General features: G+C 42.2%; 3 protein-coding genes and 1 pseudogene across 5 annotated transcripts in view; 3 read left to right on the forward strand and 1 right to left on the reverse strand.

Annotated features, from left to right (window-relative positions):
* Positions 1–12,682: 12,682 nt before the first annotated feature.
* LOC124011359 (homeobox protein CDX-1-like) lies at positions 12,683–16,274 on the forward strand. Of its 2 annotated transcripts, none has more exons than XM_046324656.1 (3): positions 12,683–13,296; positions 15,211–15,356; positions 15,468–16,274. In XM_046324656.1, exons 1-3 carry the CDS (start codon positions 12,849–12,851, stop codon positions 15,696–15,698), a joined length of 825 nt encoding a protein of 274 aa, XP_046180612.1. In that variant the 5' UTR covers positions 12,683–12,848; the 3' UTR covers positions 15,699–16,274. The 2 variants fall into 2 exon arrangements, with proteins under 2 accessions (XP_046180612.1, XP_046180613.1); XM_046324657.1 differs by having other exon boundaries at positions 12,683–13,287.
* Positions 16,275–17,773: 1,499 nt separating this feature from the next.
* LOC124010932 (cysteine-rich hydrophobic domain-containing protein 1-like) lies at positions 17,774–23,141 on the forward strand. Of its 2 annotated transcripts, none has more exons than XR_006834518.1 (6): positions 17,774–17,992; positions 18,989–19,043; positions 20,072–20,227; positions 20,594–20,650; positions 21,008–21,146; positions 21,331–23,141. XR_006834518.1 is itself a non-coding variant. In XM_046323756.1 (6 exons), exons 1-6 carry the CDS (start codon positions 17,850–17,852, stop codon positions 21,379–21,381), a joined length of 522 nt encoding a protein of 173 aa, XP_046179712.1. In that variant the 5' UTR covers positions 17,779–17,849; the 3' UTR covers positions 21,382–23,141. The 2 variants fall into 2 exon arrangements, 1 of the variants encoding a protein (XP_046179712.1); XM_046323756.1 differs by having other exon boundaries at positions 17,779–17,992; positions 21,087–21,146.
* A 3,003-nt stretch (positions 23,142–26,144) lies between these two features.
* LOC124010920 lies at positions 26,145–50,406 on the reverse strand (annotated as a pseudogene).
* A 14,718-nt stretch (positions 50,407–65,124) lies between these two features.
* Positions 65,125–72,089, forward strand: part of LOC124010779 (solute carrier family 25 member 43-like) — a 9,770-nt gene continuing 2,805 nt past the window's right edge. Inside the window, exons 1-3 of the mRNA XM_046323440.1 lie at positions 65,125–65,891; positions 70,635–70,876; positions 71,248–71,420. Of these exons, the coding sequence (XP_046179396.1) occupies positions 65,620–65,891; positions 70,635–70,876; positions 71,248–71,420 (687 nt within the window). The 5' untranslated portion in view covers positions 65,125–65,619. The remainder of the gene's footprint in view (positions 65,892–70,634; positions 70,877–71,247; positions 71,421–72,089) is intronic.

Genomic DNA, 72,089 nt, shown 5'->3' on the forward strand with positions numbered 1-72,089 from the left:
GAGTGACGGTGAAAGAAATCAGGATCTCGTCAAGGTAAACAAAAACAAAGATGTTCAGCATGTCACTCAGTACATCATTAACTAATGCCTGAAAGACAGCTGGAGCATTAGCGAGACCGAACGGCGGAACCCGGTATTCAAAATGCCCTAACGGAGTGTTAAACGCCGTTTTCCACTCGTCCCCCTCCCTGATGCGCACGAGATGGTAAGCGTTACGAAGATCCAACTTAGTAAAGAACCTGGCTCCCTGCAGAATCTCGAAAACTGAAGACATAAGGGGAAGCGGATGACGATTCTTAACCGTTATGTCATTCAGCCCTCGATAATCCACGCAGGGACGCAGGGTCCCGTCCTCTTCCTTAACAAAAAAGAACCCAGCTTCGGCGGGAGAGGAGGAGGGAACCACGGTACCGGTGTCGAGAGCTACAGACAAATAATCTTCGAGAGCCTTACGTTCGGTAGCCGACAGAGAGTCTAGTCTACCCCGTGGAGGAGTAGTACCCGGAAGGAGATCAATACAACAATCAATCAACGACCGGTGAGGAGGAAGGGAGGTGGCTCTGGACCGACTGAAGACCGTGCGCAGATCATGATATTCCTCCGGCACTCCTGTCAAATCAGGCTCCTCCTGTGAAGAGGGGGCAGAAGAAACAGGAGGAATAGCAGACATTAAACATTTCACATGACAAGAAACGTTCCAGGAAAGGATAGAATTACTAGACCAATCAATAGAAGGATTATGACAATCTAGCCAGGGATGACCCAAAACAACAGGTTTAAAAGGTGAACGAAAAATCAAAAAAGAAATGGTCTCACTATGGTTACCAGATACTGTGAGGGTTAAAGGTAGTGTTTCACATAATATACTGGGGAGAGGACTACCATCCAAGGCGAACATGGCCGTGGGTTCCCCTAACTGTCTGAGAGGAATGTCATGTTCCCGAGCCCAGGCTTCGTCCATAAAACAGCCCTCCGCCCCAGAGTCTATTAATGCACTGCAGGAAGCTGCCGAACCGGTCCAGCGTAGATGGACCGACAAGGTAGTACAGGAACTTGACGGAGAGGACAGAGTAGTAGCGCTTACCAGTAGCCCTCCGCTTACTGATGAGCTCTGGCCTTTAACTGGACATGAAATGACAAAATGACCAGCGGAACCGCAATAGAGACAGAGGCGGTTGGTGATTCTCCGTTCCCTCTCCTTAGTCGAGATGCGAATACCCCCCAGCTGCATGGGCTCAACACCTGAGCCAGTGGGGAAAGATGGTAGTGTCGGGGAGAGGGGGGACACAGTTAACGCGAGCTCTCTTCCGTGAGCTCGGTGACGAAGATCTACCCGTCGTTCTATGCGAATAGCGAGTTCAATCAAAGAATCCACGCTGGATGGAACCTCCCGGGAGAGAATCTCATCCTTAACCTTAGCGTGGAGTCCCTCCAGAAAACAAGCGAGCAACGCCGGCTCGTTCCAGTTACTGGAGGCAGCAAGAGTGCGAAACTCTATAGAGTAATCCGTTATGGATCGATTACCTTGACATAGGGAAGACAGGGACCAGGAAGCTTCTTTCCCAAACAGAACGATCAAAAACCTGTATCATCTCCTCCTTAAAGTTCTGATACTGGTTAGTACACTCAGCCCTTGCCTCCCAGATAGCCGTGCCCCACTCCCGAGCCCGTCCAGTAAGGAGAGATATGACGTAGGCGATACGAGCAATACCCCTGGAGTACGTGTGGGGCTGGAGAGAGAACACTATATCACACTGGGTAAGGAACGAGCGACATTCAGTGGGATCCCCAGAGTAGCACGGTGGGTTATTAATTCTGGGCTCCGGAGACCCGGAAGCCCAGGAGGTAACCGGTGGATCGAGGCGGAGATTGTGAATCTCCTCCGAGAAGCCAGAGACTTGGGCGGCCAGGGTCTCAACGGCATGTCGAGCAGCAGACAATTTCTGTTCGTGTCTGCCTAGCATCGCTCCCTGGAACTCGACAGCAGAGTAGAGAGAATCCATAGTCGCTGGGTCCATTCTTTGGTCGGATCCTTCTGTTATGCAGGTGAGTGAGGACCCAAAAGCGACTTAACAGAAACTGAGTTTATTCAAGTCCAAACAGAAAAATAACAAATCCTGAATCCTTAACAGGAAATGTCCAAACGGGGATAACAGAAATCCTCTAGTTTGTAGAGGGGAATAACAGGATTAGCGGCCACAGACTGCAGGTCCCTTCGGGTAGGCGCAGGCCGTAGCTGACAGAGACACCTGCTCACACGCAGCATCTGATGAAGGCAAAAACACGACAGGACGGAACAAGTACACAGCGAACAGCAAACAAGGATCCGACAAGGACAGAAGCAGAAACAGAGAGAGAAATAGAGACTTAATCAGAGGGCAAAATAGGGGACAGGTGTGAAAGAGTAAACGAGGTCGTTAGGAGAATGAGGAACAGCTGGGAGCAGGAACGGAACGATAGAGAGAGAGAGGGATAGAGAGAGAGGGAAAGAAACCTAATAAGACCAGCAGGGGGAAACGAATAGAAGAGAAAGCACAGGGACAAGACATGACAATATATGACAAAACATGACAAACATTAGCTGGTTCCTCTACCAACACTGACAGTGGTTTCGGGCTTAAAGGGAACATAAATGTCTTCACTTTTTTATACTTAAACTCCTAAAATCCATTTCGACTGCAAAGAAAATGCATTGCATCTGTGAGTGTTTCAAGGCAAAGCTGAATGAGGTCTAGAAATAAAAGCCCTCCAATTTATAATTTCATTTGGACCACAGAATCCCCCAAAAGCTGCTCTACTGTAACTGCATTGTCTTAAACAGACCGCCCCTGTTGCCTGACATTGAAGAGAATGGCCTGCAAATCAACACAAGGGAAAACAAGAGATGGGTTTACACATTCATTCATTTATTCATGAATGACGTATGTTCATTTAAGCCACACAAAACTACTGAAAATGTTGGCACTGTGTAGCATTAGACCCAGAGGCGTTGAGTCTAAACCGAACTCTGCACGTTCACCATCACAGATCTGAGGTTGATGCTGGTTGGTTGGTTGCCACCGCCATGCTCGACATTGGTTGATGCTGACAGGCAACAGGAAGTAGTGGTGTGATGTCCAACATGGGGACCAGTTGACAGGGAGCATCCTAGACACAGAGCAGGCGTTGGTGGGTTGGCAGCCGGGATGTGTTGTCTTCCGAATGGAAGCCTCAGCACCACCAGACCCAGCCAGAGGGGTCTGGGCAACCAGGATTAGCGCAACACAGCCTGCCACAAACTTGGCTTTGTGTTCATAAATAGCTGCGGCGTTCCTCGGAATTGATTATGACAAAGTGGTCTCTGCATTTTCCCCATGCCCCCCTGATGGTTCCAGCTCTGCGTTCTCTCTGTGTTCTCTGATGCCGTGGCAACACGGGTGAGCTGGTTTCACTGAGTTTTTCATTTGATTGGCAGGGATAAATGTGCAGACATTCTCTCTCTGCCTAATGGTTGGCATACTTAGTCAATTACATTTTCGGTGAGAGCGAAGATGTTTTTGACAGATCTTGGACGAAAACCAAATCCATCATGTAGGTTTACAAGTCCAGTTTAGTCTGCAGTCTGTAATATTTGTGAAAACTGGAAGCAGATCTTCAGATTAAGTCAGTTTGTCTGATAAGCATGTAGTGTTTTCAGTTTACCCGCAGATACACAAATAGAGAACGACAGGAGGGAAACACGCCATGAATAGAGTAAACATTGTGCAATATCTCTTTGAGTTGATTAGTGTTTCCCACAATGGCATGCCTTTCTGATACAAATAAAGACTTCCACACAGGCATTCCATTGTTCCACTCGTCTGTTTTTCAAAATCTCTCTTTAAAATCCTAATTGAGCTATGTCCATCTCATCTACCTAATGCAGAACACATGAATGGAAATGAACCATACATAGAATAAGATCTTTGCTGTCGTTTATTTGGAAGAGTATTCAGTCTTGAAATGAGCTGGCTCCAAGGTGCATTTGTCGAACACGTGCATATCATGCTCTGTTTTTCTGCATTCCTTTTAGCTTGTTGTCATTAGTCATTTCCAGCACATTCTATCAAACGTGACAATGACCTACAATGGCCTAGTATTTAGACAAAGCTACGGTGCATTCGGAAAGTAATCATACCCCTTGACTTTTTTCACATTTTGTTACTTTACAGCCTTATTCTAAAATTGATCAAATAATTTTCCCCCCTCATCAATCTACACACAATACTCCAAATGACAAAGCAAAAACAGTTTTTTTGTTTTGTTATTTTGCAAATGTATAAAACATTTAAAAAATCACTGAAATGTCACATTTACATACACTACCTTTCAAAGGTTTTGTGTCACTTAGAAATATCCTTGTTTTCTATGAAAACATACATGAAATGAGTTGCCAATTTGTTGAGGTAATCTGAAGAGATTTCACCCCATGCTTCCTGAAGAATCTCCCACAAATTGGATTGGCTTAATGGGCACTTCTTACGTACCATACAGTCAAGCTGCTCCCACAACAGCTCAATAGGGTTGAGATCCGGTGACTGTGCTGGCCACTCCATTATAGACAGAATACCAGCTGGCTGCTACTTCCCTAAATAGTTATTGCATAGTTTGGAGCTGTGCTTTGGGTCATTGTCCTGATGTAGGAGGAAATTGGCACCAATTAAATGCCGTCCACAGGGTATGGCATGGCGTTACAAAAATGGAGTGATAGCCTTCCTTCTTCAAGATCCCTTTTACCCTGTACAAATCTCCCACATTACCACCACAAAAACACCCCCAGAACATCACATTGCCTCCACAATGCTTGACATTTTTTCTACGTCTCACAAATGTTCTTTGTGATCCGAACACCTGAAACTTAGATTTGTCTGTCCATAACACTTTTTTCCAATCTTCCTCTGTCCAGTGTCTGTGTTCTTTTGCCCATCTTATTCTTTTCTTTTTATTGGCCAGTCTGAGATGTGGCTTTTTCTTTGCAACTCTGCCTAGAAGGCCAGCATCCCGGAGTCGCCTCTTCACTGTTGACGTTGAGACTGGTTTTTTGCGGGTACTATTTAATGAAGCTGCCAGTTGAGAACTTGTGAGGCGTCTGTTTCTCAAACTAGACACTCTAATGTACTTGTCCTCTTGCTCAGTTGTGCACCGGGGCCTCCTACTCCTCTTTCTATTCTGGTTAGAGCCAGTTTGCGCTGTTCTGTGAAGGGAGTAGTACACATCGTTGCACAAGATCTTCAGTTTCTTGACAAATTCTCACATGGAATAGCCTTCAAGTCCCCACAGCTGTGCTTATTAGGGGATATATATATTTTACCACCAGGTATTAACAAAGAAGAGTTTGGTCTTGCCTCAGTGGGTTTTCTTACCGCGGCTAGACTCATACTATGTAACTGGAAGAGCGCAGCTAGTCTGAAATCAACAGATTGGCTCAAACTCATGGTGGAGACTGCATCTTATGAATCAATGAAAGCAAAATTACAGGAGAGGAAAGGGAAATGTAGTAAGATATGGGAACACTTTTTGAATTATATAAGGGACGTACGTGCGGGTGAGAAGCTAGGGAATAAGTTTGTATTTTTTATTGTTATTTGTTTTTATTTGCAGTTTAATATTCCAACCACTGATATATGGTTGAAAGGTGCTGTATTGTTTGCTGTCTTGTTGAGTGTTAGGTTTTTGTTGTTATTCGTGTTATGTAATGTCATGTTGATCAATTTATAAAAAACTCCATTCATATTTCCCTTGATCCTGACTAGTCTCCCAGTCCCTGCCGATGAAACATATCCCCATAGCATGATGCTGCCACCACCATGCTTTACTGTAGGGATGGTATTTGCCCGGTGATGAGCGGTGCCTGGTTTCCTCCAGACGTGATGCTTGGCATTCAGGCCAAAGAGTTCAACCTTGGTTTCATCAGACCAGAGAATCTTGTTTCTCATGGTCTGAGAGTCCTTTAGGTGTCTTTTGGCAAACTTCAAGTGGGCTGTCAAGTGCCTTTTTTCCTGAGGAGTGGCCTCCGTCTGGCCAGTCTACCTTAAAGGCCTGATTGGTGGAGTGCTGCAGAGACGGTTGTCCTTCTGGAAGGTTCTCCCATCTCCACAAAGGAATTCTTGAGCTCTGTCAGTGACCATCTGTTTCTTGGTCACCTCTTTGACCAAGGCCCTTTTCACCCGAATGCTCAGTTCGGCTGGGGGGCCAGCTCTAGGAAGAGTCTTGGTGGTTCCAAATAACTCCTAATTAAGAGTGATGGAGGCCACTATGTTCTTAGGGACCTTCAATGCTGCAGGAATGTTTTAGTACCCTTCCCCAGATCTGTGCCTCGACACAATCCGGTCTCGGACCTCTACGGACAATTCCTTCGACCTCATGGCTTGGTTTTTGCTGTGACATTCCCTGTCAACTGTAGGACCTTATATTAACAGGTGTGTGCCTTTCCAAATCATGTCCAATCAATTGAATTTACCACAGGTGAACTCCAGTCAAGTTGTAGAAACATCTCAATGATGATCAATGGAAACAGGATGCACCTGAACACAATTCTGAGTCTCATAGCAAAGGGTCTGAATACTTATGTAAATAAGTTATTTAAATGCGCAAATGAAAAAAATCAAAACCGTTTTCGCTTTGTCATTATGGGGTATCCAGGCTGTATCACATTCGGCTGTGATTAGGAGTCCCATATGGCAGCGCACAATTGGCCCAGCGGTGTCCGGGTTTGGCCGGGGTAGGCCATCATTGTAAATAAGAATTTGTTCTTAACTGGCTTGCCTAGTTAAATAAAGGTTCAATTTGAAATGTAAAATTGTGCGTAGATTGATGAGTAACATTTTAGTTTAAATAATTCATTTTAGAATAAGGCTGTAAAGTAACAAAATGTGGAAAAAGTGAAGGGGTCTGAATTCTTTCCGAAATGCACTTTATGTGATGGAATGAAATACTTGTATTACTCCTTGATGACTACAGCCTGTGAGTAAGTTGTTTCGCTCACTTAAACAGTGTAGAGTAAGTTTCATCAATCTATAGGTGACTAGGACAGGACCTAGAGCTGCTGATACACATACAGTACATTGTGCTCTGAGAGGGATGTCTTCAACTTGAAGTTTCCTGTACATGTTTCCTCTATGAAAATCCTTCACTTCTCTTGTAATATCCTGTCCTGTAGATGCACAAAATGTTCACTGTAAATCTCGTGATAAAACACAGGGAGGGAAAAGGCTGTTTCAACAAGCTAGCAAAACACCCCTTTCCTGTTATCCCCTGAAGAAAATGATTGAAATACTTGAACCTAAGTTGGGCTTCAACAAGCATCCTGTTTGAACTTGAGAGTGCATGTGAAGACGTTACATCCCATCAACAAACTGAGAACCAGTGTCTGTTGCTCTATCGGCCTTACATGGGTCAGTCAGAGCAGCGACTCTAGAAATGCTAGCACAGGGTCATGTTCGAGCACTTCTCCTGCAGCGATGTCCTGGGGTCCATCTCAACAACATCTCTGGACTTATGCAACCAACTAAAACCTTGTGCTTCTCCAACCTCATCTCGAGACGCATTTCTGTTCAACATCGGGATGGTAGCAAAAACAAGATACACAACATTAAAAACACCTGCAACATAATTTAGTTATATTAAACAAAGTTTCTCCAACAAAACCTCGCTGATATATAACATGTTCACCAAGTACACAAAACATTAGGAACACCTGCTCTTTCCATGACATAAACTGACCAGGTGAATCCAGGTGAAAGCTTTGATCCCTTTTATTTGATTTTATTTCACCTTTATTTAACGAGGTAGGCTAGTTGAGAACAAGTTCTCATTTGCAACTGCGACCTGGCCAAGATAAAGCATAGCAGTGTGAACAGACAACACAGAGTTACACATGGAGTAAACAATTAACAAGTCAATAACACAGTAGGAAAAAAAGAGAGTCTATATACATTGTGTGCAAAAGGCATGAGGAGGTTGGCGAATAATTACAATTTTGCAGATTAACACTGGACTGATAAATGATCAGATGACCCTTATGACCCTTATTGATGTAACTTGTAAAATCCACTTCAATAAGTGTAAACGAAGAGGAAGCCGGTTAAAGAATGATTTTTAAGCCTTGAAACAATTGAGACATGAATTGTATGTGTGTACCATTCAGAGGGTGAATAGGCAAGGCAAATGATTTAAGTGCCTTTGAACAGGTAGCAGGTGTAGGAACACCGGTTTGAGTGTGTCAAGAACTGCAACTCTGCTAGGGTTTTCAATGCTCAAACGTTTCCTGTGTGTATCATGAATGGTCCACCAACATAAAGACATCCAGACAACTTGACACAACTGTGGTAAGGATTGGACTCATCATCGGCCAGCATCCCTGTGGAACGCTTTTGACACCTTGTCCATGCCCCAACAAATTGAGGGTGTTCTGAGGGAAAAAGTGGGTGCAATTCAATATTAGCAAGGTGCTCTTCATGTTTTGAACACTCTGTGTATATACAGTGCCTTCGGAAAGTATTCAGACCCCTTGACTCACATTTTGTTACATTACAGTACAAGTCAATAGTTTGGACACACCTACTCATTCATGGGTTTTTCTTTATTGTTACTATTTTCTACATTGTAGAATAATAGTGAAGACATCAAAACTCTGAAATAACACATATGGGATCATGTAGTAACCAAAAAAGTGTGAAACAAATATATTCTTTAAAGTAGCCACCCTTTGCTTTGATGACAGCTTTGCACACTCTAGGGATTTACCTGGAATGCTTTTCCAACAGTCTTGAAGAGGTTTTCACATATGCTGAGCACTTGTTGGCTGCTTTTCCTTCACTCTGCGGTCACGGTGGGAACCACACATGCGGAGATCATCCGTTCACCTACTCTGCATCTCACAAAGACACGGAGGTTGGAACCAAAAATATAAAAAAATGGATTCATCAGACCAAAGCACAGATTTCCACCCGTCTAATGTCCATTGCTCGTGTTTCTTCGCCCAAGCAAGTCTCTTCTTCTTATTGGTGTCCTTCAGTAGTGGTTTCTTTGCAACAAATCGACCATGAAGGCCTGATTCACGCAGTCTCTTCTGAACAGTTGATATTGAGATGTGATTGTTACTTGAACACTGTGAAGCATTTATTTGGGCTGCAATTTCTGAGTCTGGTAACTCTGATTAACTTATCCTCTGCAACAGAGGGTCTTCCTTTCCTGTGGCGGACTTTTAATTTCTCTTCACTTATTTGAGCTGTTCTTACCATAATATGGACTTGGTCTTTTACCAAATAGGGCTATCTTCTGTATATTACTCATACCTTGTCAAAACACAACTGACTGGCTAAAACACATTAAAAAGGAAAGAAATTCCACTATTTAACTTTTTACAAGGCACACCTTGTGTGAGTTAATTGAAATGCATTCCAGGTGACTACCACATGAAACTTGTTGAGAGAATGCCAATAATAAGAAAACCCCTGGAATGAGTAGGTGTGTCCAACATTTAGACAGGTACTGTATATATAAATATATATATATATAGAGAGAGAGAGAGAGAGAGAGAGAGAGAGAGAGAGAGAGAGAGAGAGAGAGAGAGAGAGAGAGAGAGAGAGAGAGAGAGAGAGAGAGAGAGAGAGAGAGAGAGAGAGAGAGAGAGAGAGAGAGAGAGAGAGAGAATATGGATTCATTGGACTTATGGAAGTGTTGGCATTTTGAGACTACATTATCATATATGTTAAATTTCCATAGTGATTTGGGGTTTACAGAGACAGAGGAATTTATGTGCAAAGAGGGGTTCACTCTGTCACCAGCAGAGGGCAATCAATGACAAGCAGTTGTCACAGGGAGCTGCACAAACTACACTGTTCTGTAATTAATACCTTTGTATGAAGATTCTATTTACACGTATTTATAACTAAATCCACACATAAAAACATACATAAAAGTGCCCCACAAATATAGACCTAACTCCAACACATCCTGTGGTTACGCATTGTACAAACCTATGGAATGCACTTATCAAGGTACATACAGAGGGATATCAGCTGATGAGTTGGATTCAGTAGGGGATTTTTTAAAATGCTTTATTTAATGTAATAAATATTATTTTTGCTGTTCTGTTCTGGGAGGACTTGTACATACTATAGGCCTACGGTAAAGCAATTATTTGACTTGTAATATAACACCTCATTTGGCCGCCTTTCGTTCCAGTACTCTGCTGCCTGTGACTGGAACGAACTGCAAAAATCACTGAAGTTGGAGACTTTTATCTCCCTCACCAACTTCAAACATCAGCTATCTGAGCAGCTAACCGATCGCTGCAGCTGTACATAGTCTATTGGTAAATAGCCCACCCATTTTCACCTACCTCATTCCCATACTGTTTTTATACTGTTTTTTTATTTATTTACTTTTCTGCTCTTTTGCACACCAATATCTCTACTTGTACATGACGATCTGATCATTTATCACTCCAGTGTTAATCTGCAATATTGTATTATTCGCCTACCTCCTCATGCCTTTTGCACACATTGTATAAGGACTGCCCATTTTTTTCTACTGTGTTATTGACTTGTTAATTGTTTACTCCATGTGTAACTCTGTGTTGTCTGTTCACACTGCTATGCTTTATCTTGGCCAGGTCGCAGTTGCAAATGAGAACTTGTTCTCAACTAGCCTACCTGGTTAAATAAAGGTGAAATAAATAAAAATTTAAAAATTAAAAAAAATAAAATCAGCACTTTAGAACTGTAAAAGGCTCTCGATAAGTACCTTTGCTGAAGGCATCCGTGTCTTGTGCACAATTTGCCAAACATACTCCATGGTGAACAGTATCTCATTCTCTGGTAGATGGTGCCCTCTTGAGGGGACTACATGACAGTTGTTAGGGATGGATTTCACCTCTGATTGGCCACTGATGGGAGTTCTGTATCCATCCACAAGGGAGCAGTGGTCATCAATTATCTCAGCAAAAATATCCTTACACCAAGGCCTGAGGAAATAAGCAATTTCTTGCTTACAGTCACTCAATTCACTTGACCTGTATCAATGTATGGTCAATGAGATTCAGATGTCATACAGATCTCTATTTGTTTCCACACTTTGCATACTTTGAACAGAAAAAAGCACCACGAGGCCAAATATAGGGCAGCAGGGATGATGCAATAAATATATATATTTTTTAAGGTTAGGGAAATGTGGAACTTTTAAAGATGTCAATATAAATTCATGTAATGTGGCTGTTTGTAATTTTGTCTTGCCTTTTAATAATGATTTGTATTTATTTTTGATTGAACCTTTATTTAACTCGACAAGTTACACGTGTTGTTGTTTTGTACCACCGAGGACCGCTTTGGAAACAAGACGTGTTTTAATTCATATTTGGAAGTGATATCCACTGGGTCCACATTGTATATTTTGTTGTATATGTCTGTTACCCAAATAAATTCAATTCAATTCAACCTTAATCTCCATCAGGGTTATTTGATGCTAGCCGATTCAAACTGTCTCTTGTGAAAACACTTATCAGTCACCAAATATAAAAACAACAAAGGATTTCAAAGATATACATATTTGTAAACCTAGTAGGCCAATGTACATGTGTTATTAGTAGGCCTGGGACGAGGCATATGTTTGACAATTGTAATTCGATTTGTGTTGATTTGTTTTATGGTAGATATTGCAATTAATTTGAGATGTATTACGGAATCTCTTCTGCAAAAGAGGGATGGATAACAACCAAGATCATGCCAAATATAATGGCACGCACGGGAGCACGACCACATTGTCGTTGAGCGGGTGTCATAGGTGACACTTCAGGTTCCTTTAAACCGGAATTAGCTGCGAAGTGCGACCTTGAAGTGTTGAAGTGAGAATTAGAAGGAATGTGAATAGTTGGCCTTGTTGCAGTAGAAAATATCATCATACTTAGCTGTACCTCCTTTGTAAGTGAATAGCTTTCACAAATACAATCGGCTTCTGAAGGCGTGAAACGTGGCTGCAGACATGGGATACGTTGCGTGGGAGACGTTGCGTTCGAAAAGACATTCAACGAAAGGAGAGGAGTGTGACCATGCACGCTCTGACAGCACTGTAAATGTTTAATGCTATATTTTATTATTCTCTGACACATAACAAAATGAAAATAACACAATCAAGAAGCTGACATCCACAATTACACTGTGTATCATTAGTAGCCTACAATTCTAGCGTATTATATAGCACAGTAATAGCCCTGTATTAAAATTAGGCTCAGGCTATCACATCTTACTTTCTAAGGAATAATGTTTGCAGCTTCAGAGTAGGCTTAAATAAATACAAATGTTGAAAATTGAACATGTATTTCAAGCACACTTCAATTATACATAGGCCGAAGAGATAGGTGTAAGGCCCAACGTCATCAGGAGCATATTCATTTAAGCATATTGTTTGTTGGTGAAGTTGCAGTTCAATTTCGCAATTATATTTTGATGCATGCCGATAATATTTCAGAGTTGAAGTGCAGGGTTTGCTCTATTCGGGGTGATAGGTTAAAACATGTGCTAGGGGACAGTGGGTTTGGCAGCATTATTGACTCTTCTTTTGAATGCAAATCATCAGGGTTTGAAGACTCATCTGACGTCAGGAAGGAAGACCATAATATATCTTTAGCACCACCACCTTGTCAACAGCGCCACATTATGTGAGACAGTATCAAGTCAGGAACTAGTTCGCATTTCATTTTGGGGAGCACCATTGGACTATACACATCAGAACCATAGCAAGAGGATTGTTTTTTAGATTTACAGAAGGAGTCGCCCGGAAACTATGTCGACTTGAATGTCACTTTTGTAACCTTTTTTTTTCTTCAAATCATGTATGTGGGATACCTCTTGGATAAAGAAGGCAGCATGTATCACCAAGGACCTGTAAGACGATCGGGCATCAACATCCCACCACAGAACTTTGTTCCCACGCCACAATATTCCGACTTTACTGGATACCACCATGTGCCAAACATGGATACTCATACACAGTCTTCGGGGGCTTGGGGAGCTCCTTATGTCGCACCGAGGGAGGACTGGGGCGCCTATAGTCTGGGGCCTCCTAACACTATTCCTACGCCCATGAACAACTCCTCGCCGGGACAAGTTTCCTATTGCTCACCTGAATACAATCCCATGCACGCGCCAGGGTCAGCAGTATTGCAACCACCTACAGATAATATTTCTGTTGCTCAACTTTCCCCGGATAGAGAAAGGCGCAATTCTTCTTACCAGTGGATGAACAAAACGGTACAATCATCATCTACGGGTGAGAAAGGTCACAAGCAACTATATTGTGTCACGACACGCATGCTACTGTTAAAATTATTCGTGCAATGAGCACAGCCTCAACTCATGTCAAACTACATCTATATATTTACCTAAGAAGAGCCGGACATTTTATGTTTTCTCTTGCATGGACATGCATAATTGTGCCGGCTCATAAACTTGTGCAACAGGTAGTATTTAGAGAACGGATACAATATAAATATTAATTGCATAATGTAAGTGATAAATCTCACTATAAAAACGAATAACCTCATGCATAACACGTAATGTGTACATTTGGGTACATTTTAGGTGATATTCGTAACGAATTGCTAACAATAGCTATTTCTCCTTTAATTTGTAACTGTTCGTGGTCTCAGAACGAATAATTTCTTCGCATTTTAAATGAGATGTCACCATAATTACACAGTTGCATGTGAAATGTATGGAAATTGATAATTCAGTTTGGTATAAGGCTTATTTTGAATCATGTAAGATACAACTTCAAGGCACTAAATTGGAAATTGCACCAGACTCAAAACAGAAGAGAAAATAGGAAAAGTATAGGCACTCGATCGAACGTATCAAATTAATTATGGACAATGCAACTGTAAGCCTCCCATCGCGATAATGGTCTGATAAAGTATGATATCAATTACAACATCTTAGTTATTTTCTGATACAGGCCTATAGCCTTGTGGAGGAAACGATGAACGTGTCAAGAAAGGGCGCTAGGTGCTTCTTGTAATGCTAATTTCTCTACTCCCGTCGACTAGATGCGAGGTCTACTTTTCTTGCTACATTGTCTCTGGTTTTGAGAGTTATCTGTCAAATTCAGGCGGCGACCCCTTTCAACACCTCGTTTTACTTTGATATGCACAAAAGTGTCTTCCTCGTCTCCCATTCTTCGAGAGTTATATTGCCGGAAAGGGTGGCGTTTTTCACAGCAAATAAATGTATTTGACAAATATATACAAATCTTTATAACTGGGCAATAAACCACAACATTTCTTAATGTGTAAAAAAAATTGAATTGTAGACTATATTTATCAATTAAGTCATAATAACGTATGAGCCTCAATTAACTCGTAAATTTAGTTTTATAGCCTATTAACTTGTCAAATCACCCCGACCCACATTTAAATATTCAGAAAATACAATCTTATAGCCTAAGTGTATTTTTCTTGTTAGGCAAGCCCATCAAATGTGTTATTAAGTGTTTAATTCTAGGAGGCTGCCTCTGGCCCTGTAAAACTTACCAAGCATGTCCGAGGCTATAACTATGAATATCAAAATGTTTCAATGTTGTTCTAAACGACTAATATTATTTTCTACCTGCAAAGGTGCTGACGTGTTTATGGTTTATCAACAAGAGCGACCTGATCCAAGCCAGAGAGATGTCTGCCTTGTAACTCCTTTATGTGTCGTGTGTTGCCTCTTAACACATCAATGGAGTTTAGGTAAAATCTCTGAGACTCTTTGTTCTGCAGTTTGTTCAAAAAGTCACATCAAAAGAAGATCAGTGGCTCGATTAGCATAGCTACCAACAAAGCAACACAATCTAGATTAACACGATAGCCACCACTTCAGTTGAATGCGCCTAAAGACGTGTCATACACATTTAGAGAGTTATTAGATAAACGAAGTATCAAGTTTAATAGGCGTTTTGATAATTAGCCTGTTGATTATCCTACCTCTCTAGTATTACTTGCTATAAATAGTAAAAAATGACAAGGTGAATTTAAAACAATAATTAACTTTAGAGTTGAAATAGGCTATTGCCCCTGTATTCATCAATCATTTGAATGCCATGAAATTGCATCGTTGCTTTGCATCATTTTCGTTGTTCAGTGTGACGGCTATTTAAAAAATTAGGCACACGAAGCATAGCCTGTTGAATTCTCTGAATTTCTCACAATTTCAGGCAAAACAAGAACGAAGGAGAAATACAGAGTGGTTTACACCGATCACCAGAGACTGGAGCTGGAGAAGGAGTTCCATTTTAATCGTTACATCACTATCCGAAGAAAGTCCGAACTTGCGGGGAATCTTGGCCTTTCAGAACGACAGGTAAACCAATTCATTGATAGAGCATTAGGGCCCTAGACTTGACAAATCAAATGATAAATCAAATATAAAACGAATAACAATTTTGACAAGTTTTTCCTTTTACATTTACAGGTGAAGATCTGGTTTCAAAATCGCAGAGCCAAGGAGAGGAAATTAATCAAAAAGAAAATGGGGTCTGATGGCAGTGGGGGATCAGTGCACAGTGACCCGGGTTCAGTGAGTCCTCTGCCCGTACCAGGCTCACTCAGTCCGTCGGATATTCACGGCTCTCTCTACCCACCCCCCGGAATGAACAACTTGCCATCTATTAGGAACATACAGCAAGTTACTGTCACTCAGTAGAATCGAATTTAGACCATCCAACACAACTGAGCACTCCAACACGCTGAAAGGACCGTTCCTCAAGACTTGGATTCCAATGGATTATTCAAACGTCCCGAAGAACATGTTGTGGATTAGGAGATTTCGAGAAACAAGATGATTTATAACTGCAACAAAATGCTGGAGGCTCTTGAAATATTGTTTTTATAGAATAGTTCTAATAATAATTCCAAAAAACCCATACAAAAATCAACATATGGTTCAGACATGTAATGCTTAAATTGTTTGTTTGTGTCTGAGTTATTGAGATATAAATATACTTTTCTGTAGACTATGTAATGAAGTGTATAAGTGTTTGTAAATAAAATAAAAAATCAGGTACATTTTATTTGAAATTGATCTGGAATGAAAAGGGATATCATTAATTTGGAGCTTTTATAAAGGCTTGACAAACTATGCATTTTCTGCTCCAATTTGATTGCAAAGCACACTTTCATAACGTTTTTCTACAGGGACAAGTAAATCAGGTTTTAAGTGAGATAGGGGTGGAACGTTTGTTTGATGTTCAAAATGTAAATAAAATGTGTTTTAACGTTACCTTTTTCTACTTATTTCATTGACTGGAAAAGGATAGCTCACTTTTGCAAAAATAACCAGACTGAGTGTGCATACTGTTTTCAAACAGACTTCATTGTTTATAGTTTTACCTACTCTTATGGTTTGATACCTAGAACCGCAAACAAAATTAGATCAGTTTATCAACCTTCTATGTCGTTTCCAAACTATTAGGATGGGATTCTGTCAGCCCAGCATGTGCCAAAGGCAACATTTGATTGTTGATGTGTAACATTAAATCGGAAGATTTTGTCCAATAAATTGCACCAGAAAAAGTGCAATTGGCCCAAGCAACTTAATTTAGCCAAAGCAATATACATGCAACTTAGACAATTACTTTTTGTAAAGGACTCTAGTGTCAAGTTTTAGATTTTTGTAGACTAGACCTACAATGTTCGTCCAAGTACAGCAACTGACAACTGTCAAACTGTCTTCTCAATTCATGACGACCTTTGAGCCATTATGATGTAATATAGACTCTACCCACTGGGCACAGACGTCAGTTTTAGGTCTATTCCACGTTGGTTCAACATCATTTTATTGAAATGACAGGGAAACAACGTTGATTCAACCAGTGTGTTCTGTGTGTCTGGTATATGGACTGGGCTGGGATGCATAGTGTAGTATGGATAGATTACAATCATGAACCTGTAAAAAGGTTACCCAAGAGTGTCATTAAACATTAACATCCTCATAACATAGCCGAGGCCTATTCCAAAAACTTGCAAAGAGATCTGTTTAGAAGTGCTGCACACCCTCAACAAACCTGTTGGACAGAGGTCAATTTCCTTGTCCACAAAGACAAAAAACAGTATTTTACAGGCTACTGTCTAGGCATTATGGTTTTTCTTCAGAAAACACAACACCTTTAGAAATTGGTAAGAAGGTGTTGGAGACACTTTAGCCTAGGCCAAAATGCAAAATGAGAATTTGTATAAACTAATTGTGGACTATTGTTGTATGGCACTTGGATGATGACTTATATGCCCTAATTCTTCATATAATATGGGCAAATTAACCCTCAATAAGGTGATAAATATGTAGGTTACATGGGTAATAATAGGTTTCCATGAAATGCTATAAACAAGTGAGTGTGTAGCCTACAGTTATAGTTGTGCAATTATTAGCTAGTTTGGGAAGCCTATTTGATCGTATTCTTCCAAATAATAATCTTATGTGATATGACATGATATCCCTTACTTTTGCACACAGATTTACAGAACTCCAACTGAGTGATTCCGAGGATGTTTGTGGTCGTGTGATGCTTCGTTCAAATAACGAGGAACTGGGATTTCGGACATCTCCGAATTCAATGCGTTCATGACTACCCGGAACTCGGAAAAAAAAACGATCTTCGACTGGGAAAAAGGTCATCCAACTCTGAATTCCAAGTCGGAAAGTCGGAGCTCTATAAAGATGCCCGAGTTTCCGAATTGGAATTCAGAGTTGGATGACCGTTCATGATTTGAGCTAGTCCCCCCCACCCCCGAGCTCCTAGTTGTCTTGAAGGCACCTTGCATATCTTTTTGACGTCATGCTGGCAGTTAAGAAGACGTCATGAGCGTCTTACTACCCAACATGGCGGACTTTGATACAATCTATGAGTTGGACGAGGAAGATGAACGTGTAGTGAGTGAAGAACACCTTGTTAGATATTGCTCAGAACCTGTGATTATGCGAGGGGCTGGGCACATCACCGTGTAAGCAATTCAAAGCTACTGTTAACGCTGCCATTACAATCCGCTGCTAGCTAACGCTAGCCTGCTAACAACAATGCCTGATGTGAAATACAACTTACTAGCTAACTTACTAGCTAACTTACTAGCTAACTTACTAGCTAACTTACTAGCTAGGCCGTGGCAATAACAGTCAGTTAGCTGTCTGGTCCTATCGTAGGACGTAACGTTAACTGTTACATTTGCCTTAATTGACGAGGCTAGGGTTATCTATTGCGTACCTGCTATTCCGGCTTTATAGTTTACTAGCTAGTTCCCTACCTAACGTTACGTACATTGGGTTTCTGCAAATTAGCCTGAAATGAGAAAGCATCTGCTTTAATAAAAATGACAAGCCAGCAAACGAAGATTAATTGCACAACATTCAATAAGTAGCTATAGCTAACCACTGTAGTGAATACTTTGCCAGCAGCTGGCTTATTCAAATGGTGGTCTGGATAAGAGCGTCTGCTAAATGACTTAAATGTTAAATGTGGTGAATCAAGCATATTATTTCCAACAAGCTTGCTAGCTACCATCCATAGCCTAACATTCTGTTTACTGTTTTATAGTTCCCTGCTTACCAGCAATGGACACAACACCTATTACCTTGCCAAATGATGACATAATAGTTACGTATACTTCCTCTAGTGTCCACAACTGCATTATGCATATGATGTATCCTTGTCATCCTATAGAATTGTCTCGACAGGGGAAGCTATTCACATAATAGAAACAAATTACAGGTCATTCAGGACATTCATTTGTTTATTTCGCCTGTCTGTAGACTATGTAAAGTTTTAGGCACAAGGTCTACATTTTATAGGTATTTATTTGTTGAGAGTACAAAGTGTCTAATTCCATCCCCATAAAAAAGCATTGCTAGGTTTCCCTTGTGACAGCCCACGGTCATAGTACTTTATACATGTTCAATGGAAAGTTTTTAATTTCTTTACCATTTTGTATTTCTCTTTTTGACAGGTTTGGATTGAGCAACAAATTTGACACTGAGTTTCCCTCAGTTCTCACGGGAAAGGTACAGTAGCCAAATTCATTAGTGTCTTCGTCTTGTGCTAGGCTTTCCAACTTATTTAAACTGGGCTGTGAATCAAGCAATTTAAGCTATTATGGTGGCTCTATTGTTCTATTTCCCCTTTGACAAATCAGACCATTCCTGAATTACCTCTTTCAAGTCTCTTGAGTGGCTTCTATCTGATGCTGATGCATTTCAAGCAACGCACCACTGTGCGTCCAAAGCTGAAGTGAAACTCTGTCAATGAGTAAGCTGTCTTTGGACACAGCTCCAGGTGATAAAATAATGAAATAAAGACTGTGCCATACACAAGAAAGGGCAGCTTCCTGGGTCGGACACTGCAACACAAAAAGGCTGAAGGGGTAAGAGCAGGCTGAGGGAAGTGCAGGGCAATAAAATGTCCCTCCAGTATTGTGACGTGATGGAAGAGGTCACAATTATGATGATTGAAGGGTGCAGATCAGTAGGCCCTTATTCTAAGGCCTTTCGCTCTTTGCAAAGAGACCTTTGCATCCTGTCATAAAATATTACGACCCCGGTTTTATGGTGTACAGACCCAGAGAGGAATGAGCATCCATTCATGTTGTTTGGACGGCCGCTGCCACAGGCACTAAGCTTATCTCACCCTTTAGTTCCTCTCTGCCGTGAATAGACAAGAGCTTGGTTAGCAAGTTACAGCCATACGAGTGAGAGATCTCATCTGATCTCTGGAAAGCATCTCCAAATATATAGGCTACCTGTTTGTTTTCTAAGGCTCTTTGATTCTACAGACCACAGTACAGGTTTTTCTTGAAACAATTGGAGCAAAGGAATGGTTGCTATATTCTCCAACTTTCTCTTTGGGTTTCTTCAGATGAAAACTATGTTAAGAGCAAAATAATTGAAAATAATGAAGAATTTGATTTGTCTCCGAGAGAGAATTACCAATAATAAAATTAAAAGCTATATAAATTACAACTACATTCTTTCCTCTGTCTGACTCTTCCTGTCCATTTATTTCATCCTCCCTTCTTCTCCCCCTTCTTTTCCAGGTGGCTCCAGAGGAGTTTAAAACCAGCATCAGCAGAGTGAACACTTGCTTGAAGAAGACGTTGCCTGTCAATGGGAAGTGGCTTCTTTGCGGCTGCCTGTGCTGTTGCTGTACAGTGGGCTTCAGTCTGTGGCCTGTTATATGCCTCAACAAGAGAGTAAGTCTCCGTCTGACCTTGCGTGATGTCTGCTGCACAGTCCTATTCTCTCTCTGAATCAGCACATCCACTTATTACTCATGGACTAGTTTAGCAATCCGCCATATTGGTCTTAAGCAGGCAACCTGTGTGGAATTAGGGTTTGTGTGTAGAAATGACACATCGCACCACTGAAGGGTACATAACTGAAAGGTGGTGCCCCAACCCAGTCTTATTGACAACAAAGTGGAAGTTACGAGCTGGTAAAAGTAGAAGTTCAGTCTATGAACAGCTCTTTGTCATAATACTGAGGTTGTTGTCAATTGTAAAAGAGTGTGAAGTTGAGGTTAATACTAGAAGATATTGCATGTGCTCCTTTCCCAACAGGCGAGAAGATCTATTCAGAAGTTGTTAGAATGGGAAAACAACCAGTTATATCACAAGGTAAGAACAAATTGCATATTAGCACCTGTCTGAAAGACCAAGTTATGTCAGTTGTGAAGGGTTGAGTGATGTTAAAGTAGCAGGTTTCTGATGGATAATGGTCTTTAACTCATTATGTCAACTTTAACCCTTAAAACGAATTTCCCTCAAAGCTATTTTCATCTGACGTAGTGGACAGAGGCTGACCAGACCTAAAGGTCAGCAGTAAAAGGCATGTTAATTTAGTTTTGTCATGGAACAATGAGTGACAGCTAGTAACTGGGCAGAAGAATGAAGGAAGCTCTTCAGGGTGTCTGGCCACTACCTGACCCCAGCCAGACATGGTTTGAAGTGATCCTAAATTCCCCTCACACTCAGATTTCCTAACCAGACGGGATGCGGGTGTGTGCGTGTGGGCACAGTGTTGTCTGTCCTCACTTTCACCTCTTCTCTGTAGCTGGGCCTGCACTGGAAGCTCAGCAAAAGGAAATGCGAAAGCAGCAATATGATGGAATACGTGAGTGTAACACATTTATGCTCCCTTAAAACAGAATATGATTCTTGCCAAATGATTGACTATTACAAACTTAAATCGCTACCGAGTCAAAATATATGGGCATGATTGTATTATAGAAGAGTGCCCACTGGAAATATTCAATGCTGAAAGAAGTGTTAAATGAAATGAACTTTCCCCTCCACAGGTAATTCTTATAGAATTCTTACCCAAATATCCAATATTTCGACCAGACTGAGCTGAGGTGGCTGTTGGGAGACCTGCAGTGTGGCCCTTGACTCCTATCCTTAGTGCCTTGTATAAATGTTGGAATGAGGGTCTGCACCTGTGTCTCGGTGTCCCTTACATCTCCCGGTACCTTGTACATTAGAAATTGCAACACTGTCACTTTGCTTTAGAGCAGATTTTGCACATTTCCTGATGAAGTAGAACAATGCTCTCTTTGTTGCACACAAATACTTTGCTTTTGTTACATATATGACAACAAGTGATTGAAAAAAATAACACTGAAAAGTGCATTTAGCCCAAAGAGCCATCATCAATTGAGTCCATGTATCATATCATTATTACTTTGGAAAAACATGTGACACCTCCTGGAGCAGGGGTGTCAAACCTACGACCTGTGGGCCTGAGCATTTTCAATCCGTTGGTGGTTTGAGTAAAACAAAAACATTGTTGTAATTATAATTTTTGGACATTTGAAATGAGGAAAAACAAATGGAAACTGTAGTAAAGATAACAGACCTACATTTATAGTCTCTTCACTTCACTAGTCTTCTGTCCAGCTTTCTAGTAGTTATCGAAACGAAAGCTAGACAGTCCGGGGGCATTGAAACAATTTTTTGCCGATTTTGTTGGTGAGGAAATATAATACATTTTAAGTGCGACCCTCCCGATCTCTGTGAAGAGCGAATGCGGCCCGCGGGGCAAAATGAATTTGACACCACTTATCCTAGAGCATCCTTGCCCTTATGTAAAACAAACCATTTTATTTACAAGACAGGAAGAGACAAACATTTTGTAGCTCAGCAAGTTCAAATGGTGGTTATTTGGGTTATTTTCCTCAAATCAATTTGTCTCTGTGACAAAAAGTAGATGAGATGCTTGAATTTGCCAAACATACGGTGTAAGTTCACATCATGGAAATGACCCTTTTTACAGGGAACTTTAAAAATAAAAAATAACCTGTAAATATGTTAGTATAAACTGTAGGCCTACAGTGGTATGCTGTTTACATTGTTATTTAGATCTTTGATTTGTTTTGCCAAGATAATGCTATACCATAGTTTTGTTTATGAAAGATGTCTCTTTCCAGTTTATATGGACCTGTTTACTTAGTAAGCCATACAATTTACAATGTATGTGATGCCAGAGGTAGGATTGAAAATTGTACTTGAGGTTATCAAAATGTCAGGATTTCAGAGAATGATTTCAAACTGAGGTTTTTCATCATTTTACAATGACACTAGTGATGCATGTTTATTTGTGACTTTGCCAACTAAAAAAAAAAAGTGTCACCCATTTCAATGTGAGATGGCTACTTGTCTTTATGATGTACTGTTGGAATTAGACTCCATCTTGGCACCTCCATGTCTCTTTTGTTTTTTTTTGCCAAACTTTTTATTGCAGCTTTGTCTTTGTTCCTTTTATAGTTTTTATTTTCCTATACTGTGTTTTGTCTTTCTGTTAGTAGCTAACAACCACGTGCAACCTACAGTACATTACATACTGAGATACACGTTTCCTTTGTTATTCATTTTGTACAGAGTTGTCTCATTCACTTGTAGCTGAGAGTTTTGCTGCATTATAGTGCCTCTGGAATGGTAGATGAACCGCAGTCAGAGAAGTGGTGTGGTTGTGAAGACTGACATCTGCTCACTTGTATTGTGGAGAGCCCTGGCCCTCTTCCCACTATTGGCCCTGTTACAGAGTACTTGTAAATGTTTGTCATGACAACTCAATCCCTATGGAAAGTGAAAATATATTGTTGATTTTGAATCTTTGAGTCTTCAAGTTTGTCCAACTGAAAACTACAAGCTGACATTAACTGTTGACATGCTTACCTTACTGCCATATGGTGAATTAGTCTGCATCATCTAAGTTATACAGATCATCTTAATTTACATGTGGTAATGTACTTTGGCCTGAGCCTGCTCCTGATACCTGGCTATTTGACATGTTTAACAAGGTGTTGAATCGTTAACTTAACAAGATGGCCTGTAATTACTTGACACATTTGTAAAACTCTGGAATACAATTACCATAAATAGCTAGCACTTTCACAACATGGAACTGTGGCCCCTAAGTTTGGGGCCAAAATCAAATAGGTTGCTATATCACAACCCCCATACATACACTGGAGTGGTGGGCTTCACTGTAATGAGTAGAGGGTTGTTTTATAGACCCCTTTGTTCTTGGATTTATTGTCCCATTGGAGTTGGGATGTGGAAAGGTCTAAAGCAGGGGTACTCAACTCTTTCCCAACGAGGTCCGGAGCCTGCTGGTTCTCTGTTCTACTTGATAATTAATTGCACACACCTGGTGTCTCAGGTCTAAATTAGTCCCTGGTTAGAGGGGGACAATAAAAACATGCTGTGGAACTGGCTTCCAGGTCCAGAGTTGAGTTTGAGGGGTCTTGAGGATCAACGGAAGTTGCCTTTCTTCACTTCACCTACTGTATCAAGCACCAATCTAATGGAGTACCACACTTTGGGTTGTGTGACCTCTAGTGCCCTTTCCAAAAGCCTAACATTACCATCAGAGATCATATACAACCAATTGGGGGGGTTTTCATTCAGGCAGTTTGACAATTCAGAGATATGGAGATGGGTGGCTGGTTCTCTTCCTCTGTCCTCCAGAGGGCAGATTGACACACTATGAGAGGAGATGAGGTATGAGTGTGTAGCAGTGCACCGCAGGTCTAATTCTTTTGTATTTATGTCACGTCTCTGCTAAACTGTCTCATTGAATCAAATCTGACCCTTAAAGCTACATTTCCAAATGTCCTGATCGCGGTATGAGAAGAAGAAACCAGGACTAATATTCCCCCGCAAACATGATGTAAATGCTTTGAAAGTATCACATATGGAGTGTTGAAGTTAATTGAGTGTACTTGCAATCACATCATTATGTAACAAATGCATCACATCACTTCTGGGAAATCTTCCCATTCTAAATCCTCTAACACGGCAGCATAATGTGTTTAAATCATTTTTATTATTAAGATAACACACTAGTAGGGGTAGCAACACCAAGAACAAATGGTAATTCAGGATGTTCTTAAATGGAGGCCACAGATGATCAAATACCAGGTCATTAACCCTTTAAAAATAATTTACTAAAGTGATATGATTAATAATTTAGCTCAATGTATTTCCCTTCGTTTAAATTGACTAACACCCAAGTGACACTGGATTTCGATTCCTCAAATGTATGACATACTAAAAGGGTGTGAGTAGCTAATAATTGTCTTTATAGACCCCTCCCCCGACTACAGTTAGCTACTGGAGGGAATGCTCAAGGTCCTTGTATATTTGTAATGAGTGACTTTCAAGGCGGTAACACCAATGACTTAAAAAGACAGACATACTAATAATTAAAACGATATATTAATAGCCTTGTGTTTTTATTGATCTATACAATATTAAATACTTGCATTATGTTTTATCATTGAAAAACAGTTCAATATAATCAAACGTATATAAATAACTAGAACTTTTGTCATTTTAAAGTGTTCTTCGTGGTTGAAAAGACAAAGGGCGCAATAGCCCGAGATGTACTCTTAAGGAGCCTACCGTTGCTCCTCAAGGACCTTATATGTTATTTTCAGAGGTAGACTGGCTTTGGCAGCCAAAACTAAATCTGAACGTGACTCGATTACACACAGGTGTTCCGAGCATGCTAGATAGCTAATTAGTACATGGTCCCTCTGTATTCCGTCCGTCTTCCGTAAACAAGCACTGTAACATGGAGATGGCAGTGTGTGAACAATAACCCTATCAAGGTGTGTACTATCGCTGATATTAAATTGTTCTTACGCTTTCAAAACCTGTACTGCAAGCGATGCGTGTTAATGTTCAGAATGAGCGTCAGGGCTTTTTATAACAACTGCCCCTACAGAACGCACCTTCGTCCAATGACTCTTATGTGTAATGTAACGGAACTGGGTCACGATAAAGGGCTAAGGACGCAAATGCCACAGCAATTCAATAACAACATTTTTGAATTATTGATAGCTAAGGGAAGAACTGTTTCTACCGGCGTCTTAGTATTCTAGCACAACAGCTGTTTCTCAACATCCTCTGCAGTAAACACCCATAACGCCTGATGTTTTCATTACCACGTTGCAGTAACGATACAAAACAAGAGGCAACAAGTAGAATCTTTTCATTGATCAATAACGATACTAAAATAACCGTTTCTAACCAACCATGTCATCCCTTATAGGTTTCACTGAGCTGAAATTGAGGCCATGATCCTTGCTGGAGAGCCAGGGTTGATTTAAAGCGAATGTCTTCTATCCAGTGCTGCTTGCTCTGCGACTCCCATCGTCTTGATTTACATTCTTCCTAAAGTGCTCCTGTGGCAACATGCCTGGCCCACTTACCCATCATGCCACTCCAGATGACTGATATCCCCCCAGCCACAATACAGCCAGAGCCAGGGTACCGATAGTAAAGCAAGCCCCATTGAGAGGATAGCACAACACAGGCCTGTGGGGGAACGGCCATGCAGGAATATACTTGTTTTTTTAAAGTGCTGGACTGGTAAACATATTCAATCCCATACCTAGGCCTACTGTAAAACCATACTGTTATTGTAAAGCTCTTCTGGGATGCTGTAAATATTATGTATAAAATACAAAAAGACACAGCACATATATTATTGAGGTTTTAGAACATTACAAAACAGGGGATGGTCCATTTACACAATATATCATGCCTATATTTCCCTTAACTGAAATATGAAACCATACAGAGGGCTCCCATAACATTCTCAGGATTCAATGAGAGACCTCTAGTGTTTTTATTTAACCCTGAAAAGAACAGTTGAAGTGAATCTAATGTTCCAACTAAGGCCAGCAGCTCTGGTCTCCTCCTCTTGTGAACATTACAACTACAATATGCTGGATAATAATGAAGAGATCCTCCACGTTCTCATTGGTAAGAAAATGAGAGGTGGGAGCTTAAAGAACAAATAACATGTTTTTGGTTGTGGCAATTAAGGCAAGTGTTGAAACTTTGATTTGTCCTTTAACATGTACAAGGCACCCACATTCATCAGAGACATTTGGTATGATGCATTGCACAGAAATTGAAGAGATGACTACAGTACAGTTAGGAACTAAATCAATATTAAAAATATGCAGCCACTAGAATGTCCTTATATGGATAAAACAACACAGCATCTGTTCAAATCTAAACAGTACAAAAAGAAAAGGTAAAGGTGTTGGAGAGGAGGGGTACATGTGTGACTGGCATCTTTCTACATTGTCAACGGTCACCCTTTCCTAATACATTTGTTACATTAAATCCATTTTCTTCATTAACTGTGAAATTATAGGGATACATATAGTTCCTAGCCTAAAGATTAGGCCCTTTTCACATGGAATTTGAGATGCACATATATACCCCAGTTTTGGCTAATGCAAATAGGTCAGTAGCATTTTTTCAAATCATCATTAACTAATGTGGGAAAACAAACATAAATGGGTATTGAACAAGTACGTCAAATCTGCTGAAAACAAATGCATAAAGCTTTCAAGACACAGGGTAAAAACTATTCTTCCAAATGATAAAGATCCTTCCAGTTTACCATGAAATAAGGTGAATGCGCCAATTTGTAAGTCGCTCTGGATAAGAGCGTCTGCTAAATGACTTAAATGTAAATGTAAATGAAACATAGTTGATTGATTGTCAATTCATCTTCCACCCTGATTATCCCAATTTGTTCACAATCACACATCAACTGCCCTTTTGAGTAACAACAACAACAATAATCAACGCAGTGAATCAACTCGTGTGTAATTCAGTCCCACTAGTCAGCTAGGGCAATGTGCAAATTGACCATTTATATTATACAATCCACATCAGAAGAGATTATGTCATGAAAATAACAATACAACAAACCTTCTAAGAATGTCACCAATGAGATGCAGAGTTGTGTGCAGAGATGACAAGAGACTCAGTGGAGACATGAACTGAGCAGGGCAGAATGTGTGTGTGTCTGTGTGTGTGTGTCTACACCAGGCTCCCCGGCCAGGACACCACAGTCAGTGTAACTTTATTTTTCTGCAGCTTGAGCATGGGGATGAGGGACGAGTTGTTCATGCCCACCGTGGTGGCTCCGTTCACAGCTACAATCTCATCACCACACCTGGAGACAACCCAGAGGGAGGGACAGTCAGTAAACATGGGGAAGGGATGGGTACAATACATGTAACACAATGACCTACCCACCACCCTCATTTTTATATTTAATTGATTAGGCAAGTCAGTTAAGAACCAACAGCTGTGCAGTAAGGTCCAAATACAGTACAATGGGACTTCTACAGGAGAATCACACATCTAATGTAACCTGGAGACTAGGCTGGCTCCATCTCTACACTCCGTTTAATTTATGTTGAAAGCAGGTATTTATTTCTGCTAAATCCTGTCCTTGGAGAGGCAGGCCTGCACAAAAAGGAGAAGGGTTGGGGTCAATTCCATTTAAATTCAGGAAGTATACTGAAATTCCAATTTCAACTCCCTTCAATCCTTTAACCTCTAGGCCAAACCGTTCAGACGCTACAGATGTTTTCGTGAGAAGACTGATTTTTGGGATATCTCATGGTCTGACAAATACTGCTGTGGTCTCTGCCACCTTCCACCACGGATGTGCAATGCAGACAGGAGGATAAGGTGGATTGAGACACAGACCATGCAAAAACATATCTCTAGCTTAAACAGAGGGATTTTTATGGGGATTTTTAAATGATGTTACTTAGATTGACGTGTGCTTTTAAATGTGCAATATGCAGAATCGCTCTGCCATTTCCTGGTTTCAAAAATGTTAATAGTTTGCCTAATTACAGTTTATGTGACAAAACAAGCTATGTATAGTGTAGATAATCATTGTACCATCTAAACTGCTGTGCAATATCTTTTCAATAAAAAAATATATTGTATTTTTAGCTATTTGAAGCTGGTGTACAAAACCGAAAGGAAAAATAGCAAAAATTAAACTTAAGAACGGGAAGCATAGAAATAGCACACATAGAACAGATCTATCGCTTAGACTTGCTTTCAATACAAATTAGATCTATAACTACATTTCTATGTGGATTTGGTTGGATCCCCCAAAACATTACATATTGCAGCTTTAAATGAGGAAAATTTGATATTGGAATTTGGTTTACTTTCTGAATTGAATTGGAATTGACCTCAATCCTGAAAGGGAGTACATACTACTTATCAAAGAACTTTGCAGGCTTACCGAAACATAACCCCTTCCTTACTACTCATCACCTCTCCTACATTTCACCCACACAGATAGTAACAACACATATTTTCTCACAAACTAGCTTCGTCCATGTGAAGCAACTCACTTGAGGCGTCCGTCGAAGTGGGCAGGTGTACCAGGCACGATGGTCTTGATGAAGAAAGGGCTGCTGTCCGTGGCTCTCCTCGTAGCCACCCACAATGCTGAAGCCCCAGCTCTCCTGATTGGTCTTCAGCAACACGATATTACGGCACCAGTGCATGTGACTGTGAGGAGGAGAGGAAGTGGACCAATTCAAATCTCTAAAGTGTCAGTGTCATTTCATAAGCACAAAATGAACACTTCCATTGCTTTAAATGGCCACCTGAAAAAATTGATAGGGTCATTTCTTTCATTCTGTACAGAACATTATCACTCACTATGACACAGATGGATGTGAACTGAAGACATGCAAACTTGAGGCGAGTTATTTTCCAAACCAATGATTAGAGTGTTGTTTACCTTGGCAGACCCAGCCAGTGGGTCCACAGCGGGGCCCAGTTGACATCATCCTCCCTTAGGTTCTCCACAGACTCCATTTCCTCTTTGCCAGCCTCCCCCTCCCCCTCAGGCTCCTCTGAGATGGTCTGGATGACTCTGAGGACTACCTGGGAGTGGGCCGTCTGGGCCTTCAGCACTGACACAGCCTCATTGTAGGTCAGCTGGGTCAGATCCACGCCATTAATGCTCATCAGGACATCCCCTAGGCAACCGAAACCAGAAGCGCGTCAAGAAAACGTAGTCTCTGCATGCAAAGCTGGCTTTACATCAAAAGGTCTTCCGGTTAAATGTGCAAAAGGTATGCATATTGTCTTCCCCATCACTAACATAAATATCCCCGTAGGCTTTTAAATCTGAACATTAGCCATACTACATTGGATCAAGGTATGGAATGAAAACTGTCATGTGGTTGTAGGAAAGCATAGATCGCAGGAGTACCTGTTTTGATAGTGCCATCTCGGTGCAGGCAGCCGACAGGCTGGACACTGGTGATGTAGATGGGCAGGCGGCTGCGGCAGTCCCTCCCCCCAGCGATGGTGATGCCTAGGGAGAGCCTTGGTTCCTTCTTCAGACTCACTGTCTTCTCCTGGCTAGAAAAGCCCCCTGGAGGATCCTAGGAAAGACCAGGAATAACCCTCAATTTGCCTTACAGTCATTAGGTGCATACAGTAGTCCATTCAGATTGACTTCCTGTTCTTATGATCAAAACTATTTCATAAGAATTATTTCTGGCCAACAGAGAAGACTGGCGTCAAAGAAGACGGGCACAATTTGCCTGACACTACATCCTTTCTGGGCTGTGTCGCTATTATCTTCCCCTCTCTATTACCTAGAAGTGAGAAGGATCTTTTGACTTAATTGATTCCTTGTGAAACCACTTGTCCAAACCCAATGTGAGGCAGCATCTCAGATGCAGCTGTGGACTCGAACCCAGAGGTTGACACTTGACTCTAGTAGCGGAGTGCACGTGTCGAAATCCACGGCTCCTGCCGGCTTCCTTGTTTCTCTCTCGCTCTCTCTGGAGACTGTAAATCTTCAGAGGGGATGGGGAGGAGAGCCCTCCCTCTTCCTCCACCAGCAGGGACCCCCCTCCCAGCAACACTCAAAGCCTGGGCTCTACAGGCGAAAGCTAACTGCCAACAGCTTTGATCCTCTGCCACCCAAAGCAACAAACAAACAAAACGTAGTGGTGGCCCCGTAGCGGCAGAGTGAGGCAGCACCCTGGGCCTTTTGATCTGGAGTGAACAGGCCCCAGAGAAGGGCTTTCATCTCTGGAACAGGGACACAGGCGTCTGTCTGCTCCCAAGGCCCCTTTCACCTCTGTCTGAGTGAGGAGGGCTTCTGTGGAAGTGCTAGGTAGTCTGGACTGGTAACAGAGGTCTGGGGTGTGACTGTGGTGCCATGATTACCTTTACACTATGTAAACATGACAGGCTCTTATAATCATGTGTGTCCACACTAACTTACACTAGCATACACAATACTAACTGAGATATACAGCAGTTTGTGGTACAGTGATTTGTAAGTTCTAAACGTTGGGGGAGGAGATTGTTTACCTTCATGTAGGTGGAGGGCCGTCTGAAGTACTGGGGTTCTGGAGCCCTCCTGGCCACTCGGCCCTGCCCCTCTCCACCGCTGCCCCCCTCCTCCTGGGGCTCCGGCTGCCTCATCACCACAAAGTTCACCCGCACCTCACTGGCCTGCAGACACACACATTATACACACACGTCGTTCAGGCCTCACATTCAATACACATCCTGCAAATCTATCCTGGGAACGTCCGCTAACATTAAAGTCACTGTTTCTTTAAGTGATTATAATGAATCCCATTTCCATTCTTTGGTCTCCGTGAAATAGCCGTGCTGTAACTTGTCTATGTAAGACATACCTGTATGATCTGTGCTGCGCTCTCTGGGGTGCCGTGTCTCAGGTCCTGCCCGTTGATGGCCAGCACCTTGTCATTGTTACATAGTTTCCCATCCTTGGCCGCCAGCCCCCCCGCCAGCAGGTCCAGAATGAAGATCCCAGTCTCGTCCGACTTGCGGATCAGTTTGATCCCCAGCGGATCCGAGCGGTCCCTCTTTACCAGCGTCACCTGGATCACCGTGCCCTGGCTGTGGGCGGTGCCGTGGGGACTGTGAGAGGAAGGGGAGGCAGTGGCCATGTTGGGGGAGGGGGGTGGGTGGTGCTCGAGGCCAGGACGTTGTGGGTGACGGGGGTTGAAGCCCTTCTCCTGCATGACGATGAGTCTGAGCAAAGGACATGGCCGCCGCAGCACGGAGATGGCCCGGCCGTGTGGGATAGAGGCTAGGCTGACGCCATTCACCTAGAAACACAACCCCACATGGTCAGTAACACTGCAGCTGGACTAAATACACAGAGTATCAACAGCTGGTCCCTGCGCTGATGGATGGTGGAAATAAAATACTTTTTCCCTCTTCAAGATATAATTCAAATCCAATCAAATGTTATTTGTCACATGCATCGTAAACAACAGGTGTAGAAGAACAGTGAAGTGCTTACTTACGGGCCCTTCTCAACAAGGCAGACAGAAAATGTATAATAATAACACAAGGAATAAATACACAACGAGTAACGATAACTTTATCGTTACTCCCTATATACAGGGAGTACCGAGTCGATGTGCAGGGGTACGAGGTAATTGAGGTGGATATGTACATTTAGGTAGGGATAAAGTGGCAAGGCAAAATCAATGGGGGCGCCTTGCCATTATGTTTTTATTATTATAAAAACATACAATTATTTTAATTATTATTTATTTTTTGCAGTGGCTGCCACCATTTAGCAGTGGCAGTGCACCGCTGCTAAATGCATATAGGGGAAACACTTATCTTTGACATGTGCTATACAAAAACCGCAGGTACCTCCATTGATATAAAGAATAAATCATTTAAACCTTTATTTACCTAGGCAAGTCAGTTAAGAACAAATTCTTATTTACAATGACGGCCAATAATAACAAATAAATACAATATAAATATAGGACAAAACACACATCACAACAAGAGAGACCTAAGACAAAAACATAGCAAGGAAGCAACACAACATAACAACAACATGGTACAAAAATGATTGGGCACAGACAACAGCACAAAGGGTAGGGAGGTAGAGACAACAATGCATAACGCAAATCAGCCACAACTGTCAATAAGAGTGTCCATGATTGAGTCTTTGAATTGCGATAAAACTGTCCAGTTTGAGTGTTTGTTGCAGCTCGTTCCAGCCGCAGCGAACTGAAAAGAGGAGCGACCCAGGGATGTGTGTTCTTTGGGACCTTTAACAGAATGTGACTGGCAGAACGGTTGTTGTATGTGGGTGATGAGGGCTGCAGTAAATATCTCAGATAGGGGGGAGTGAGGCCTAAGAGGGTTTTATAAATAAGCATCAACCACTGGGTCTTGCGACGGGTATACAGAGATGAGAAGTTTACAACTGAGTATAGAGGGTAGTGAAGTGTCCTATAAGGAGCATTGGTGGCAAATCTGATGGCCGAATGGGAAATAACATCTAGTCCCTCGAGAGCACCCTTACCTGCCGATCTATAAAGGATGTCTCTGTAATCTAGCATGGGTAGGATGTTCATCTGAATCAGGGTTAGTTTGGCAGCTGGGGTGAAAGAGGAGCGATTACGATAGAAGAAACCAAGTCTAGATTTAACTTTAGCCTGCAGCTTTGATATGTGCTGAGAGAAGGACAGTGCACCATCTAGCCATTTTCCCAAGTACTTGTATGAGGTGACAACCTCAAGCTCTAAACCCCCAGCGGTAGTAATAAAACCTGTGGGAAGAGGGGCATTCTTCTTACCAAACCACATGACCTTTGTTTTGGAGGTGTTCAGAACAAGGTAAGGGTGGAGAAAGCTTGTTGGACACTAAGAAAACTTTGTTGTAGAGCATTTTACACAAAACTCCGGGGAGGGGCCAGCTGAGTATAAGACTGTATCATCTGCATATAAATGGATGAGAGAGCTTCCTACTGCTTGAGCTATGTTGTTGATGTAAATTGAGAAGAACTTGGGGCCTAGGATCGAGCCTTGGGGTACTCCCTTGGTGACAGGCAGTGGCTGAGACAGCAGATTTTCTGACTTTATACACTGCACTCTTTGAGAGAGGTAGTTAGCTAACCAGGCCAAAGACCCCTCAAGAGACACTAATACTCCTTCTCCGGCCCACAAGAATGGAATGGTCTGCCATATCAAAAGCTTTGGCCAAGTCAATAAAAATAGCAGCACAATATTGCTTAGAATCAAGGGCAATGGTGACATCATTGATGACTTTTAAAGTTGCAGTGACACATCCATAACCCGAGCGGAAACCAGATTGCATACTAGAGAGAATAGTAGACATAAAGAAAGCCAGTCAGTTGATTAATGACAAGTTTTTCCAACACACTTGATAAACATGGCAAAATAGAAATAGGCCTATAACAGTTAGGATCAGCTTGATCTCCCCCTTTTAAATATAGGACGAACTGTGGCTGCCTTCCAAGCAATGGGAACCTCCCCAGAAAGGAGAGACGGGTTAAAAAAGTTGGAGATAGGCTTGGCAATGATGTGGCAGTAACCTTAAAGAAGAAAGGGTCTAAACCATCTGACCAATATGGTTTTATGGGGTCAAGTTCAAGGAGCTCCCTTAGCACCTTGGACTCAGTGACTGCAGGCAGGGAGAAACTTTGTAGCGGGGCAGGGGAAAAAGTGGGAGAAGCATCGGGGATAGTCGCATTAGAAGGGGTGGGAGATGAGGAAATGTTGGACGGGCAAGGAGGCATGGCTGAGTCAAATGGGGATCCTGACTTAATGAAATTGTGATTAAAGAGCTCAGGTTATGGATGTTATGGTGCTTCTTGTAAATAACAACCAACATCAACATTAAAGGACATGGGCAGCTGTGAGGAGGAGGGTTTATTCTCCAAGTCTTTAACCGTTTTCCAGAACTTCTTGGGGTTAGACCCACAGAGAGAGAACTGATCTTTAAAGTAACTCACTTTTGCCCTCTGGACAGCCTGAGTGCACTTATTTCTCATTTGCCTGAACGATAGCCAGTCAGCATGAGCGTGCATGTGCCGAGCCTTTCGCCAAATGCAATTCTTGCGGTGGAGTAACTCTGCAAACCTGTATTTAATTGTAATTTTCTTTATGGGGGCGTGTTTGTTAACAATACCACTGAAAATGTTTTTAAAAAAGAAGGTCCAAGCGTCTTCGACAGAGGGGATCAAACTGATTCTATACCATTTTACAGAGGCCAGTTCATGATGGAAGGCTTGCTCATTAAAGTTTTTTAGAAAGTGTCTATGACAGATCAGGACAGGTTGTTTCACTGAGCAGCCATTACGAACACAGGCTGTAAAACAGTGATCACTAAGGTATCAGTCTGGTGTTTTCTGTAATGACATATCAGGATTATTTGTGAAGATAACATTGAGGGCAGAATCCTTTTCTGGGTGTTTGGAGTCATACCTTATGGGAATAATCTGAGAAAGATTTAGGGAGTCCCATTTCTATAGGACTTAGTCAGGTGGTTTAAGCATGTCCCAGTTTAGGTCACCAAGCAGGACAAATTCAGACTTAGTGTAAGGGGCCAGGAGAGAGCTTAGAGCAGGAAGGGTACAGGCCGGTGCTGATGGAGGACAATAGCACCCAGCAACAGTCAACAAAGAGCTATTTGAAAGTTTAATGCTTAAAACCAGCAAATGAAATTGTTTGGGGACAGACTTGTGGAGACAACCGGGCACTGAAGGTGAAAGGTATCCTTGTATTGTACCGACCTCCTGTAGAATAGGTGTGCAAAATAGTTGGTCCCAATTTAGAGCAATTCCAGCTTTACAAACATCATCCAAGAGAAGCCCTTCTTAAAATCAATGGATCGACTCAAGGGGAAGCGAGAGATTCATTTGCAAAAAATTAGGAACGCAATCTCCGCTCCTTCACGCATACAGTATCTCTTTATAGCCACTAGCCAGCCGTCCACAAAAGACCCAAAAAGTGGGGGTTATATTACTGCTCCCGAGGCAGCCAGTGAGGTTAGATGAGAGGTGTTTTCATTCCAAATTCCACCTTTTTGATTGGTCAGCTCAGAGGAAGAGATGGGCTCCGGCATTGTCCTGCACCCCTGCCAGAATAGAGTGAACTGGTCTGTCAGCTCAGTTTACAGTAGCACTGCCACATTCCAGAACAGCCGGGGGGAGAAATCCAAGGAGGAGAGAGGGAGCAAGATCGTGGGAAGAAAGGAAGCTGCATCTTTGTGAAATCCCCTTCAAAGACATACAGTACTATCTCTGTACCCAAGTTGTGCCCGTTGGATAAAAACCAGGTGAATGCATTGTTTACATCTGTTTTGAAATAGTTCAGGATCTACTCTCCACAATGTATCCATTTGAATAAACCATTAAGATTCTGAAAGGCACAGAATGTACAAATAGCCACATTGCTCTACCAACTAGTGTCCACTTTCATTTGTAGGGAACCAAATAAGACCCATCCTATCAAGAAAGTGGGTTTACAGTGCCTCCTGAAAGTATTCACACCCCTTGACTTTTTCCATGTTTTGTTGTGTTACAACCTGAATTTTAAATGGATTAAATTGTGATTTTATGTCACTGGCCTATGCCGTAATGTCAAAGAGGAATTACATTTTTTTGAGATTTCTACAAGTTGTAGAAAAAAAATGAAAAGCTGAAATGTCTTGAGTCAACCCCTTTGTTACGGCAAGCCTAAATAAGTTCAGGAGTAAAAAATGTCACATCGTAGGTTGCATGGACTCTGTGTGCAATAATAGTGTTTAACAGGATTTCTGAATGACTACCTTCTCTCTGTACCACACACATACAATTAAGGTCCCACAGTCGAGCAGTGAATTTCAAACACAGATTCATCCACAAAGACCAGGTTTTCAAACACCTCACAAAGAAGGGCAACAATTGGTAGATGGGTAAACATTTTAAAAGCATTAATTACACATCTGATGGTGTATCAATATACCCAGCCACTACAAAGATACAGGCATCCTTTCACCAAGAGGCCAATGGTGACTTTTTAAACAGTTACAGAGTTTAATGGAAAACTGAGGATGGATCAACAGCATTTATATATATGCCATTTAGCAGACGCTTTTATCCAAAGCGTCTTACAGTCATGTGTGCATACATTCTACGTATGGGTGGTCCCGGGGATCGAACCCACTACCCTGGCGTTACAAGCACCATGCTCTACCAACTGAGCTAGTTAGTACTGTGGAGCATGTTGTTACTCCACAGTACTAACTTAATTGACAGTGAAAAGAAGGAAGAATAAATATATTCCAAAACATGCATCCTGTTTGCAACAAGACACTAAAGTAACTTTTTGTCCTGAATACAAAGTGTTATGATGGGGGCAAAACCAATACAACACATTACTGAGTACCACATTCCATATTTTCAAGTGGTGGCAGCATCATGTTATGGGTATGCTTGTAATCGTTATGTACTGGAGTTTTTTAGGATAAAAAATACATGTAATGTTTCTGAGCACAGTTACAATCCTAGAGGAAAACCTGGTTCAGTCTGCTTTCCACTAGACACTGGGGGATGAATTCACCTATCAGCAGAACAATAACCTAAAACACAAGCCCAAATCTGGTTGCTTACCAAGAAGACAGTGAATGTTCCTGAGTGGCAGAGTTACAGTTTGGACTTAAATCTACTTAACCATTTTAAGGTCTTGCTATAGATTTTTCTTGCGACAGAGCTTGAACAATTTTAAAAAGAATAATGGGCAAATGTTGCACAATCCAGGTGTGTAAAGCTCTTAGAGACCCAGAAAGACTCACAGCTGTAATTGCTGCCAAAGGTGCTTCTACAAAGTATTTACCCATCGGTGTGAATACTTATGTAAATGAGATATTTATGTAATTTAAGGGGTATGAATACTTTCTGAAGGCACTGTATGTTTTTTTTTGGGGGGGTATCCTGACTGGATAGGTCAAAGCTTCCTAACAAGCACTATCTACACAAAGTGCAGCCATTCCCATCGTCAAGACGATCATTTCAAAGTATACAGCTACAGCACTAAAATTACACGAGGATGGGAAGGAGGGGAGAGGACTGAACATATCTTCCAGGTGACCTATTATCCCTCTTATTTACAGTGAAGAAACTGTCTCACCTCCAGAATGTGGTCCCCTGGGGCCAGCCTGCCATCATGGCCTGCCAATGAGTCACGGATGATCTCCTGGATTACTATGTTCCCCAGGGGCGTGTCCTTTCCTCCCACGATACGCAGGCCCAACTCCTCTTCCTGCTGCTCCCGAAACATCTCCACCACGTTGGTCTCGGCCACCAGGCTGGACCGCAGGGGGGTCTCTGTGGAGAGACGAGGGGAAGGACATGGGCAATGGAGGTACACATGTTTACATATATAGAGACAAACAACCTGAGACATACAACTTGACACACACACACACAGATTCATATATGCTCAAACACATTTTATCAATGGTCCATGGTTGCCTTTTATTGTGTGTCCAATTCCAACACACAGCCCTGGTTTTGAATCAAGTAGGGTGGGTAGCAAACTATTCCCCAAGAAACACTCACGATGAGGTAATCATTTCTGTGATATCAATCGCCAGTTGCCAGGTAACTTTGTTTTGATGGACTTCGTTCCACGGTACTGGATTACAAAATGCCTCAAGGGGTTCTAAGGCTAGACCAGACAGAGTTTAGATTTGATACCAGAGGAGGCTGGTGGGAGGAGCTATAGGAGGACTGGTTGATACACGTTCTGAAGGTTCAGACGATGATTTGGCCCGAGTGTCTGAAATCCAAAGCCCCCAGCTAAATTAACGATGTCAGCAATACTCCTTAGACTCCCTTAGACAGCTCTCTTGCCAGGGATGGCCACATTAAAGGGGTTTGGGATTTTCCCTAAAGTCACCACAGCTGACAGACTGTTTCCACTAATTTCCGTTCCCTTGGGTCGTTCATAAACTCCTTACATCTTCGTTGACCCAATTAACACTGTTAGGGCTGGTATGGTGACTGTATTACTGCCACACCGGCGGTCATGAGTCACAAAGGCAGTCAAATTCCAAGTGACCGTTTAGTCACTGTAATTAGGCTTCTCCAAGCGCTGATGCTGTTGATGGCCATTAGTAGCCTACCAAACTTGCTAACTGCCTGGTACTCAGCATTCTATTTTCCCTCTAATCACTCTATTTTCCCTCTAATGACATCAATGCAAATGTAATCGAAAATCAAACGAAACACTTCATGAGAGCCCATGAGCTCATGTTGCGCTACATTTCTATAGGCTATGCAATTGCGTGAAAAAAAAACTGAATGATGGCCTCTATTAAAAAGAGGAGGATCCCTTCAGCTTTCTATTGGCTAGGACTACTATATTTATTTCTCATCTTTACTAATATGAAGCAAATTGCTTTTCTTTAAAACAGGAGTATAGCCTACCTGGCTGGCATGAAAATGACCCATGGGAAAAGTGTCCTCCATCCGCTATTCAACTGCATAGATTATATGTATTTTTACCCCTGCCCCTGTTCCGAGACAGGTGCATTATAATGGTCCATTCTAAATCAAAACAAATTTCACACATATACTAAATAATATACTGTATGTAATGATTAAATCAAGAATAGTCTGATGGATGACAATATTAGCCTATCACTTGTGAATGATCCCCAAAGCAAGAAACAATACCAAAACTTTTTTGAATAATAGTCGTGTTCGCATTGCTGCGCTTATAATGTGAGGAAATAGCCTAAAAGTTATTGATCAACGTTGCGTAAAAAAGTTTCGATTTTATGCTAGTAGTTGAATTAATTTGGGATCTAGCGCATTCCACAACTGTCCCAGACTATGGAATATTTATTTTTCGCACAGAATTGGTCAACTTTTGTACTATGGAGGATAGTAGATTGACATAGGCTAGTACTTTTGATGTTCGTTAGGTTTACTCATCTTGTTGGCTGACGAAAAGTAAATGTGGACAGTTCTTCCAATATCTTCAATATGCACCTCGGAATTGGATAAGGACGCGCGCAGTTGCGTCCCCAATGTGTCTGTCTTCACTTGTAGCCTGTGAGAAATACCTGATCAGTTGATGGAGAGCCATGTGACTGAGAGGTGCTTCGGAGCATGCAGCACTCAGGGATAAGGGAATTATAATTATTATATTTAGCCCAAGGTCACAACGGCCACTGGCCACAAAAGGAATAGATTTTTTTAGGGGGCATATCCTTTCTATTTTATACAGCTTTGTTCAATTGTATTCTTCATACTATAAAAAATGTAAAATAATGCCATGGGAATTCTAAGCAAATCTTGTCTGCTAAATTAACTGGTGTAACCCACAGCAAAATGGCACAGGACTTAACATCAGGACCTAACATAAGGACAACTCAGAGTATGCTATTCTGTTCATCTGAAATTGACTACATTTTCTTCATATCATGATTCTTTAGACCTGTCTAAAATAAATAATGGATTTATTGTGAAAGTGTAGGCTATATTACATAGGAACATCTACATTTTAAAAAGTCTAATAAATCTAAGGTCTGCATCAGTGGCTTGGAGCCTGTGGAAGCCAGGAAATGCTAAATGTGTTTATGTTAATTAACGCGGTCAATTACCGTGAGACCTGCAGCTATTTGCTGAACAATCACCGGCTGACAACATTTCGTGACTGCCACAGTCCTAAACTGTTATAGATTTTTCCATTCTTAAAAAGTTAAAATGTTTTCAATGGGAGCTCAGTGCTATTTACTTAGACTGACAGACTATCATTATCATACACATAAACTCAGACTTCAGACATAGTGACGTCAGTGAGACGTCTAACTGTTTGCGGTGTGGGCAGAGTAGGCAGTGAGTGACGTGTGACATCTTACCCTCCTCGCTCTCTTCGAAGGCGGGGTTGATGAGGCCAGGCTCTGGCAGGACACCCCGGGTGGGGGTGCGGGTCATCGTAGGGGTGTGTTTGGCATCAGCATCCAACTCCCCCTCGCCCCTGTTCCCCTTAAGGGCTTTCCGGTGGGGTCTCTTCCTCCTCTCCGCCTCCTCCTTCAGCCTTCTGAAAACAGGACATCTGAGAGAGGGAGGAGTGGGGTAGAGAAAAAGAGAGGTCAACCTTCAACAGTCCTTTTATTTAACCCTCATGACATTTGTCCAAAACAGTCAGTGAAGGTAACCTAAAGTATTGACCAGAAAAAAAGAGAGTACGATTAGATGTTTATTCATTTGTTTCAGTGAGGAGGATCATTTTAAAACGCCAAATGGGGCTCAAGCTAGAGGTGTGGAAATTAATAGATTTAGTGACTGGTGAGGGAGTTAAAGAGAGACTATGGGAAGAGGAGAGGAGCTATGCAGATGAGGAGGCTATTTTACTGCATTGCAGGGAGTCTGAGGAGGGGACAGGTCGAGTGTGATTAAGTCAGAGAGAGAGCTACTGCTGCTGGTCCTGCTGTCTGAACTTTGCCTCCTCTCTGTTTGCACTGGGCGGATGGCTGCAACATGACCAGCTATCACAAAACAACCTTTACCCACTACTGACTGCGTCATTGTTGCTCGCTAACCACTGAGATGATAAGCACCACACTGGCCACGTGATGAAAGGGAAGACTAATCCATAAATTACACTCCTCCCGGAGGGTATTATATTTGAGACTGAACCTCTCCTTCAAATCCAGGTACTATGTAATTAAAGCTATTTCATTGAAGTCTAAACGTGACTGACTTATGGTCAGTGTATCCATGTTAGGTTAACATTTGACAGGCCTGTGTACCCATTAACTCTAAATGAATTGCGTAGGAAAATGCATGTCAGGCATAGGCATAAACAAATTCAGGCAGAGGGAAATAGACACATTTAAACCAGTGTAAAAAGACAGTTCCTATTTAGGCTTTTTTTACTGTTGCTGCAAAGCAGACATTTTAAGCTTAACTCTAAACAAAATATCTTTCCCATCTCCAACTCCCGCTTACTTGTGCCCCGGCCATAACCCTCTTTACCTGTTGTGCAGATGGGGCTGCAGCTCGCAGCGCTGCATCTGCTGCTGGCACTCAACGTGGTGTGGGCAGAGCACGGTCAGCTTGTCCAGCAGGTTCCTGACCAGCAGGCTGGAGGGCCGACACTGGTGCAGCTGCAGCCGCTGGCGGTCCACGGGACAGAAGTCCTGCTCCTTCAGGAAGCTGCTGAGGCACTGGAAGCAGTAAGTGTGTCCGCACGGCGTGTCCATGGGCCGCAGCAGGGGCTGCAGACAGATGTGGCACACCAGCTCATCATCTACCTCATCCTGGTACTCATACAGGTGGTTCTCCTGGCCCCCTTCATGCTGCTGGCCACAGTCCTTACACATCTTTGCCCATGCCAGGCCAGCACTGCTGATGCTGCTGCTACTGTTGGGGACATTGGGCTCCGTCATGGCCACTGGCTAGAATAGCTATCTAGCAAGTTCAACTTCCTTTGTTCCACTGTCCAACTTTCTCTGTTCCCGCACTCACTCTTGATCCCAGAAAGGAAGTGCCTGCTTAGATTATTTCATAAGGGGGCAAACATCCCAGACTGAATCCATTGAAAGAGGTGAAGTTGAAACCCTGATCCACTGTTCGTCCTCTCCGCCTCATGTCTTCATCCTGGATTTCTGTTGAGGGGAGCACAAAGAGGTCTGCAGTTAGAGTTGGTACTTTTCCTACTCATACCGACCGGCACAACAGGAAATTACAAATCCACAGAGCGGCAACAATATGGAGGCCAGCCGCAGCTGTTTCCTCTCAGCCGGTTTCCTGAGGAACTAAAGGAAATGAAATGAGGCGAGAAAAGGAGAAAAAATGACTAAAAGTGAAAACCGTGCTAATGGTAGGAACAAAGGCATGGCACTGGGAGAGAATGAGAACTCTGAATGAACTGGGCAGAAATGCAATCCCCATCACTAATGACCCCCTCGTGCCCAATCAGCAGAGTTCTCCATCCCTCTGTGAGGCTTCTAATCTCTCCACTAATTCCCTCTCTTTAGGAGAGGCTGATTATCAATGCATTCTTCGGCAACAAGTCTTTTGGCAACAAACTCCACACATGTGCAAAGAAAAGGAGCTGATTTGTACGTTTCAATCAACACTCTCGTCAAATGAATCGTAAAACCCACAAACTGCAAAACAAACTAACAAGCATATATCAACATCTTACAAACACAGGAGGTTGGTGGCACTTTAATTGGGGCGGACGGGCTCGTGGTAATATCTGGAGTGGAATCGGTGGAATGATATCTAACACAAACACATGGTTTCACGCTGACGCCATTCCATTTGCTCCGTTCCGGACGTTTTTATGAGCCGTCCTCCCCTCATCAGCCTCCTGTGCTTACAAAGTACACTGAGTAGGAGTTCCTCTCCAACATTACTGATGCAAATACTGTGTTTACATGCCACCATTTCTTGTTCCACTTTGTCACATGGTTAAGATCAGATTCCCTGCATTCACCGGTCCCAGCACTCCTCTCTGACCCCATTGAGAGGTCAGCAAGGTAAAAGAGCAGACGGATCATTTATCTTGTTCGTCATTAGCTTTGTTCCACCTACCTGAGAAGCTGATATCAGCGTTGTCAAGAACCCCGGCCGGTCGGCAGCCACTGCATGCAAACGAGAACCTCAAACCCAACAGCTGTGCTGGCTGCCTGCAGCCTGACTGAAACCAGAGCTCCACATCCCCGGCACACAGTCAGTGGATCTGTGTGTGTGTGTGTGTGTGTGTGTGTGTGTGTGTGTGTGTGTGTGTGTGTGTGTGTGTGTGTGTGTGTGTGTGTGTGTGTGTGTGTGTGTGTGTGTGTGTGTGTGTGTGTGTGTGTGTGTGTGTGTGTGTGTGTGTGTGTGTGTGTGTGTGTGGGGGGGCAAACTGAGGGGGAGTGGTGTGACTAGGCACAGGGGAGCTCGGCAGAGAGGAGGAGAGGCGTTCAGCCTGCCTCCGTCGATTCCTGAAGAGGGGGGAGAGGAGGAGGAGTGGAGGGGGACTAAAACTGCTGATGTCGCACTAGCTCAGGCAAAACACTCGGAGACCAAACCGAGGGCTGACCAATTACACAGAGGCTGGTGTAAACACGCACACGCACACGCACACACACACACACACACACACACACACACACACACACACACACACACACACACACACACACACACACACACACACACACACACACACACACACACACACACACACACACACACACACACACACACACACCCTGAGGTCAAACAGGACGGCCCACTCTCTCGCCTTTCTTTCTTGTTACTCAAGTGATCCCTCATCTTGTAATGGATAAGGGTCATGGATCCTGTGGCTGGGTGGAGGAAGTATAACCAAGGTCCTGCCCCACTTACAGTATTTGGGAATTCACATGACCAGGCTCCATGGCTCTACAAATAATCAATCTGACCTGAGACTACTTCAGATGAAGGTTAAGGGTGTCCTATATTGGAATTCTGTACATAACAAAACAAACCCTACCCACTTGAGTGGAATGCCTCCTTTTCAGCACATGCATGTTTAGACTTGCCTGACCGAGACAGAGATTAGCCTAAATAAAATTCCTCATAATCTTTGATATGCATATTTGCCATAGCATAAAAGCACACGGTCTATAAATGTTTAATAGGAGAGAGCTGGACACAGAACGTGTCCTAAGGAGTGGAAGGATCCATTGAGTGTCATTGAGGAAGCAGCCCTTGCTGTTATTAAAGGCAGTGGGTCACTGAGGAGCCAGGCAGGCAGGATGTGATGGATGGCCTGCTCAGCCCCTTAGCCCTTCCACTCCAGCTCTTTCTGGATGGTGGAGGCCCTCTCATATACCAAGTAGGGACAGCTGGGAAGCCATGTGTCAACGTCCACTCCCCCCCCCCCCTAGACACACACTACTGCAGTGGTTTACGATGTTGTGGCTGTTCCTCAAGGACGCACACTGCTCATTCATGGCAGGGGTGAGACTAGCTACCATTAGGGTTGGGGCGGTATACAGATGTTCATACCGTCATACAGTTTTTGTACCATACCAGGGTATACGGTATTAACGGATGTGCACACAAGAAGCGCTATTATTACTTTTATTTTTTGACGCACAAAATTATTTAGGCAACATGGATCTTGATCCAGGAAGGGATTGAATGTCTCTGCTGTAACCAAGAAGCTTGATCTTGCCATCTAGCAAGCAAATAGCAAACCAAATGCATAACTGGAGCCCTGAGCTGGATAACACTTATTTGACACATCTTAGACAGTTTACTTGTATTTATAAGCAGTGGCGTGGCACCCATTTTGTTTTTACGGTATTGAAAATCATACCGTCGGTATGTCTATATACCCCGGTATATACGGTATATCGCCACAAGCCTAGCTACCATACAGAATCCCCTGGTTATAACTACGGCCACTACACATCCCCTGTTTATTACTGCTACTACTGCACACCCCCTGGTTATTACCACTGCCTTTACACATTCCCAGGTTATTACTACTGCTTTTACACGTCCCCTGGTTATTACCTCTGCCTTTACACATTCCCGGGTTATTACTACTGCTTTTACACATCCCCTGGTTATTCCTACTGCTTTTACACGTCCACTGGTTATTACTACTGTTTTTACACGCCCCCTGGTTATTACTACTGCTTTTACACGTCTCCTGGTTATTACTACTGCTTTTACACGTTCCCGGGTTATTACTACTGCTTTTACACGACCCCTGGTTATTACTACTGCTTTTACACGTCTCCTGGTTATTACTACTGCTTTTACACGTCCCCGGTTATTACTACTGCTTTTACACGTCCCCTGGTTATTACTACTGCTTTTACACGTCCCCTGGTTATTACTACTGCTTTTACACGTCCCCTGGTTATTACTACTGCTTTTACACGTCTCCTGGTTATTACTACTGCTTTTACACGTCCCCTGGTTATTACTACTGCTTTTACACGTCCCTGGTTATTACTACTTTTACACGTCCCCTTTTATTACTACTGCTTTTACACCCCTGGTTATTACTACTGCTTTTACACGTCCCTGGTTATTACTACTGCTTTTACACGTCCCTGGTTATTACTACTGCTTTTACACGTCCCCTGGTTATTACTACTGCTTTTACACGCCCTGGTTATTACTACTGCTTTTACTCCTGGTTATTACTACTGCTTTTACACGTCCCTGGTTATTACTACTGCTTTTACACGTCTCCTGGTTATTACTACTGCTTTTACACGTCCCTGGTTATTACTACTGCTTTTACACATCCCTGGTTATTACTACTGCTTTTACACGTCTCCTGGTTATTACTACTGCTTTTACACGTCCCCTACTGTTTTATGGTTATTACCACTGCCTTTACTACTGCTTTTACACGTTTTACACCCTGGTTATTACTACTGCTTTTACACGTTATTACCCTGGGTTATTACTACTGCTTTTACACTACGTCTATTACCCCCTTTACACATTCCCAGGTTATTACTACTGCTTTTACACGTCCCCTGGTTATTACTACTGCTTTTACACGTCCCTGGTTATTACTACTGCTTTTATTACTACTGCTTTTACACGTCCCCTGGTTATTACTACTGCTTTTACACTCCTGATTATTACCCCTGGTTATTACTACTGCTTTTACACGTCCCCTCTACTGCTTTTACACGTGGTTATTACTACTGCTTTTACACGTCCCCTGGTTATTACTACTGCTTTTACACGTCCCCTGGTTATTACTACTGCTTTTACATGTCCCCTGGTTATTACTACTGCTTTTACACGTCCCCTGGTTATTACTACTGCTTTTACACGTCCCCTGGTTATTACTACTGCTTTTACATGTCCCCTGGTTATTACTACTGCTTTTACACGTCTCCTGGTTATTACTACTGCTTTTACACGTCCCCTGGTTATTACTACTGCTTTTACACGTCCCCTGGTTATTACATGCTTTTACACGTTCCCGGGTTATTACTACTGCTTTCACACATCCCGGGTTATTACTACTGCTTTTACACGTCTTCTGGTTATTACTACTGCTTTTACACGTCTCCTGGTTATTACTACTGATTTCACACATCCCGGGTTATTACTACTGCTTTCACACATCCCGGGTTATTACTACTGCTTTCACACATCCCGGGTTATTACTACTGCTTTCACACATCCCGGGTTATTACTACTGCTTTTACACGTCCCCTGGTTATTACTACTGCTTTCACACATCCCGGGTTATTACTACTGATTTTACACGTCTCCTGGTTATTACTACTGCTTTTACACGTCCCCTGGTTATTACTACTGCTTTTACACGTCTCCTGGTTATTACTACTGCTTTTACACGTCCCCTGGTTATTACTACTGCTTTTACACATCTCCTGGTTATTACTACTGATTTTACACGTCTCCTGGTTATTACTACTGCTTTTACACTTCCCTGGGTTATTACTACTGCTTTTATGCATCCCCTGGTTATTACTACTGCTTTTACACATCTCCTGGTTATTACTACTGATTTTACACGTCTCCTGGTTATTACTACTGCTTTTACACTTCCCTGGGTTATTACTACTGCTTTTATGCATCCCCTGGTTATTACTACTGCGTTTACACATGCCCTGGGTAATAGTACTGCCTTTACACATTCCCTGGTTATTACTACTACTTTTATACATTACTTGGTTCTTACTACTGCTTATGTACGTCTCCTGGTTAATACTATTGCCTTTACACTTCCTCAGGTTAATACTACTGCCTTTACATGTCCCCTGGGTAAAATTACTGCCTGTACACATTCCCTGGTTATTACTACTGCCTTTACACATTCCCTGGTTATAACTACTGCCATTACACATCCCCTGGTTAATTCTATTCCCTTTACACATCCCCTGGTTATTACCACTGCCTGTACACATCCCCTGGTTATTACTACTGCCTTTACACATCACCTCGTTATTACTACTGCCTTTACACATCCCCTGGTTGTACATAAACCTTTCTTTGATTCTTCTTTCATGTTATAACTTTATTAATTATGTCTGTTCAACTACTCATCTCCTAAAAGTGCATGTTGTTGTGTACAACCGATCTAAAGTCCCATTGAGCTTCAATATTTAATATCATATATTTTAATCAATGGTTTCCAATGCTAGGAGGCAATTGCTAGGAGGAAAATCCTCAGTGGTATTGATGTTTTCATAATTCTCAGTCAATCGTTATCTCTGGCTAAACATGCTTTGACAGCAGTGGTATACATTGTCAACATGATGTTGCATTGTTAAATACTGAAATTTTCACGTGAAGTTGAATCCTGTTGAAAGGTATGTTCTGAAGGAGACAAAGTCACCTTGATGGGGGAAAATGCCTCAACAACAATGAATAATCATGTGACATTCAAAGCTTTCTAGGAAAAATGTCTTGGCTCACCATTAAAGTGTCCTTTTTCCAATGCAACTTGCGGTTGCATTGTAAAAGTAATTGTCACATGTGCTCCCTCTCCGGCCTCTAGGTCACTAGGCTGCTCATTATGGCGCACACCTGTCACCATCATTACACACACCTGTGCGTCATCAGACTCACCTGGTCTCCATCACTTCCCTGATTACCTTCCCTATATATGTCACTCCCTTTGGTTCCTTCCCCAGGCGTCATTGTTTCTGTTTCATGTCTGTGTGCTGTTAATGTTTCTTGTTTTGTATTATTTTACGTTTATTTTATTTAAACACTCACTCCCTGAACTTGCTTCCCGACTCTCAGCGCACATCGTTACAGTCATTCATAGCCAGGTGAACTTTTAAGTCAGACAGGACTATCAGCTGTTCAGTTACTGTGGTTATAACTGCTATATGACTGACAATAAAACTCACCTCACAAATGTCTCCATTGTGTCTCCATGTCACATGTTCCGCCACACCCTCGTGAAGTGAACGCAGGGGTAAAGCCATGAGGCAGACCGAACAACTCCCTTGGCTAAGACAGTATTTAATAATATAAAAGGGGTGTGTCCTAAAGGATTTGACTCGGATTGACTGAAAGTGAAAATTCAAGCAATGCCAAAACAGAAAACCTCCCCCTTAAAATTCACATTGCTTCATAATCTTCCCACTCCCTTTCTACCAGACAGTCGCATGATTGCTAGCCACCCTGGAGCCTTGAGCATGGTACCCACTGTTACCACAGTCTCTGCTACAGAGACCCATCCAGGTTAAAGCGCACATTCATCGGCTCTAATCCTCCCACTGTTCCGCAGCAGACCACTGTCTAGAGAGCACACTTCACACTGGGCTCCAGAAACAAGACATCAACTTCTGACCATGAATAATATATCCATCCATAACTAGAGAATAGCTGTAAGTTTAAGCAATATTGCCTTGTGCCTTGTAATTCCATGACCAATTATAGTGATTTATTTTTATGATATCAATTTTGTTTATGAAATATGAAGTGATTAAAAGTCGTAATTCCATTATCAAATTGTTAACGGAATTATCAAAACATTTGTAATGCAATTACTGCAACTGAATTGGCTACAAGAGGAAATCATAGTGGTCACAGACGACAGATATTTAACAAGAGTTTTTGGAAAACAAGTTCGCATAAAAACAAAGTTTACATATGCACAGTTCTTCCACTAAATTAGCTTTTGTACATTTTTTCAGTCTAAATTGTTAAATGTAGTCCTTGTGCATAGTTGTGTGTTAAACTTGTTTTTTGTTTGGCATACATTTTAAACAGTCAAAGCATCATTCCATTACTGTGGAATTGCCCATCTTCTTTTTTTCCCTTCTTTTAACTAGGTAAGTCATTTAAGAACAAATTTGTATTCACAATGACGGCCTACCCCGGCCAAACCCTAACCCGGACGACACTGGGCCAATTGTGCAGCACCCTATGGGACTCCCAATCACGGCCGGTTGTGATACAGCCTGGATTCGAACCAGTGTCTGTAGTGAAGTCTCTAGCACTGAGATGCAGTGCTTTAGACCGCTGCACCACTTGGGAGCCCTAATAATCATGTGAAGTCGATGGTTCAATCGATACAAACAACCTCCTGATTTAGGCTCTTGGAAAAATACACCCATTTCCCATGGAGAGGAGCTCAGCATTAACGAAAATAACGTCATTAACCAGTAGCCCCTACCACCTCAAGATCAAATAGGACTGTCTGAAATTGCCATTCACATCCTGGTTGTATGAGCAAATCTTCTGTTACCTCTATTTAAATGCTTTAAGTCAAATAATGTACCATTTCAATATTCTGTATTATTGCAATATTCATTGTAAATAACACGGCCTTGGTACTATAGAATAAAACATTTTTTTGTTTATTTTTATTTAACATTTATTAAACTAGTTATATTCTATATTGTTACATCATTCACCAGATAGCTCCCGCTTTTAATGCTGACACACAGGCTTCAGCACCATGGTGTTAATGTAGAAAAGAGGCCATCATTGGGGCTGGTCTATTCCTTGGTCAGAAACCATAAATAATTCACTGTCCCCACTGACACCAACAGCTGATGACGAGGTTAACAACCGATCAAACATTCCCCTTCCTTCATTTATACATTGCACACGTATGGCAAATCTATTACGTGTTAACCCTCCTATACATTTTATGACATAGGCTATTATTTTGTCTACTCAAGTCACTGGAAAATAATGCGAAACATTACGCAATCTAACAACAGAAACTTACTGGCCACATTACGTTCTCTCACCTTCAACAACACAGCGGGTGATATGTGCTACCTTTAATTAGTTGGAATGTGTTAGGCTAGGCTATATTTTCATACACTTATGCTATAGGTGGACTGTATGAAATGTGTGAGAATACATTTTAAAAATGTAAAACAAGCATGTTTGATGAGAGAATAGAATTTGCGGGAGCCGAGACCATAGAGATGGCCGAGACCGAAACTCGTCTTCTTACCTGTGTGAAGGGCTTTTTCCCGGAAGTAATAAAACAAAGACGGTCGTGAAATCGTGCTATGACTAAAGTAGCCTATAGCCTCGAGAAACTCCGATAATAAATATAGAAACGATTAAAATAGTCCTACACGTTATATTTCTGAGTGAATAGTACAGATCGTTCTTCACAGTGCGCCGCCTCAGGTGTTGTTGGTTGTACAGGCCAGAGATGGAAAAGTCAGCGAGACATCCCACTCCCTCATATTTTATGTTTCAATGGAAGTCAATGAACCAAGTAGTCCAGACCCAGCTGCTATCGCATTGGTGTCTATGGGAGAACCACCCCCTTAAGTAGACAGGAACTGACATTTTTTTCCAATGGTAAATAGCCAGAGTGAACTACCTTTATTTATCTTCCATCTTTGCTCCAGGCAATATTCCTAGTTTCGAACAACAAACAAGTAGGATCTGACGTAAAAGTGATATTCAAATTAGCCAGGTTACTTTTGAATGTTTTGTTCACTTTCCAATGAATCTTTCTCAGTATCACGTGGATTGCGATAAACCATTGCTATAAACCACTCACTGCATAGGTATCCTTTATCTTTAATTATTGAACACCAAATCAAATTGTATTTGTCACATGCTGAATACAACTGTTGTAGACTTTACGGCGAAATGCTTGCTTACGAGCCCTTCCTGACGATGCACAGGATACAAGTCACGATACCACAAAGTTGGGTTGGAAGGTCCTGCATGAACAAGGGCAGTCCCTTGTTCAGATTCAGTTTTGACATAGTAGCACCCTATACTGAAGCCTAGGAATTCATAAAACCCATTTAGGGAAATGTAGATTTGAATTAGCTAAATAAACACTATGTGGAAGACCATTTTATGGGTCTATTAGCGTCTGCTAAATGGCATATATTATGCTTAAGGGTCTATCAGCGGTTCCTACATTCATTGTTTGACGTATAAATTAATGATATGTACACATTGATTCTCAAAGAATATCATTTAGAAATTTCTCATGAGCTTAGTTCGACTGTCGCACCACATCAGAACCCAAATATAAGCTTATTTTACTCAAATGTTTATAAACATATGTAAGATAAACAAACACTGTATAACCTCAAAATATGGTTAAAACTCTCCTTCCATCCATAGCTCTGTCTATGAGTTGGAGAGTGGTTACATTGCTCCAGCCCCTTCCCTTAGCTTTTTACTGAAACAGGGGCAGGAAGGACACTTCTTTTAAAAATTGTTCCTACTGCTGAAGACAATTTTTCCTCTAGTAGTCTACAATGTAATGACCAATTGAGTATGAATGATGAATTTTCGGATCAATTGAGATTCCAGAGTTGTGTGACCATAACAGTTTTATGAGAACAAATTGTAACTGTGATCATTTCAATTGTAATAACATTCCCAGTTTCTCTCAATTCTCATTGCATTAGAGAGTGAGGAAAGTGACACACAATGCAGTGTTTGTAAGCTATGTTTTCCCTTCAGTGCCTCCCAAACCCAGATTTATGGGTAAGAAGAATCACATTGAATGAAAAGGAGCCGTCTGAATGGTGCCCAATAAAGTAATAATACTTGCTTTGGGACCCTGCCAGTTAAAAGGCTTTTGACACATGAACAGTGTTAGCTTCATACCCCCTGCAGGATGGAAGGGAAGTCTCTGCGTCATAAAACCTCTCTGTTAGGGCCTGTTAAAGCTACATCCAAAGATTGACGTTTGTTGACATGTTGTGCTCACCGGATGAAATCGTTTGGTGTAACACTTTTATCCCAAAAATGTTTAGTGTCCTAATTCTCTCAAACCTCAATTAACTGTCATTATCATTACTATGTATTTCTAAACAGTTTTGTGATAACATCACAGCCCACTCTTCAGAAAAACATCTAGAACAATGTTATTAACTGTAGCGTAGACCATTTTTTGGGTTCTTCCCACCAACAGATCCAATGGAAGAGATCTAAAGATTGACGTTATAGGGTACAATTGCAATATCCAGCAGCGGGAGGTAATCATTTGTGAAATACTGTAGACCACTGGAATCGAACAGAGGCATGAGGACCCTCTTGTTAACACTGTCACATTGCTTGAAGAGAAGGCGCTTTGGTGAGTAAGAGTGACACCATGTGGTCAATTGTAGCATGACTAACACAAGTTAAAGATAGACTCAGTGATGTGATGTCGATACAGAAAGTATACAGCATAGTGGGTCAATTCCCACAACAACTAAGAGCGTTGAAGCGGGAGGCTTAACTTCTCCTCTGTTTTGGTGCCCTGGCTACTGCGCTTGTGAACTGCATGAAGCGAACTCGTGCACAGATACTGTGTGACTGTGTGAGAGGGAAGTCTTTCATCTCACTCATCTCAATATCTGTGGAGCTGCTCGTGGCAACGTCATTTTGCTGAGCCTACCTTTAATGACCAAGCGTTGCTGTTTCACACTGACCCAAGTAAGGGTACAAATGTTGTGTATTTTTCTGTCTTTTTTATTAAGGTGTTATACATTTGCACAAGTTTCTGCTGGGATGCAAGTTGTTATGAACAAGTTACCGCATGACTGCAAGTTGTTATGATGACTAAATGTCAATCTTATTTTGCCCAAATTAATTCATCTGTTTTGTTGCTATTATAAAGCTCTATTATGAACCACACCAGAACACACAGTAAATGGCAAGCGGTACCGATGCACGTCTGGAACCAGCAGGACCCTGAACAGCTTCTACCCCCAAGCCGTAAGACTGCTAAATAGTCAACCAAATAGCTTCCCGGACTATCTGCATGGACCCTTTGTGTACTAACTCTTTTGACTCATCATATACGCAGCTGCTACTGTTTATTATCTATCCTGTTGCCAAGTCACTTTACCCCTACCTACAGTATATGTACATATCTACCTCAATTACCTCGTACCCCCGCACATCGACTCAATACGGGTACCCAGTGTATATAGCCAAGTCATCGTTACTCATTGTGTTATTCTTTTTCATTTTTCTCTCTGCATTGTTGGGAAGGGGAAGTAAGCATCTCACTGTTAGCATCTCACTGTTAGCATCTCACTGTTAGCATCTCACTGTTAGCATCTCACTGTTAGCATCTCACTGTTAGCATCTCACTGTAAGTCTACATCTGCTGTTTACAAAGCATGTGACAAATAAAATTGTGTTTGATTTTATTTTATTTACAATTAATCTGGCATGGCAGCTGACGGGAAATGCTGGAAGAAAAGAGAAGGGAAGAAAAAGAGACAAGATATACACAATGCAACACATCCTCTGTCTCTCTCTCACACACACACGCACGCACGCACACACACACACACACACACACACACACACACACACACACACACACACACACACACACACACACACACACACACACACACACACACACACACACACACACACACACACACACACACACACACACACACACACACACACACACACACACACACACACACACACACACACACACACACACACAAAGGACCTACGGCCCTCTGTTTGAGCTAGGGGACTCACAAACAAGAAGGAAGCTGTTTGTCTTTCCTGGGATTGGTAAACATCCTCAACACCAACACTGTCTTGGCCGCAGCGCCAGCGAGAGAGCAGAAACTCACACCGTCAGGGAGGGCAGCTGCACTCTCACTCCACCTTTGATGTCTTTAGGGCAGAGCTGACAATGAAGTCCCCTAACGTCTTGATCCTTTTTATTGGAGCTTGGATGTTACAAATTGATACGCCATGTCTGTAATGGGATATTGTATGTTTAAAAATAGTACACAGAACAAAAGTCAATCTGGTTCTGTCAATTACTGTTATATGGTGTTAGGCTTACATATGGAGTTAAGTGAGATATGTAAAGTGGCCTATGAATTTGTCTTTAGATTAGGGCAGTAAAATGAAATGCTGTACTGTTGTACAATATTCCTGTTAAAAAAGGTTTAAATCAGAAATGTACGTGCCAAAGGAAAGAAGAGGATATAAGGTGAGTGATGGCTGTTTTACACAGAGGAGGATATCCCAATTACTTAAAACAAGTGATCCATTTAAAAATATGACCTGGGCCTGCATCTGCACACAGACACACACACACACACACACACAGACCAAGGCGCAGGTGTAATGAATATCACTCTATTGCTTAACTATTGCCTGGGGGGGGGGATAACCCGCAGTCCTCCCCCCGGTCCTGCTCCCCCCCCCCCCCCCCACCAAACAGAACCCCCTCCATCCCATCTACCACTGGGCTAGACAGCAAGGCATTTGTTTTAGACCACAGCTTGCTCTCCCAACCCCAGGCTCTGTCTGGCCTCCACATGCAGGCCCTAAATGCCACGCTGATCCGCAACACTGGGGCCCCTCAGGGGTGCGTGCTTAGTACCCTCCTATACTCCCTGTTCACCCACGACCGAGTGGCCAAGCACGACTCCAACACCATCATTAAGTTTGCTGACGACACAACAACGGTAGGCCTGATCACTGACTACGATGAAACAGCCTATAGAGAGGTCAGAGACCTGGCAGTGTGGTGCCAAGACAACAACATCTCTCTCAATGTGAGCAAGACAAAGGAGCTGATCGTGGACTATAGGAAAAGGAGGGCAGAACAAGCCCCCATTAACATCGACGGGACTGAAGTGGAGCGGGTCGAGAGTTTCAAGTTCCTTGGTGTCCACATCACCAACAAACTATCATGGTCCAAACACACCAAGATGGTTGTGAAGAGGGCACAACAACACCTTTCCTCCACAGGAGAAAGATTTAGCATGTGTCCCCAGATCCTCAAAAAGTTCTACAGCTGCACCATCGAGAGCATCCTGACCGGTTGCATTACTGCCTGGTATGGCAACTGCTCAGTATCTGACCGGAAGGTGCTACAGAGGGTAGTGTGCACGGCCCAGTACATCACTGGGGCCAAGCTTCCTGACATCCAGGACCTACCTATACACTAGGCGGTGTCAGAGAAAGTCCCAAAAAATTGTTAAAGACTCCAGTCACCCAAATCATAGACTGTTCTCTCTGCTACCGCACGGAAAGCAGTACCGGAGCACCAAGTCTAGGACCAAAAGGCTCCTTAACGCCTTCTACCCCCAAGCCATAAGACTGCTGAACAACTAAACTAATCAAATGGCCACCTAAATGGCCACCTATTACATTGAACAACCCCCCCCCCCTGTTTTTACACTGCTGCTACTCGCTGTTTATTATCTATGCATAGTCACTTTACAAATGACCTTGATTAACCTGTTCCCCAGCACATTGAGCCCTGTATATAGCCTCGTTATTGTTATGTAAATTGTTTTTAACTTTAGTTTATTTAGTAAATATTTTATGAACTCTATTTCTGAAACTGCATTGTTGGTTAAGGGCTCGTAGGTAAGCATTTCACGGTAAGATCTACACCTGTTGTATTCGGTGCATGTGACAAATAAAATTTGATTTGATTTAAATCAATGACCACATAGAGACTACAGAGGGCAACCCCACGTGCACATACTGTGACATTCAAGTGTCCCTTCAACAGACTCGTGGTGTGTGGAGTCGTTTCAACAGACTCGTGGTGTGTGGAGTCGTTTCAACAGACTCGTGGTGTGTGGAGTCGTTTCAACAGACTCGTGGTGTGTGGAGTCGTTTCAACAGACTCGTGGTGTGTGGAGTCGTTTCAACAGACTCGTGGTGTGTGGTCGTTTCAACAGACTCGTGGTGTGTGGAGTCGTTTCAACAGACTCGTGGTGTGTGGAGTCGTTTCAACAGACTCGTGGTGTGTGGAGTCGTTTCAACAGACTCGTGGTGTGTGGAGTCGTTTCAACAGACTCGTGGTGTGTGGAGTCGTTTCAACAGACTCGTGGTGTGTGGAGTCGTTTCAACAGACTCGTGGTGTGTGGAGTCGTTTCAACAGACTCGTGGTGTGTGGAGTCGTTTCAACAGACTCGTGGTGTGTGGAGTCGTTTCAACAGACTCGTGGTGTGTGGAGTCGTTTCAACAGACTCGTGGTGTGTGGAGTCGTTTCAACAGACTCGTGGTGTGTGGAGTCGTTTCAACAGACTCGTGGTGTGTGGAGTCGTTTCAACAGACTCGTGGTGTGGAGTCGTTTCAACAGACTCGTGGTGTGTGGAGTCGTTTCAACAGACTCGTGGTGTGTGGAGTCGTTTCAACAGACTCGTGGTGTGTGGAGTCGTTTCAACAGACTCGTGGTGTGTGGAGTCGTTTCAACAGACTCGTGGTGTGTGGAGTCGTTTCAACAGACTCGTGGTGTGTGGAGTCGTTTCAACAGACTCGTGGTGTGTGGAGTCGTTTCAACAGACACGTGGTGTGTGGAGTCGTTTCAACAGACTCGTGGTGTGTGGAGTCGGCTCCTTCTTTTCCTTTTTCTCTATAAAAATCCTCCATATCGTTTTTTTTGTTATCTACTTCATTTATACCGCTTCTTGATGTCATAAGGTGAATGCACCAATTTGTAAGTCGCTCTGGATAAGAGCGTCTGCTAAATGACTTAAATGTAAATGTAAATGTAATTCAGTAAATGAGCAGTTTCTGTATTGATCCCCAGTAACTCTGAGTAGCTACAGAACCCTTTGCTGAGCGAATTGCTTTTGAAGATCTAAAAAAACAGTGTAGTCATTGTTCATGCAGAGAAGTTCAACTAGACTGTATAAAGTCATGTGCATACTGTTTAACCATTATACTTTTAGTGCATAGAGCCCCTAAAGAGTTTACCGTCACACAGATTGTGTATTATGAGAGAGAAAGTTGTGTAAAACCTCCATCTCCTGAATTTGACCAGTAACCCACCCAACAGTCTGACCTATGTAACTGTTCACTGTCTTCAGAGCCCTCAGAGCGCTTGTTTGTACCTGCCGTGTCGCTCTGCTCGTCCGCCCAGTATGACACTCTGTAACCCCTTATCAGCCTCTCAGAGATCAAAGGCCCAGGGGGATTGTCCGGGCAATATCCCTCTCCTCCTTCCCTCCTCCCTTCTCAAGACAGCCTCCCTCACAGCACTGTGTTGACCTGAACTGCCCACGCTGCTCCTGGTGGCACTTTGGACTTTCCTCCTCTTATCAATATCAAGGGCTTGCCTGGATAAGGTAGGCAGCCCCTGCCTAAGGACAGAGTTAGCCAGTGAGGGGTGCTGTTTTCTAACAATTACCTTTCTCAGCCTAATATCTGGGCCTATTATTAGTGTTATCTGAGAGGTTATCTTTGACTGGTAAGTCTGGTTGTATATTTTACACTCTATTAGTGCTACTAGGGCTTGTGACATGACATCTCTCTCACTTTGACCGTGCAGAATCCACTGTCACACTGCTGGGACCTATTGACCCAAGAGGTATTCAACCATTTAAGTCATGACCCACAGGTTTATTAAACCGTTAAGGTCATCCTGTCAGTGGTTGACCTCCGAAATGCTTTTAGAATAGCATCCAAGTTATCCATATTACTTGACCAGTACCTGTGTTCATACCTCTTCTCCTCAGTCTTACAAGGATTTACATTTTCCCAGTAAGGTCACAACAGTCCATCTGGCTAACGTTGCATTTATTTATTGGTGTGCAGACAGCACAGTCAGACAGGGAGGACTTGTGACCAAAGTCACGACCTAGCCCTGCCCTGGATGAAGGAAATGGTCAAGCTGCTCAAGCAGGTTGGGGAGAGTCTGAGGGGCTGGGCGGTCAAGCTCTAACAATGGGGGCTGCACACTCAGACTTTGGTCCACACAAAGGCCAGGGCAGACCCCTCCTCCCTGCTCACACATTGCAATAGAGCTGGAATTTCGCACTGGCCTGTGAACAGCCATTCAATCAAACTACTGTTTAACCTGACTGACTTACACAGAAATCAAGATGAGTCTGGGGGATGCGTTTAGGAAGGTCACCTCATCGACGACCCTCCTCCTCCACCCCCGCAGCCTACACCCTCTCCACTATCTCCGCTAAATGAATGAAAGGTTCAAAGAAGCCAGTTGTTTTGACTCTCTCTCTCCCTTCTCTCTCTCTACTGCACCTGCTGTCTCGACCTCTGAATGCTCGGCTATGAAAAGCCAACTGACATTTACTAGTGAGGTGCTGACCTGTGGTAGTGGTGGAGTAAGGGCCTGAGGGCACACAGTGTGTTGTGAAATCTGTGAATGTACTGTAATGTTTTTAAAATGGTATAAACTGCCTTAATTTTGCTGTACCCCAGGAATGAGTAGCTACTGTATTAGCAGCAGCTAATGGGGATCCATAATAAATACAAATACCTGTTACACCCTCTATCACCACTGTGATTATTATTTGACCCTGCTGGTCATCTATGAATGTTTGAATATCTTGAAGAACGTTCTGGCCTTAATGGCCATGTTAATCTCCACCGGGCACAGCCAGAAGAGGCCACCCCTCAGAGCATGGATTCTCTTTGGGTTTCTTCCCAGGTTCCTGCTCTTCTAGGGAGGTTTTCCTAACCGCCATTTACATCTGCAACGCTTGCTCTTTGGGGTTTTAAGTTGGGTTTCTGTATAAGCACTCTGTGACATCTGCTGATTGATTGAGTTGTCATGGTGACTGAGTATCAGACAGGCAAAGAGTAGGGTACCTTATTAATTTAGTATAAAAGTATTGGCTGCACAGTCAAATGAGAGCTGTAGATACATAGCTCGTCTGAATATGGCATCTACAAAGGCATGTACAGTTGGAAGTTTTACATACATCTCCACCAAATACATTTAAACTCAGAGTTTCACAATTCCTGACATTTAATCCTAGTAAAAAATTCCCTGCTTTAGGTCAGTTAGGATCACCACTTTATTTTAAGAATGTGAAATGTCAGAATAATAGCAGAGAGAATTATTTATTTCAGCTTTTATTTATTTATTTCATCACATTCCCAGTAGAACAGAAGTTCACATGCACTCAATTAGTATTTGGTATCATTGCCTTTAAATTGTTTAACTTGGGTCAAACGTTTCAGTCAGCCTTCCACAAGCTTCCCACAATAAGTTGAGTGAATTTTGGCCCATTCCTCCTGACAGAGCTGGTGTAACGGAGTCAGGTTTGTAGGCCTCCTTGCTCGCACACGCTTTTTCAGTTCTGCCCACAAATGTTCTATGGGATTGAGGTCAGGGCTTTGTGATGGCTACTCCAATACCTTGACTTTGTTGCCCTTAAGCCAATTTGCCACAACTTTGGAAGTATGCTTGGGGTCATTGTCCATTTGGAAGACCCATTTGCAACCAAGCTTTTACCTTCCTGACTGATGTCTTGAGATGTTGCTTCAATATATCCACATCATTTCCCTCCCTAATGATGCCATCTATTTTGTGAAGTGCACCAGTCCCTCCTGCAACAAAGCACCCCCACAACATGATGCTTCCACCCCCGTGCTTCACGGTTGGGATTGTGTTATTCAGCTTGCAAGCCTCCCCCTTTTTCCTCCAATCATAACGATGGTCATTATGGCCAAACAGTTCTGTTTTTGTTTCATCAAACCAGAAGACATTTCTCCAAAAAGTACGATCTTTGTCCCCATGTGCAGTTGTAAACCGTAGTCTGGCTTTTTTATGGCGGTTTTGGAGCAGTGGCTTCTTCCTTGCTGAGCGTCCTTTCAGGTTATGTCGATATAGGACTTGTTTTACTATGTATATCGATACTTTTGTACCTGTTTCTTCCAGCATCTTCACAAGGTCCTTTGCTGTTGTTCTGGGATTGATTTGCACTTTTCGCACCAAAGTACGCTCATCTCTTGGGGACAGAACGCGTCTCCTTCCTGAGCAGTATGGCTGCGTGGTCCAATGGCTGCGTGGTCCCATGGTGTTTATACTTGCGCACTACTGTTTGTACAGATGAACATGGTCCCTTTCATGCGTTTGGAAATTGCTCCCAAGAATGAACCAGACTTGTGGAGGTCTACAATTCTTTTTCTGAGGGCTTGGCTGATTTCTTTTGATTTTTCCCATTATGACAAGCGAAGAGGCACTGAGTTTGAAGGTAGGCCTTGAAATACATCCACAGGTACACCACCAATTAACTCAAATGATGTCAGAAGCTTCCAAAGCCATGACGTCATTTTCGTGAATTTTCCAAGCTGTTTAAAGGCACAGTCAACTTAGTGTATGTACACTTCTGATTCACTGGAATTGTGATAAGTGAAATAATCTGTCTGTAAACAATTGTTGAAAAAATGACTTGTGTCGAGCACAAAGTAATAACTATAGTTTGTTAACAAGAAGTTTGTGGAGTGGTTGTAAAAAAAGGTTTTAATGATTCCAACCTAAGTGGATGTAAACTTCTGACTTCAACTGTATGTACTCAACAGGACAGCCTTACATAGCTTGAGGTAAGTATAAGGGGGCCAATTGCACCCTAGGGAAAGAGAGGCACCGCCAGACCCCTCGTCTGGGTCAACTGCCCTTTGGCCAGAGCTGTGGAGACACCACAAGGCCCCCATCTTCTCAATAGACTACTCCTCCTATCTCTACCTGTCCATGGGATGGATCAAGGTGTGGGGCTGAACATCAAACAGGCCTGAGCCTTTGATGTGGATGGAAACACAAACGCTGATTTGACAAGAGTCGTAACAGCTTATTTGTCCCCTTTAGTTATTCATGGGATCCTTGTTGAATGTCTATGCCTTCAAAGGGCTTGCTTCCATGGGCCGGTTGTACAGTAGCCATGGTGGTTCTGAGAGGGCTCTGACCTGCTAGGTCGAGGAGGTCTGGGGGGCAGGCCATCTGGCTTCCTGTTCCTTAGATTTGATATTGATTTATTGGTCGTACATGTGAAGATAGGACACCAGCTGCCAGGGGGAGCCCAGAGCTGTTAGCTCTCCCCCTACCCAGCCTCCTCCTGACAGACAGACAATGGACTACCCCTTCACCTGCATCCTTGAAGACACAGCCAAGTCTCAGCGTGTAGTATTATACACAGTAATACATAATATCTAGTATTCTTTAAAAAAAACTTTTTGCTTAATAGGCAAATGGACTCATGTTTCAATCAGAGGAGGGATACACTGTTTGACATGTAATTTCTCATTGACTGTTACCAAAACAAAATTAAACAAAACATTCAGGAAAGTCAGCCAAGGTTTTATTTGATTTTGAAAAGCTATTACAGTTGAAGTCGGAAGTTTCCATACACCTTAGCCAAATACATTTAAGCTCAGTTTTCACAATTCCTGACATTTAATCCTAGCAAAACAATCCGTCTTGGATCAGTTAGGATCACCACTTTATTTTAAGAATGTGAAATGTCAGAATAATAGTAGAGAGAATTATTTATTTCAGCTTTAAATTTATTTCATCACATTCCCAGTGGGTCAGAAGTTTACATATACTCAATTAGTATTTGGTAGCATTGCCTTTAAATTGTTTAACTTGGGTCAAACATTTCGGGTAGCCTCCTACAATAAATTGGGTGAATTTTGCCCAATCAGTTATATTTTTGGTTTCATCAGACCAGAGGACATTTCTCCAAAAAAGTATGATCTTTATCTCCAAGTGCAGTTGTAAACCGTAGTCTGGCTTTATGGTGGTTTTGCAGCAGTGACTTCTTCCTTGCTGAGCAGCCTTTCAGGTTATGTCGATATATGACTCGTTTTACTATGGATATAGATACTTGTGTACCTGTTTCCTCCAGCATCTTCACAAGGTCCTTTGCTGTTGTTCTGGGATTGATTAGCACTTTTCACACTAAAGTACATTAATCTCTATTGGACAGAACATGTCTCCTTCCTGAGCGTTGTGACAGCTGCGTGGTCCCATGGTGTTTATACTTGCGTAGTATTGTTTGTACAGATGAATGTGGTACCTTCAAGCATTTGGAAATTGCTCCCAAGGATGAAACAGACTTGTGGTGGTCTACAATTCTTTTGCTGATTTCTTTCGATTTTCCCATGATGACAAGCAAAGAGGCACTGAGTTTAAAGGTAGGCCTTGAAATACATCCACAGGTATACCTCCAATTGACTCAAATTATGTCAATTAGCCTATCAGAAGCTTCTAAAGCCATGACATCATTTTCTTGAATTTTCCAAGCTGTTTAAAGGCACAGTCACCTTAGCATATGTGAACCTCTGACCCACTGGAATTGTGATACAGTGAATGATAAGTGAAATAATCTGTCTGTAAACAATTTTTGGAAAAAGTACTTGTGTCATGCCCAAAGTAGATGTCCTAACCGACTTGCCAAAACTATAGTTTGTTAACAAGAAATGTGTGGAGTGGTTGAAAAACTCGCTTTAATGACTCCAACCTAAGTGTATGTAAACCTCCGACTTCAAATGTATACTTGGTATATGTATTAATATCCACTGGCTGATGTAAAATATCCTGTATCTGAATTTGTAGTATGCCGTAAAAAAAAAGATGAAGAACACTTAATTAATCACAACTGAATTGCAATGGTGTGTGGGTCATTGCTAACAATCAATGGTAAGCTTTCACAGTTAACCCATTTCTGAAACCATTCATTTAAAAGTGGGCTTCTGTGCATAACAACTCTCTCTCCTTCCTGTGAAGTGGGTCAGAGTGTGTCCTGAGTCTCTCTACTGTAGGCCGGAGGTGTTGACACAGTGCCTGGGTTATGCTTATCCCTCATCTCTCCCACTATTTCATCCCCCACCACACCCCTCCGTCCCCACCCCCCATCCTCCCTTTCCCACCCTCCCTTCCCAACACAGGCCTGTGATGTGCCTGTACATGATAATGAGGCGGGAACTGTATTGCAGTAGTCTCTGGGCCTGGCACCAGTCTGTGAGGAGAAGGGGGAACCCAGGTCTGTTTGCACGAGCGCTGGTCACAGGTGCCCCCTACAGCCTAGTATATTTCCCCAGCAACATTCCAAACCACAGTTGCAGTTCCTCCAGCACTCCCACTTCAACGTGGAACATCAAGAGTACATTTGCGTGTGACATGCATGGCATGTCAATTCCCCACCCAGCCTCATCCTGCTGCTGCTATATATCAGGCCCTTGGACGTGGAGACGGTGGAGAAAGAAAGGCTGACGGCTCCCGCGCCTCAGAGGGGAGGAAATACCCATTCAGGGAGAAAGCTGGGCAAGCAGGAGGGCACAGGATAGAGCCAGTGCTCTATTCCTGTCTCATACAAAGGGCTGTGGGTGATGACGTTGTGATTGAAGGGGACAGTTGACACTGAGGTTCAGACAGTGTAGATTATGTGGCAACACATACCTTGGGTGTCTTGTTAAATCGCTCAGGTACTAAGTGATAAGATGCAGCACACACACGTGCACACTTCACACCACCTATCTTTCAAGCTGTCCAGCTCATTATGTTGTATTAGGAACTGTATGCATATGACAGTGAGATCAAAGGGGTCTTTCCTAGCACTTTCAAAGAAAACACTGGGTCTTTTATTGCTCTTGCGGCCAGGGAAAATTCTCATTCCCACTCTGACATTCTTCAATTTGAGAACAGTGACAGAGTTAAGAGGAGTCTTCTGAAACCGAGCGCCTTCACACGCCTAGACGTTGTTAGAGTGTTCAATTACTTTAAGCCTGACTCCTATCTCTTTCAAAGGCAGTTACTGCATGTAGATGTAAAAAGTGTTGTGTTAACTTTAGAAATGCCTTTGGTTACTTGTTATCGGTTCCTGACCTAATATGATAAATTATATTTAAGTCTACAAAGTTTCCATAGAAATATGAACGAGTGAAACATTTTAATTAATTGATCATTCATAATCTAGGCCAATCCTCTTTTCCCCCATTTTCATCAAGATCAGTAACTCAGCATTTAGTGGTAAAACCTCACCCACCCACCCACACCCTCCCCCACCCCCGGTGAAGCCCCAGAGCGAGGAGGATCGAGAAGGGGGGAGAAACCTCTTTTGAACAGGCTGTCATTTCCTTTGGAGGGCTCTGTTATTCCAGTAGCCTTTGTGAATGAGCCAAGTGGCCACAGACAGGAGGTGGCTCTTCACAGGCAGCTGAGGTTGTCAGCCCAGCAGGGGAGGGAGGTGCTCCAAGCAGGCAGACACAGGCAGAAAACAAACATGGGCCTTAACAGGAAAGGAACTACAAGATAGGAGAGAAGGAATTGATGAGAGGGGGGGGGATACATGTATGGCTAATTTATAAATGTTTCAAAATAAATATGACAACGTATGTCATTCACATTTTAATCATTATTCACCCTTAATTCAATGCATTCCTACCTAAACCCAAATAATAATTCCTGAATGAGTAGGTGTGTCCAAACTTTTGACTGGTACTGTATATTTGTATATATGTATATATATTATTATTATTTTAGTTTAAAAAAATTATACCCCGACTCCGACATTGCTCATCCTAACATTTCTATATTTCTTAATTCCATACTTTTACTTTTAAGATTTGTGTGTATTGTTAGATATTACTGCACTGCTAGAACTAGGAACACAAGCATTTCCGCAATAACATCTGCTAAATATGTGTATGCGACAACAAAAATGGATTTGATTTGATTTAAATTTACCACTACATAAAGTTACTGGGCTTAGACTACCCCCTAGTGGTCTTTACAATAAGTGGAATGCTTGTAATAACGGATCATTAGTGGAAGCTGAACGACTTCATTAACTATTTGTATCCGGTGAACAATGGAGTTTGTGGCTAATTTAAATAAACACAAATCATCCTTGAATTATTATTAAGAAGATAGTTAAATCTATGAACCTCTTAGCTTGACAGATCTTTTTGAGGCAATTGGGGTCATTACTCGTGCATAGGAGGCTGTAACATAAGTTAATAATTTATAAATAGGCCTATGACCTAACTACTAGGTGCTCGTACCTTTTTTTCATTATACAATATAGTAAAGTCAAAGACAGTACAGTATGAACATCAGCTAAAACTGCTTCTACACGCTTGTAAGCGATGTCATGGCAATGTTGGCGAGCGAAACTCATGCGTAGAAACACGTCATCGGGTCTAACGTTCGTCACGCGCCAAACTGCGCATGTGCAGGCCGTCATATCAAACGCTCTACTTCGAGGTACATTTGTTCTTAACTGTCTTGCCTAGTTAATTAAATAAAAAAATAAAAAACGTTAATACACTAAATAGCCACCAGAGAGGACAAGCTTTTTCCTGGAAGAGAACCTTGATGTCCCCACGCCTGCCCAGTGCATTCAGTATCGGCCATGTCTGGTTGCGAGACAGAATACAGCTTTTGTCAAATGTGATGTAAAAAGTATGTTTGTGTTTTGCATTTTAGTTAACACCACACCTTTTACTAATCGTAACTTAATCCTCCTAACCTTCTGCGTAAACTCTCTAATATTAACCTGGTATGAAAAGTCCAATTTAACTAAGCTTTATCCCTTCTAGACAAAACCCTCAGTACCGCCTCCCCTCAGACCAACGTGACAGGAATCAGAATTGCGGATGACGGTGCCACTGGGTCTTGTTTTCAGTTAGCCTTAGATAAACAAGCGGTACTGCTGGTCCTACAGACAATCTACGGATGAGATAGTAGAATCGGCTGGGGAAATCGGTTACATACAGAGCTAGAGTAATGGCAACAGTTAAACCAGATGACAGACTGACACGTTCTCAGGGCTTTATGTGCGTTGGTTTTGCTGGAGTTTTCAGTAAAACTGTCACGTCGCCTCTGGAGTTGGTGAAAATCAAGAGTCAAGTAGGCACATTTCACTGTAAAAAAGGCTTTCTGCACAGCTTTCTTGTCGTCTACCAGAATGAAGGCCTACGGGGATTTTGGAAGGGAAACCTCGTCTCCTGTCTCCGCCTGTTTCCTTACAGCGCCGTCCATTTGGCAACATACAAACAGTGAGTCAATAATGAATTAGTGTTTCTGAGTTATGATACGTTTATTTTAGACAACAATCTATAACGTTAGAGCAGGTGTAGGCAATTCCAGTCCTCAGGGGCCCGATTGGTGTCAGTTTTTCCCCAGCCAACACACCTGACTCAAACAATCAGTATCTTCAGTTTTAGGATTTGATTATTCAGCTGTGTTTGCTAGGGGTGGAGAAAAAGTAGGACACCAATCAGGCCCTGAGGACTAGAGTTGCCCACCCCTGCGTTAGACCGAGCTGAGACACAGGCATTTGACTCTCTTTACGCTCTCACGGCACACCTTATTTTACGCATTGAAATGTACAGCTTTTATTAGTCCATTGTGTTGTCAGCGCTTTAACTTTCAACTGTGCTCCAAATCGTTTTGAAACCCGAGCGCCTACAATTTAAAATCACGAGTGGAATCTCCATGTCCTGTCTTGCCGCGGAACATTGAAGCATATGATTGGTCTAGTTATGGGAAGGATAAAGGGGATTGGATTCGCGTTTTAAAGAAACGCCCCTCAAAATAAGATTAGCGTGGAGTTGAATGGAGAGAACGTTTTCCACTGAGTTTATAAAAATGTCAAGTTCGGTAGCGTTGTTTTATGAACAATGTTGTCAGCAAAATTAGGTTGCTATTGCTCCCGTCCCTGTTGCAGAATGCAGCCTTTTGACAGCATGTTCTAAAGTCGATTTAATCCACCCTAATCCACCCATTAGTCCCCTTGTTTGGTGATTGGCATTTAGGCTGTGACAACGAAAAAGCAGCAGACAGACCTACAGCATGTTTTAGCAGGGACGTTTGGTAGGGTGACCTGATTTGTAACTATGGAAATAATTTTGTTAGATTGTAAACTTAAATGTGTACATTTTTATTATAGAGGGGGTACAATAAATAAAACAATTTGGGTAGAGTTATGATCAGTGGAACAATTCTCATTCTTAACAAAGGGATGAAATATAGGGTAAATACTGTGCTTGTCAGCAAGAACATGGCTCTTATTCCCCCCACACCTAATTTATTCCACCTCTTCCCTATTTTTGCCAGCATAACCACATATTTGAAATCTGACATCCCTACTTGTTTCTTTGAAAATTAATTGAGGATATCGCTTCAAAAATGCATTAATGGACAGTTGACTAAATCATACAAAAGGCATTGGATATTAAATGCTACAGGAATTAAATATAATTTTACATTTTTAGGATTGTGCAAAGCAGAGATGGTAGAGGGATTCACAACTCAAATGCATCATTTTGTCGATGTAGAGTAAAATGATGGCAGAGATCTTCAACTACTATAGTAGGCATAAACCACCTGAACATTAATATTGATTTGATATTTTCTTGAAGGTTGGGTGATCTTGAGAAATGTTTATAACAAGAACATTTTCAAACACCCAGCACTTGGGAAACATAGATCAGGGAAGGCCAACCTTCCTGGGGAGCCAGCAGGATTTTCTTCCAGAACTATTTTAAAAAGGGATGCCACCCAAATTACTAAATGTTTGTGTCCTTCCCTCGAAAGCAGTCTATGGACAAGACGACTGCAATCTATAGTTTGGTTACCATCTGCCATCAACCATTAATATGTCCTGTGCAGAGCCTTGGTATAGTGGTTACAGTCCCCTGGCACATGTCTCATACAGCTTTCTTCCACCTGACAACAGAGATCAATCCCTGTTTCTAGCATTTGCCTCATCTCATTTCATTGCTGTATGTATAAAGTGTCAAACCACCTAAAAAATATTAGCATACTTTACATTTCATTCCTCCAAAATCTAGATGTAACAAAGTGGTCTACTTTGTGTTCATTTAATGTTCAAAGCATCATGATACACCTACTTTTCCACCCTGGTAATAGGCCTAAGCCATGTCAAAATACATAGAATTGCAGGAAATGAGCTTTAAAACAGTAAAATAAAATAAAAGTCCCCGGTCTAGGAATTGTGTCAGGGTGCAATGAAGTTCACTTATCAAATCTCACTCCAAGTTTTCTTCAAATATTGGCTGCCCTGCAGTATACTGAACACAAATATAAATGCAACATGTAAAGTGTTGGTTTCATGAGCAACATTTTCTATACTCACAAAAAGCTTATTTTTCTCAAATGTTGTGCACAAATTAGTTTACAACCCTGTTAGTGAGCATTTCTCTTTTGCCAAGATAATCCATCTGCCTGACAGGTGTGACAAATCAAGAAGCTGATTATACAGCATGATCATAAAAGGCCACTCTAAAATGTGCAGTTTTGTCACAGAACACAATGCCACGTGTCAAGTTTTGTGCAATTGGCATGCCGAATGCAGGAATGTCCCCTAGAGCTGTTACCAGAGAATTGAATGTTCATTTCTCTACCATAAGCTGCCTCCAATGTCATTTTTAAAGAATTTATCAGCTGAAAATGTCCCAGTTCTTCCATGGCCTGCAAACTCACCAGACATGTCACCCATTGAGCAAGTTTGGGATGCTCTGGATTGACATGTTTATAGCATATTCCAGTTCCCATCCAATATCCAGAACCTTCGCACAACCATTGATTTGTGGGACAGCCTCCACAGGCCAGAATCAACAGCCTGATCATCTCTATTCAAAGGAGATGTCGAACTGCATGAGACAAGTGGTGGTAACACCAGATACGGACTGGTTTTCTGATCCACGCCCCTACCTTAATTTATTTTTATTTTTTAAAGAAAGTGTGATCATGTGAAATCCTTAGAAATTGTAACTGAAATCAGTGTAATTACCATGCTATCTAACTAACATTAATCAACCAGGCTGATAAGGGCTTTGAGATTTTTTGTTCCAACCGCCATGTCTTTGGGACGCAGAGTAGGTGAACGGATGATCTCTGCATGTGTGGTTCCCACCGTGAAGCATGGAGGAGGTGTGATAGTGTTACCAGCAAAGCACCGCCACACCGTCAGTGATTTATTTAGAATTCAAAGCACACTTAACCAGCATGGCTACCACAGCATTCTGCAGTGATACGCCATCCCACATGGTAAGTGCTTCGAGGGACTATAATTTGTTTTTTTAACAGGACAATGACCAAAAAAACACACCTCCAGGCTGTGTAAGTGCTATTTGACCAAGGAGGAGAGTGATGGAATGCTGCGTCAGATGACCTGGCCTCCACAGTCCCTCAACCCAATTGAGATGGTTTGGGTTGAGTTGGACCGCAGAGTGAAGGAAAAGCATCCAACAAGTACTCAGCATATGTGGGAACCCCTTCAAGACTGTTGGAAAAGCATTCCAGGTGAAGCTGGTTGAGAGTGCCAAGTGTGCAAAGCTGTCATCAAGGCAAAGGGTGGCTATTTTGAAGAATATTAAATATATTTTGATATGTTTTAACACTTTTTGGGGGGGTTAGTACATGATTCTATATGTGTTATTTCATAGTTTTGATGTCTTCATTATTCTACAATGTAGAAAATAGTACAAATAAAAACCCTTGAATGGTGTCAACTTTAGGCTGGTACTGTATTTGCAACGACCGATAGATTATATGATTACTTAGCTAGACATAGTTTGAAATGAACACATCTGCGGAACCGGTATTATTGTTAATCCACCGTGGAGCATTATAGTTATTAAATCCAACTCACTTCCGCTGTTTTTAGATTCCTTCTATTCTTGACCAATCAGATGGTTCTGAAAACTCAGCCAACTATGGTGTCACTTGAGAGAAAAACACGTTGGTTTTAGTTGTGTAATCCCACTTGACCATTCCACTTGACATACACAAATCGAACTGCCTGTGGCTCAGGACCTAAAGCAAGGATATGCATATTCTTGATTCCATTTGAAAGGAAACACTGAAGTTTGTGGAAATGTGAAATTAATGTAGTAGAATATAACACATTAGAACTGGTAAAAGATAATACCAAGGGAAGCCATAATGTTATTATTCCAGGCCAGGTTGCAATTTAGATTTTGGTCACTAAATGGCAGCAGTGTGTGCAACGTTTTAGACTGATCCAATGAACCATGTCTGTTCAAAATGTTGTATCAAGACTGCCCAAATGTGCCTGATTAGTTTATTAATAAATTTTCAAGTTCCTAGCTGTGTACTCTCATCAAACAGTAGCATGGTATTCATTCACTGTAATAGCTACTGTAAATTGGACAGTGCAGTTAGATTATCAAAAATGTAAGCTTTCTGCCCATATCAGATATGTCTATGTCCTGAGACATTTTCTTGTTACTTAGAACCTCATGCTAATCGCTTTAGCTGACATTAGCTCAACCGTCCCGTGGGGGACCCACCAATCCTGTAGAGGTTCAGTAAATCAGGTGTTAACAAAAGGCACATATGACATGGCACAAGGGGGGAGCTCAGAACTAGTTTTTACCCTTAAGTGTGTATATTACTGTATTTATACTTGGAATATCGCTTTTCAACAGCAAATGTTCAAAAATCGCTAGAGAACGTCTTTAATATTCTGTGTTATGGTGGATTCTCAATGGAGAATGTGATATTTGCATAGTATGTTTACTCTCAATGAAAGATTAAAGCTGTTCTTGAAATGGATGCTCTGTTACAGTTATGTAACCCAGTTACTTATTTCTATAATTTCTGGAAGTATCGTATTGATAAACATAAAGCCATAATCATACATCTATTCACTGGCTATACCTGCATCACAAGCATTGATTCAAGTAAATACATTTTCAAGATAAAAATGATTTAGAACCAAAACGTTGACCTCTGTTGTTTTGGCTTTCCAGTATCGTCCACCTCCACATGGATGAATTGGGCTACATCTCTCAGTGGAGGGCAATTTTGGCTGGTGGGCTAGCTGGTGTGAGTGCTGCACTGGCCACGTACCCTCTGGAGGTGGCAGAGACTCGCCTCATAGCTCAGAACTGCAGAGAGCCCACATACAGGGGGGTGGTCCACACGCTCTCCAAGTTATACCAGACCGAAGGCCTTCGAACACTCTACAGTGGATTCTCTCTCACAGTCTTAGGTACACATGTCTGTATACTACAGAAATGTGGAGAAAGATGTTCCCACACAATGATTCAGTATAACTCAATGTTTCCCAAAATCGGTCCTGGGGACCTTCAGGGGTGTATGTTTTAGTTTTTTTGTCCTAGTACTACAGAACTGATTCAAATAATCAACTCCTCAAGCCTTTTAGATTGGGAAAAGCTGGTATAACTATATAAAGTGTCCGAAGTCTGCTTACTTGTGAAACACCCTTTGTCCCTCTTACAACCTCTTGAGTTTTCATTGTTTTTACATTTGGAACAGCCAAACAAATCATATTTATTTCAAGAGTTTATTTAGGTTGTTCTATGGGGCATGGCTAGCAACTGTGGATCTATTCTTCTACAGGTGCGTTTCCCTTCTCCATTGGTTGCTATGCAGTCTACGTCAACTTGGATAAGCTGTGGCGGGAGCCCCAATTCCGGTTCACTCCACTACAGAACTTCATAAATGGCTGCTTAGCGGCAGGAATAGCGCAAACCTTCTCCTACCCCTTTGAAACTGTGAAAAGGAAAATGCAGGTAAGGGCCATTTTATGAGCTGTAACCAGATTGGTAATGCCACATTTGTCCATAAGGTGGCGGATTTGTACACATTTGTACTGGTACCTCTTACCTGTACATACTGGTTAGTAAAACACTTGTCCTCAAAAAGATAGCCCTCGAGTGCATCTGGTTTTTAAAACTTTATAAACAAAATGCAACATAGAAGCTTAGAAATTATCCCAAAAATATAATTACACTTTCAAAGTTTCTAAGATAAGATTAGGAAGACAGTTTCTTTGTACACTTTATAAACAATAACTTACAATAGTTATTGAAATGTAAGTTACCATAGTTTGAGCCCAAGTATAAGTTAATGTCTCTCCTCGCGTGGCCTTCTCTCTATGTATAAGAGGGTTCAGTAGGACTTTTATGAAGGACAGAATACTTCATCCGTTTTCATCAACGTGTTATTAGTGACCTCAAGGTGCTCCGGCAGCTGAGAATGTGAACACAGTTCAGGGTCTGCCTGCAATATAGATACGTTCTCTAAATATAGCTGGTAGCTATCACACAGTGGACAAGCACACTCCTAATTGAGAAGCCAATAAAACAAACTGAACCTCTCTTTAATCCCCACTGCCTAGTTTCAGACATACAGAACCAACACAACTACATGTATTCAAATGAATCTAACGCTTCAGCCAC

Source organism: Oncorhynchus gorbuscha, linkage group LG23 (assembly GCF_021184085.1).
Source record: "Oncorhynchus gorbuscha isolate QuinsamMale2020 ecotype Even-year linkage group LG23, OgorEven_v1.0, whole genome shotgun sequence".
NCBI classification, from domain to species: Eukaryota; Metazoa; Chordata; class Actinopteri; order Salmoniformes; family Salmonidae; genus Oncorhynchus; species Oncorhynchus gorbuscha.

Excerpts from the sequence above, each read along its gene's own strand:
- LOC124011359 (XM_046324656.1), top strand. The coding sequence starts at position 12,849 with ATGTATGTGGGATACCTCTTGGATAAAGAAGGCAGCATGTATCACCAA. Across the intron at positions 13,297-15,210 it reads ATCATCTACGGGTGAGAAAG|GCAAAACAAGAACGAAGGAG; the intron begins GTCACAAGCAAC and ends TCACAATTTCAG. Across the intron at positions 15,357-15,467 it reads TTGGCCTTTCAGAACGACAG|GTGAAGATCTGGTTTCAAAA; the intron begins GTAAACCAATTC and ends TTACATTTACAG.
- LOC124010932 (XM_046323756.1), top strand. The coding sequence starts at position 17,850 with ATGAGCGTCTTACTACCCAACATGGCGGACTTTGATACAATCTATGAG. Across the intron at positions 17,993-18,988 it reads GGGGCTGGGCACATCACCGT|GTTTGGATTGAGCAACAAAT; the intron begins GTAAGCAATTCA and ends TCTTTTTGACAG. Across the intron at positions 21,147-21,330 it reads GCAGCAATATGATGGAATAC|GTAATTCTTATAGAATTCTT; the intron begins GTGAGTGTAACA and ends TCCCCTCCACAG.